The sequence below is a fragment of the Lolium perenne genome, chromosome 4, assembly GCF_019359855.2.
Source record: "Lolium perenne isolate Kyuss_39 chromosome 4, Kyuss_2.0, whole genome shotgun sequence".
NCBI classification, from domain to species: domain Eukaryota; kingdom Viridiplantae; phylum Streptophyta; class Magnoliopsida; order Poales; family Poaceae; genus Lolium; species Lolium perenne.
Genome location: NC_067247.2, coordinates 355,975,734 through 356,047,822, shown reverse-complemented (window position 1 = coordinate 356,047,822; position 72,089 = coordinate 355,975,734). Strand labels below are relative to the sequence as shown.

Genomic DNA, 72,089 nt, shown 5'->3' with positions numbered 1-72,089 from the left:
TGCCTATGTATCCAGTATTTGTACCCTATATTACAGTTTGTACATACTCTCAGATAATCTGGACCATACTTTGCACCTATGTTTAATGGATCATATGTGCCCAGAAATGGCTCATATTAGAATAGTAGACTCATATTAGTGTTCTTGACATTCTGTAAAAAAAATCAGATTTTTCGAAGAAATTTGATTTTTTGGACAAAATTTTACCAATTTCTAGACAGAACATAAAACGTAAGTTTTTTAATGCAAATATGCACATAAATGGCTCAAATTAAAACAGTATACTCGTTTCAGTGTTTTCGATTTCCTGTAAAAAAAATTAGATTTTTCTGAGAAGTTCTAATTTTTTCCAGAATTTGAAAATTTTGGATTTTTTGTGTGCCCGAAACACCCAATAGTAGCCAGAAATCAGGGGGTCAAAAAATTCCAAGAAAAGAAAGATTTCAATTGGGCTGCATCTGGTCGTCTGGGCCTTCGAACTATCCTGCTGGACGCCTTTGGACTCGTACAATTTGAGCCCACTCCAAAACAGGAAAGTCCTATGCTTCGCAAAAACAAAAAACAAGGAGATTTTACATATAAGTTTGTTTATTTAAAAATAAGATTTATTTTTCCGTTTGCAATAGCTCAGAGCGAAATTCACTGTTTATTGTCTGCAAAATAGTCAAGATATCACATGTTTCTTCTACGGGGAGGCTGACATCGGGGACCCATGAGCCAGCAGCGTCGTCAACGTTTAAAAGACGGCAGAGGATCGAAAGAAAAAATAAACCAAAAATCAGTTGAAAAAAATCCAAAAAAAGAAACATTTATCGTCTGAGAGGATGACATGCGGGACCCATGAGGGAGCAGCATCCTCAACGTTTCCAAGGCGACACAGGATTTAAAAAAAAGGCAAAATAGCCAGAAATTAGAGGTCAAAATAACTCCAAGAAAGGAAAGGTTTATTGTTCATAGAGGCTAACATGTGGGACCCATGAGCCAGCAAAATCCTCAACGTTTCAAAGGCGGCAGGGGATCAAAAGAAAAAGGAAGTAGCCAGAAATTAGGGGTCAAAAATAACTCCAAGAAAGGAAACTTTTATTGTTCGTAGAGGATGACATGCGGGACCCATGAGCAAGCAACTTACTCAACGTTTCAAAGGCGGCATGAGATCAAAAGAAAAAGGCAAGTGACAAAATATTAGGAGTCAAAGATAATCCAAGAAAAAAAACTTTATTGTACATAGAGGATGACATGCGGGTCCCATTTAGCAGCAGCGGTCTCAACGTTTCAAATACGGCTTGAGATCAAAAGAAAAAGAAAGTTAATTGTACATAGAGGATGACATGCGGGTCCCATGAGTCAGCAGCTTACTCAAAGTTTCCAAGGCGGCAGGGGACCAAAAGAAAAAGTAAATAGCCAAAAATCAGAGGGTGAAAAAATCCAAGAAAAGAAACTTTTATAGTAGATAGAGGATGACATGCGGGTCCCATGAGCCAGCAGGTTTCTCAACGTTTTAAAAGGCGGCATGAGATCGAAAGAAAAAGGCAAGTGACCAAAAATCAGAGGGTGAAAAATAATCCAAGAAAAGAAACTTTTATTGTACATAGAGGATGACATGCGGGTCCCATTTTGCAGCAGCGGTCCCAACGTTTCAAATGCGGCTTGATATCAAAAGAAAAAGAAAGTAGCCAGAAATTAGGGGGTCAAAAAATCCAAGAAAAGAAAGTTGATGGACATAGAGGATGACATGCGGGTCCCATTAGCCAGCAGGTTACTCAACGTTTCCAAGGCGGCAGGGGATCAAAAGAAAACGAAAATAGCCAAAAATCAGAGGGTGAAAAAAATCCAAGTAAATAAACTTTTATAGTACATAGAGGATGACATGCGGGTCCCATGAGCCAGCAGGTTCCTCAACGTTTCAAACGTGGCATGAGATCGAAAGAAAAGGCAAGTGACCAAATATCAGGAACCAAAAATAATAATCCAAGAAAAGTAATTTTTATTGTACATAGAGGATGACATGCGGGTCCCATTTTGCAGCAGCGGTCTCAGCGTTTCAAAGTCGGCATGAGATGGAAATAAAAAGGCAAGTGAGAAATATCAGGAGCCAAAAATAATCCAAGAAAAAAATTTATTGTACATAGAGGATGACATGCGGGTCCCATTTTGCAGCAGCGTTCTCAACGTTTCCAAGGCGGCACAGGACCAAAAAAAAAAGGAAGTAGCCAGAAATCAGGGGGTCAAAAAAATCCAAGAAAAGAAAGATTTCAATTGGGTTGCATCTGGCCGTCTGGGCCTTCGAACTCTCCTGCTGGACGCCTTTGGACTCGTACAATTTCAGCCCACTCCAAAACTGGAAAGTCATATGCTTCGCAAAAGCAAAAAAACAAGGAGATTCAACATATAAGTTTTTTTATTTAAAAATAAAGATTTATTTTTTTCGTTTGCAATAGCTCAGAGCGAAATACGTTGTTTATTGTCTGCAAAATAATCAAGATATCTTATGTTTCTTGTACGGGGAGGCTGACATTGGGGACCCATGAGCCAGCAGCGTCGTCAACGTTTTAAAGACGGCAGAGGATCGAAAGAAAAAATAAACCAAAAATCAGTTGGTACAAAATCCAAAAAAAGAAACATTTATCGTTCTGAGAGGATAACATGCGGGAGCCATGAGGCAGCAGCATCCTCAACGTTTCCACGGCGACACAGGATTTTAAAAATGCAAAATAGCCAGAAATTAGAGGTCAAAATGACTCCAAGAAAGGAAAGGTTTATTGTTCATAGAGGCTGACATGTGGGACCCATGAGCCAGCAGAATCCTCAACGTTTCAAAGGCGGCAGGGGATCAAAAGAAAAAGGAAGTAGCCAAAAATTAGGGGTCAAAAATAACTCCAAAAAAGGAAACTTTTATTGTCCATAGAGGATGACATGCGGGACCCATGAGCCAGCAGCTTACTCAACATTTCAAAGACGGCATGAGATCGAAAGAAAATGGCAAGTGACAAAATATCAGGAGCCAAAGATAATCCAAGAAAAAAAAACTTTATTGTACATAGAGGATGATATGCGGCTCCCATTTAGCAGCTGTCTCAACGTTTCAAATGCGGCTTGAGATCAAAAGAAAAAGAAAGTTGATTGTACATAGAGGATGACATGCGGGTCCCATGAGTCAGCAGCTTACTCAACGTTTCCAAGGCGGCAGGGGATCAAAAGAAAAAGGAAATAGCCAAAAATCAGAGGGTGAAAAAAAATCCAAGAAAATAAACTTTTATAGCACATAGAGGATGACATGCGGGTCCCATGAGCCAGCAGGTTCATCAATGTTTCAAACGTGGCATGAGATCGAAACAAAAAGGCAAGTGACCAAATATCAGGAGCCAAAAATAACTCAAGACAAGAAACTTGATAGTACATAGAGGATGAGATGCGGGTCCCATTTAGCAGCAGCTGTATCACCGTTTCAAACGTGGCATGAGATCGATAGAAAAAGGCGAGTGACCAAATATCAGGTGCCAAAAAATCGAAGAAAAGAAAGTTTTATAGTACATAGAGGATGACATGCGGGTCCCATTTAGCAGCAGCGGGATCACCGTTTGAGAGGCGGCACGGGATCGAAAGAAAAAGGCAAGTGACCAATTATGAGGTGACAAAAAAATCCAAGAAAAGAAAGTTTTATAGTACATAGAGGATGACATGCGGGTCCCATTTAGTAGCAGTGGTATCACCGTTTGAGAGGCGGCACGGGATCGAAAGTAAAAGGCAAGTGACCAAATATGAGGTGCCAAAAAATCCAAGAAAATAAAGTTTTATAGTACATAGAGGATGACATGCGGGTCCCATTTAGCAGCAGCGGTCTCACCGTTTGAGAGGCGGTAGGGGATCGAAAGAAAAACGAAAGTGACCAAATATGAGGTGCCAAAAAAAACTCCAAGAAAAGAAAGTTGATTGCACATTGAGGATGACATGCGGGTCCCATTTAGCAGCAGCGGTCTCAACGTTTCCAAGGCGGCATGGGATCAAAAGAAAAATGAAGTAGCCAGAAATCAGGGGGTCAAAAAAATCCAAGAATAGAAAGAATTTTGGTTCATAGAGGATGACATGCGGGACCCATGATCCTACATCGTAAACGACTCGATCGGAGAGCGTTGAACGAGATGGCGCGATCGAGAAAAAAAACAATGCTAGAGAGGCTGCCATCTGGGCCCTACATCCCTGGGCGGTGCGGATTTGCGTTGACTCGGCCGGCGAACCCGAGAATTCGCGATGCACCACGTCCCGGGCCACCATAGGAGACGTTTTGGCCGCTTTCGTCGGGCTAGGTGGCCTCAAAAACGAGAAAAAAAAAGTTTTGACATGCACCACCGAGAGACCCAAAATCGTCAGCCATGGTGCACCAGCAACCACGGCGCGACTTCAACTTCGTCGGCCATGGCAACTTTTCTTGTAGTGGAGGATCCAACCTGTCTAGACTTACGAAAAACCATGAAGTAAATATGCTGGCCAATTCATACCCTAGATCTGTGAACCACCTCAAGTTTGACTAGCCCATTCGAGGACCAAACCCTTCTGCATTGTCTTTGATCTCTTCCCCTCTGCAAACTCAAGACGCTCTTTCTCAAAGATATAGTTTTCTATTTTCATTTATACATATGTTTTACTTTAGAAAAACATGCAATTGAATAAACATAAGTTCTAAGTTGTTTGTTATTTGCTAGAGAAATTAACATAATATTTATTTGACTCTATGTGAATTCCATTTAGTTATCTGGTTGAAATGTCTTAAATTTTGAATCCAATTGACATAGAGATTCTTTAAAACTACACTTGATATTTATATTAATGATGAGTAACTGTCGAGTCAATACTTTCCTCTACTCTTACAGTTTGGTATAACTCCAATTGAAGTTGCGGCTTTTCAAGGTAGTAGAGATTGTTCTCTGACTCAAACACTTACAGTAGTACTTACTATACTTTTGATGCTATTGTTCTCTAGCTAGCGATGTCGTCTTCTGTAGACCCCAACGAAGACGTTGACGGGTCTTCTCAGCAGAAGTTGGATAAGCACTACAGGCTCATGGTCTCGAATCAGCTGGAGGAACTTCCAGGCAGCGATGACGAGTCCTCGGAGGAGAGGGATGATGAGATGACAACGATGATGCCCATGATGGCGGGGATGAGAGGGCCGCTGCCGATGAGACCACCGACAGTGGCGTTGCCGGGGGTAGCTCGGATACTACTACCGAGGCCGAGAAGAAACGGAAGCAGCGGCGCCCAAACAGGGTCGGCACCACTCGCGACATAATCACCACGGTGGACGCCAAGACCGGCTTCCTACTGAGCCGAAGCACCTGGCGAAGGGGTACGGCCTCCAACTGGGAGCAATCCTTCGGGACATCATCGACGTCAACGAGACGAAACTCCGAACCAAGAAGAAGCAGCATCTGCAGGCCCAACTCCTTGCGCGGCTGCACGCACGGTATGAGTTCCCTGTGGAATACAGGAACGAGGATCCCAAGGATAACATCGTGAACAGACGAGCCCTCTCTAAGTTCACCAAGAACCTCAGCGGTTATAAAACCATGCTAAGGGGATGCTTGGTGACAATGAGACTTGGACAGAGATCCAGCGCCACTTCTCGCGGATGACGCTGGATCGGTATAATAAATTCTTGGAAAACGAGCAGCTGGAGTACACCAAACAACAATCTACCTGGGGGAAGGAGCTGACAGATAAGAACATCGGTCACCACCATCCCGGTTGTCGTGGCTTCGAAGGCAAGCAGCCGGTATGGGACAAGGAGGACCAGGCCTACATAAACGCTGGCCTCGAGCCCCCTTTTGCCAAGTACAAAGACCCACTCTTCAGGGCATATCTCAGGTCCCGATACCATAGAGAAATGGGTGGGAAACGTGTCACAAAACCTGATGTGGTGGTGGGAGTTGAGTTGGTCGCCGATGCGAAGGTGAAGGCACTTGAGAATGCAGTGGTAAGCAATTTACCAGCTTATTAATTTGATACTTCTCACCAATTCCATTACATTCTAAAATTGTTCATGTTACTTCTGGCAGTTGAAGGAACAAGCAGCCACCGAATCAGCTGGCTCCTCGACCCATACGTCGACGGGAAAAGTCCCGTGGGACATGCCTTTTATCAGGGGTCTGAACACCATGAAGGAACGGCCGCCGTTGGACAAGCCCCATCGTGTCCCCGGTGCCGGAGGAGGTCGCAAGCTTGTCGACTATGGCTTGGACATGCCCGCAAGCACTAAGGAGTCGCGGCAGGCGCAGATGGACCGGGAGCACGAGGCTCTTCTCAAAAAGGTGGCCGACTTGGAAACAACCATGGAGCAACGCGTCAGTGTCGTGGTTGCTAGCAAGGTTGATGACGCGGTGGCCAGCAGGGTCAATGAAATCATCCCTGATCTTGTGTGGTCGATGAAGAATTACTTCGTCGGCGGCCATAAGGGACCGATGCCGGTGATCAGCCTAGGCGCCAGCAACTCCGACAACCGGCCTCCAACTATACACACTCAATGCACACCCAACTTGGTATGCGCTAGAGAGAATTCGCCGGCCATGGGGGGCGACAGTAGCCCCTCAGTCACGTGCACGCCTGGCCTCGGTCCTTCGACGCGAGCCGAGCTCGACGCCCTCACGGTAATTAATTTAGCCTCTCAAGCCTCTACAAATTAGTTACTTTGCCATCGCCCCTCTCTGACCTACACATGTTTTCACAGAACGACGTGACTCCTTGCACCTTCCTACTGAATGTGGATAACAAGTTGAAGGATGTAGCGAGCGGCAGTGTCCTCCTGCCAAAAAATCGGACGTTCCACTGCGCCAGGATGAATGATAGCATGAGCCGGGTTCGCGTGAACCGGTCGTTACCGGGATGCCAAGACCTCCATCCTCCTTATCAACCCCCGGAAACGGAAACCCCGCTCACTCTCGGGGACCTCAAGAATCACATCCTTCTATGGCCGAAAGCCCTAATTCGGCTGAACACCGCCTCAAGTTCGGAGGCAGGCTATGGCATGGTCACTCCTCAGGATGCGACGGCTGCCCCGAGCCAAGCCAGGGTCAGTCCTCCACCAGCTGGTGGTCCTTTTGAGCCCGATAGTCAGCCCGACAGTCAGCCCGACAGTCAGCACGGCAACGCGTTGGACATCGATCAAGCTCCAATCGATACGTTCATCGCTGAGATGGAGGGCAACGGGGTTTCTCCTTACAAGCCACCCGCCGATCGTATGCTAAAGAAGAAGTTGTTCCCTTCACAAGAAACGCCCGAGCAGGAAGACACTACCGCCTTCACCGCTCCACCCCGAGTTGGGCTTACCCCGAGGACACTCCTTGGTGCGACCACGGAGGGTATGAAACAAAACGCCACTCCCAGTTGCAATAAGAAGAAGGGAAGGAAGCGGAAGAAGTCCGGAGATGTTGCCGCAAGCAAGAAAGTGGTTAATGACAAGTTGCCGACCCCGTGGAGGAAGATGCATCACCTAGGCCAGCCTATGCTGCCGGCACACATTGTCAAGCAGGTGACGCCGGATATGAGGAGCTTGCATGATGTTGTTCTAATGAAGGAGGACCTACTTCTTCGAGATAGAAATCCCTCGTACCCGGTTTTGACACATACCCTGCGGACTTGATGTTCATTCGATATGAAGACATCTTGAGGCTCTTGAACATGCAACAGCTAGACCGAAACTTGGTCCGCCTCGTATCGCTCAGCATGGCGCACGATATCGCCATGGAGAACACATCGCACATCGCTATCATGGACCCCTTCTACATGACTCCAGCTGTCGTCCAGAACGAACAAGCGTTTCTAGTGAAGTACATTAAGGATTTCTTAGTGTTAAACAAGGATAAGAAATGCTTTTACATACCATATTTCCACGAGTAAGTATTTTGTTACTAGAGTACCCTCTATTACATTCTTTCATGAATTTCCTTCATAGTTGATCGAGTATGATGCTTTATTTCCATTTTGCGCAGATTCAAGTACTGCACCCTCCTCCTCTTTCACCCGTATCATTCCCATGTCAGTTATCTCGACTCCGGGTGCGGTGACCCAGCATACCACTGCATGTTGTAGTATACAAGTCGTTGATATGATCTTTGTGAAGGGACTTCTTCACAAATTGCCATATCCCTCAGAGTGGTACAACAGAAAAATTGCAGGTCACAACACTCCATACTTTATTACAAACATTGTCTTAACAAGTTGGTATTCTCACAGGTCCTATGAGAACACCCTAAGATACTACTTAAGTACGATTACAACTCATAACAAATATAAAGATCTCAACAACTTATTTAGGTAAGCTCTACGTTGCTCGGCTCTATGATACTAAGGTTTATCACTACTCCTCCACCTCCGTGACATCTGGCCCGTAGACTATCCCATAGTCTACTCCTTCCACTCCGTCGGTAAGATCAGGTTCCTCGTAGACCAGCTCGTAACTTCCTTCAGGTACTCCATCGTTGATGGCCTCCACTTCAGGATCACAGTCTAGCAAGGGTGTCGAAAGAAAGTGAGTACAGGGGTACTCAGCAAGTTCTAAAAGAGTAAAAAGGTGTTTGATGCACTAGCTACAACCATTGATCAGGAAATCGCAGGTCAATGCATGTTTCGAAATCATTTCTTCAAAAGGTTCATTTTATTCTGAAAACTATGCCCGTCAGTCTTCACAGGTTGACTAGAACTTCATGGAGTTCCTTTCCTGCCGCGTTCGCAGTTCCCTTCCCGGAACAAGGAGTGACAGCCACAATTTGATACACTCTGCAGAGGTGCGTTACTTTTCCCACAAGAGATCTCACCCTTTTTGCCATCCGCAGGGACTTGCCCCCGTTCACACTTCCTTTGGTGTGAGGCCAGGTATAAAGATCCAAGCCCACACCGCCTTCTCCGCGACTGCAAACCCACCCTTTTGTCCAACCGTACACCTCCAGTAGACTTCCCCCGATAATACGGCTTTACTCATGGTGTACTCCGGACAATCCTTCATAGATCGTAGAGCCATCATCACTAATGGATGGGGATTTAAAAGGCTATCCCAACCTACGGCAGTGCCTCCAACACCCCGCCGGCTCTACCAATCCGTTGGCGTGCAGAAGGGAAAAGATACGACTGGCTTCCCCAGAGCCATTATAGATCTCATGGTCAACACGATTTGTACGGCGCTAGAATCACTGGACGGCATTGGTAATTAATCCTAGGGTGATATAACCCATGCAATGGAACCTCCACCATATCAACACATACCATGGTTCCATCGCCAACCACATAGTCATATTCATAATTGGAAAAGTAACATTTCATTTGTAATGCACGAATGATAAGTATATAGCTTTGCAGTAAAATGATAGAAAATACTCAAATTGATATGAGCAAGCGTGAACTTGCCTGTGGACTGCGAGATAGTGCAGTTCAATGCAGTTGATGGAACCTGGACCTCGGGTTCTGTAAGAAGCATCATCGTCCGGTAAGGACAATGTTATAAAATCCAAATAATGCAATCATGGATGTATTATTTTATGTTGAATCCCTTTACCCCGCTGAGTCATAATAATTTAGGGTTGAGTTAAGATTTATGCCTTTGGAAGTAACTTGCAATTGATTTAAAAGATAAACCATTTTAATTCACATAGAATACAATAATTCAAATTAATACTATTTGACTTGGTGGTTTAATATTCATTCCAAAACTGAATTTAAAATAATAGAGTTGTTTCTATAGTTTTGGAATAAATAGGGAATAGAGTATTTTTCTTTGAAAAATACCTTTCTCAATTGAAAATAGCTTGGAATAATAGAATTTCATTTTGAAATGTTTGAAAATAAGTATTTGAACTTATTTGAGATTTTTCCTTGATTTTTAAACACAAGGAAATAATAGTTTAAAATTCCAAGTTATTATTTAAATTCTTAAAATTCATAATTTTGAATTTGTTTCATAAATTCCATTTCATATTTTATTCTTGTTAAGATTTATTTTTCATTCACTAATCCAATTTTTAATGGATTTTTGGAGTTGTATTTTATTTACTAAAAATTGGTAAAGTTCTGGCCTTTTATAAATTGTTAAAAGACCAAAATACCCCCCTGGACCCATATTGGGCCCAGCCCAATAACCTAAACCCAGGGACGGCCCAATAAGGCTGATCCCCTTTTGGGTTCGGTGGCGCCGAAGCGGCCCACCTCACTCTCTCTCACTCGGCCCTCTCACTCACTCGCCTAACCCTAATCTCTCTCGCGACGCGCTGGCGATGGCGTCGCCGCCATGGCCGCCGCCGAGCTCCGGCCATCGTCGTGCTTCCCTGACCTCGCCACCTACCTGATCTGGACCGCCGCGAGACGATCTATCGATCTGTCCGCGTGGCTTCCTCGATTGCTTCCTCTCCTGGCGAATCGCCTCCTCTCTGGATCTCGTGGAAAATCGCCTTGGGCGACTGGGTGATCTCCGACGAGCTCTCGCCCTCGCCGTCGACGTGTGCGTCTCCGAGACCGACCTGGCGCGGGTGCTGCTTGCAGTACCTGTGCCGTCGTCTCCATGCCGTGCTGCTGTGGTGGTGTTCGTCGGCGTAACGCCGGCGCCTTCCCTGGCTTTGCAGCTGCTATGGCCGCGCGAGCACTGCCTCGCCATGCCATAGCCTCTGCCACCAGGCGCAAGTAAGTGGTGCATCTCCTCCTTCTCTTCTGTGCGCCTCCTCTTGTTACTGTTCTTCTTCCTTATGCTCTGTTGCTTTCTGGTGATCCTGTGATCACACAGAACTTTGCTATGGTTACTTAATCCTCCTATGCTTCCCTTTTCTGCAAGCTCATGGCCCAATCACCAGTTTCTGGTACTGGCCAGTGTTGCCTTGCTTGCTGTACATGCTCTGTTTGCTTATCTGTTGCTCCTAGCCTGCTTTAATCTTGCTATACTCTGTTGTGCTTGCTTATGAGCTTTCTATGCCATGCAGTACTTGCTTATGGGCTTGCTTGTGCTTACTGGCATGTTATACTTGCTTGTCTAGGTGTGCTGTGGTTCATCAGTGACACTTGTGAGTGCCAGTGGTGCTTGGGAAATGCTTATGTGCTTCCTATGCAAGCCAATGATCCATTGGATCATTCCTTGCTTGTTGGCTAACCTCTCTGTGTAACTTGGCTTGCTATAATTGATCCATTTGATCAATTCAATTATCAGTGATAGCTTACTGGTTAATACTGTGACTAAATGATTCAATTATCTTGTGATGATGATGCTCAAGCATCACTATGATGTTGCTTACTTGTGCTGTTGCCCATCTTAGCTATCTAGACTTGCTCTAGTGGCTATGGATTAAACTGTGTTGCTTAACAAGATGCTATCATCAGTGGCTTAGCATGGATCTCGTGATAAATTCATGCTTGTATTACTTAAATTATGATGAACTCGCTTATGCAAAGTGATGATTGAATTACTTGCTTGTGTCTCGAATTTGTCGTTCATGATTCTTTTACAAGCAATTAAAGTCTGAATCCATTTCTGGATAGTGATGTTTTGTATTTGACTTTGCCTTGAGATGGTTCTAAGTGTGCTGTGACCTCAGTAGCCTTGCTACTGACTGGTTGCTCACATGGTTGGTTGGATCTTGTTGGCTACTCATCTTTGCTTGCATATTTCGGGATCATAATAAATATGAATGCCAATATGCTTGCCTGTGAAGAAATCTAGGGTTTCTGATGGTTGTATGCTTAGGGTTTACTGTGTAGTCTTAGCTGCTAATCTTTGCCAACTACTGGTGCTATCTATGCATCAAATCTGGCTAGTGTGTGCATCTATGCATATGTGCTAGTTTCTGTGTATAAGATCTATACCTAGATGCTTTCTATTTTAGTGGCTTTTGACTGGCAGTGATCCTTGGTGAAACCAAGTGATGATCTACCCATATGAGCATCTGCTCATCCCATGCTTATTTCATGTATATGTGATGGATCAGATCCATTGGATCTGTCCAGGTATTTGGTATACCTTGTTCCAGCTCCTAGAAAGAAATGCTTTGTTGATGCAGACTTGGGTTTGTGTCACAGCCCTTCACCTCCAGGTCTTGGATGATCTTTTCAGGTCACCATGATTTCTGGTGGTTGAGTGGTTGTGTGTGTTGGTTCTGTTCTTGAGCAAGAACTGGATGAACTGAGCTTGTTCTTGCTTCACCCTTACCTGGTGAATCCTTATCTGGTCGACTGGTCACTGTTTCTAGGGTTTGTGCCCCTTTTATATGAACCCTGCTTCTATCCTTGCATTGACACACAAGCCTGGCTTGCTTGGTGACTATTCTGTTGCATGGCCTTGCTGTTGCTGCCCAAAGACACTTGAGTCTGTGTGCTCTCATATGTTGAAACTTGAGCCCCTGGTGGTGCTCGTGTTTGGTCTGCTCACGCCCTTATCTTGTGTCGTCCATGGTTTTGGACAAGCACAAGTGTGCATGACACTTGGTTCTGTCCAAACTGAATTCTTTGGCTAACACTAACATTCTGGCTAGTGTTGGTGTTTTATTTTGCAGGTTTTTTAAGATGGACATGACCAGAAGATATTCTTCAAGTCATTTAGTCTAGGTTTTAGTTTAGGAACAATATTGTAATCTTCATTTTCATTTCTGTTTATTATTCATCAATTCTTGTATCAAGAATATTGTAAAGACAATGTAATCTGTGTTGTGATATCAATAAAGCTCAAATTTTACTTATGAGCTTTTGGATTTGTGTAATGTTTATATTCTGGAATAAATGTTGTATTTATTATTCACTTTGAAATTCAAAGTTATTTGAATTCATAATTTGTTTTTGAATTGTGAATTCAATTTCTATATTCATTTATACTTAAGGTTTGATATTCCAAATGCATCTTACTTGTCAAATGAAATCAATTCCCCAAATCAACAAGATACAAAAGAGATCATGTCGAAATTTCCCTAACTCACATTGCCTAACCCTAAGTGCAAAATGAGAGAGAACCTCGATCCCTCTTAGGTTTAGTTGCAATAAGGCGCAAAAATTTCCCCCGTTTTGCGATGAAATGCACATCCCATTTCTAAATCTACCCTTCGTTGTTCCTATGTTCTGGGTTATTACAGCCTCTCCCCCTTAACAGAAACTTCGTCCCGAAGTTAAGATTGATACCTGAACATCTCGGGGTACGACTTCCTCAATTCTTCTTCCGTCTCCCAAGTTGCTTCTCGCTCAGGATGATGTTGCCATTGAACTTTGCAGTATTTGATTGCTCTGTTTCTTAATTTCTTCCATTGTACTTCTAAGATCTTTTCCGGTCTTTCCACATAAGTTAGATCAGATTGCAATTCTATTTCTTCATATGTAATAGGATCATCCGGTGCCTTCAAACACTTTCTGAGTTGTGATACATGAAACACATTATGAACTTGACTTAGTTGTGCCGGTAACTCCAACTCAAAAGCTGTTCCTCGATTCTGACTGAGTATCTTAAATGGTCCAATATATCGAGGACTTAACTTTCCTTTCACTCCAAACCTCTTGAGTCCTTTCATTGGGCTAACCTTTAAATAAACCATATCTCCCACTTTCGGTTCCCAATCCCTTCTTTTTAAGTCAGCGTAACTCTTCTGACGACTCTGAGCCATTTTGAGTCTATCCCGGATCACCTCGATGACTTCTTGTCTCTCCTTGATGTAGTCCGGTGTAAACTCCTTGTTTTCTCCGGTTTCGAACCAACAAATTGGTGATCGACACTTTCTTCCGTACAATGCTTCGTACGGTGCCATCTGAATGCTACTCTGATAACTATTGTTATATGAGAATTCTGCCAAAGGTAAATGGTCCTCCCATGAGCCTCCAAAGTTTAGAGCACAAGCCCTAAGCATGTCCTCAAGTATCTGATTGGTTCTTTCGGTTTGTCCTCCAGTTTGTGGATGATATGCAGTACTGAAATCCAACTTGGATCCCAAAGCTTCTTGGAGTTGTTTCCAAAATGCTGATGTGAAAATTGAACCTCGATCTGAAACTATTTTCTTAGGTACTCCATGTTTACTCACAATCTCCTTTACATATATATCCACAAGCTTTTCTGCGGTATCCTTTGTATTTACGGCTATGAAATGAGCACTCTTGGTAAGCCTGTCTACTATTACCCATATCATATCCTTCTTCTTACTAGTCATTGGTAGACCAGTAACAAAATCCATTCCGATTTCATCCCATTTCCACTCCGGTATCTCAAGTGGTTTGAGTAATCCCGCAGGACTCTGATGTTCTGCCTTCACTCGTTGACATGTATGACATTCTGAGACATATTGTGCTATCTCCCTTTTCATGTTGTTCCACCAGAACATCTCCTTCAAATCCATATACATTTTTGTACTTCCCGGATGTATTGAATAAGGGGTTTCATGTGCTTCCTTAAATATGATTGTCTTCACTTCTGGATCATCCGGTACACAGATTCTTTTCTGGAAATATAATGAATCAAAATCCCCTAGATGGAATTCTGATGGTTTTCCTTCTCCAATCCTTTTGATTTCTTCTTGGATGAACAAATCATCCGCTTGTTTCCAAATAATTTCATACTTCAAGTCTGAGTACATCTCATCCATAATCCTCATGGTTGCTACACTTCCCGTAACATCACCTTGAATAAACAAAATCTGAGCATCCTCTAGCTCTTTCCGAAGTTCTTTTGGAATCTCCCATTCCGTAGGTTGATTCTCTGTACTCTTTCTACTTAAGGCATCTGCTACTACATTAGCCTTGCCTGGTGTATAGTTGATCTTAAGATCGTAATCCTTAATCAACTCTAACCATCTCTTCTGTCTCATGTTTAATTCCTTCTGGGTGAAGAAATATTTCAAACTTTTATGATCGGTGTATAACTCACACTTGGATCCATATAGAAATTGTCTCCAACTCTTCAGAGCATACACAACTGCCGCTAACTCTAGATCATGTACTGGGTAGTTGTGTTCATGTGGTTTCAACTGTCTTGATCCATAAGCTATTACCTTCCGATCTTGCATAAGAACACATCCAAGTCCATTCTTGGAAGCATCACAATACGCCGTATAATCCTTTCTCGGTTCAGGAACTGCTAATACTGGTGCTGTGGTTAACTTATGTTTGAGTGTTTGGAAACTGGTTTCACACTCATCCGTCCACACAAATGGAGTATTTTTCTTGAGTAACTTGGTCATCGGTCCGGCGATCTTTGAAAATCCCTCTATGAACCTCCGATAATAACCTGCCATACCAAGGAATCCTCTTATCTCCTTAGCATTTTTAGGTGATTTCCATTCCAATACGGACTGAACCTTGCTTGGATTCACCGCTATGCCTTCTTTGGTTATGACATGTCCAAGAAACTCAACACTATCTAACCAAAATTTGCACTTGCTGAACTTTGCATACAGCTGATGTTCTCTCAAAATTTGCAGAACTATCTTCAAATGCTTGGCATGTTCTTCTTTATCTTTAGAATAGATTAGAATATCATCTATAAACACGATCACAAACTTGTCCAGGTACTTCATGAATATCTTGTTCATCAAATTCATGAAAATTGCTGGTGCATTTGTTAGTCCAAATGGTACAACCAAGTATTCATGGTGTCCATACCTTGATACAAACGCTGTTTTTGGCACATCCTCCTTCTTGATCTTGATTTGATGGTATCCTGATCTTAAATCTATCTTTGAGAAGACTCCAGCTCCTTGAACTTGATCAAAAAGGTCTTGTATTCTAGGTAAAGGATACTTGTTCTTGATAGTTACATTGTTCAGATTTCTGTAATCTCCACACATTCTCTTTCCTCCATCTCTTTTATCCACAAAAATAACTGGTGTACCCCATGGTGACACACTCTCTTGAATGAATCCCTTCTGTTCTAACTCATCAATCTGAGCTTTCAGTTCCACTAATTCCTTTGGCCCCATCTTATATGGTGGTTGTGCTATTGGTGCTGTGCCTGGAATCAGATCGATTGTGAATTCTATCTCTCTATCGGGTGGCATTCCCGGTAATTCCTTAGGAAATGCATCCTTAAACTCATTCACTACAGGAATATCTTCAATTCTCACCTCCTTCAGACTATTGAGTTCCAATCCAATCTCCAGCTCACTGTACTTATCTCCTTGGAACACTATTCTTCCTCCTATGGAGTTGCGAAGTGATACTGTTTTGTCTCCACAGTTAATCACCGCTCCATTCTCTGTCAACCAGTCCATCCCTAAGATGACAGATATGTCCTTCATGGGTATGATGAGTAAGTCCGCGAAATACACACAGTCACATATGGTTATGACCTGTGCTTCTTTCACGTGGGTTACTAAGATCGTTCCCCCCGCGGATAGAACAGTTATAGGAGTTTCTAACTTAGAACATCTAAGTCCAAATTTTTCCACAAACTCCAATGCAAGAAATGATGTGGTTCCTCCAGTATCAAATAATACTTTGCCAGGATGAGTAAGAATGCTTAGCGTACCTAAGACGGTTTGATCCGACTCTTCCGCTTGTTCCAAAGATGTGCAATTCAGCTTTCCATAAGGCTTTCCCCTCTTGCTGTTGTTGTTGTTGTTGTTGTTGTAGTTGCGGTTGTTGTTGTTGTTGTTGTTGTTTCCACCTCGTCCTCCAGAGCTTTGTCCGCTCCAAGACGCCTTGTTTGGACACTCCGGCTTGATGTGTCCTTCCTTCCCACAACCATAACAAATGATTCTGGGTTTCTGACAATCCTTCTGCAAATGACCCTTTAGGCCACAATTATTGCAGATGATTTGACTGATTGGATTCTGATTCTGACCTCCCCGGTTGTATTGGTTACCAGTAGTAGGTCGGTATCGGGGTTTAAAACTCCGATCAGGTGTTGGTTTACTAATTGGGTACTTCCTTGGCTCTATACGAGCCCTCTTCCTCCTGTCCTCTTGGACTTGCCGATAATCATCCTCGAAAGTGATTGCCGAGTCAATCAGTTCCTGGAATTCGGCAGTCCGTGCTAACCTCAGTTGCATCTTCATGTATGGATTCATGCCTTTCATGAACCGCTTCTTCCTTTTCTCCTCAGTGTCCACTTCATCAGGTGCATACCTTGATAACCTGTTCAAATCTCTAACATATTGTATTACTGGTGCAGTGTTTTGACGTAGTTCGTCAAATTCTCTCTTCTTCAGCTCCACCACGCTTTTCGGAACATGGGCATCCCGGAACTTCTTCTTGAACTCCTCCCAGGTAAACACCTTATCTGGAGGGTGTACTGCTACAAGGTTCTCCCACCATGACGCTGCTGGTCCTGACAACAGATAAGTTGTGTATCTAATCTTCTCCTCATCGTTGCAACCAACGGTCTTCAGTTTCCGTTCCGTATCCATGAGCCAGTCTTCAGCGTCCATTGGTTCTGGAGCTGATGTAAAAGGTAGTGGTCTAGCATTTTGGAAGTCTGATAGAGTTACTCCCTTGCCTTCATTACCCTTATCGTTGATGACTTGGGTAAAGAAGTCTTGCATATTCTTGCTTTGACTTTCCTGGTATCGCCTCCTATCCTCTTCCATTGCCCTCATGTAGGGCTGGAACTCGAGCCGAGCCGAGCCAGCTCGGCTTGACTCGCTAAAGCTTGGTCAACAATCGAGTTAGCTCGACTCGACTCATTTAACAGTCAAGTCCGGATTTGAAACTCGGCTCGACTTGCAAAGCTCACGAGTAACTCACGAGTAGCTCGTTTAAAACTGTCAAATAGAATATGTAATATGTACAATGCATTTTCCCCAAATATTTAGGCATAAATAATGAACAACAAGCATTAGGACTATGGTACCACAAAAATATAAACCACAATGATCAATATATCAGAAGCATAAGATTGCCAAGTTGAGAAACCACAAATATACCTGCGCATTTTGGTAGGCTTGGGCCGAATTCATTTTTACCGAGCTAAACGAGCTACTCGCGAGTTTGATGAACTCGGCTCATTTAGCTTGAACTTGTTTAACGACAAAATACGAAACTCGGCTTGGCTCATTATACACCGAGTTCGAGTCGAGGTGAGTCGAGTCACGAGTTACTCGTTTAGCTCGCGAGTTTCGAGTTTTAATTCCAGGCCTACCCTCATGTACTGTTGGAAATCTGGATGCAACATTGGATGTGGTGGTGGTGGTGCATTCTCCGCTCTAGCTGCTGCATCAGCCTCCTCTTTTTCTCTCGTCTCCCGCTCTCTTCGAGCCTCTTCAGTTTCAACTAACGCCATGTCCCCCTAGTCCTGTAACAAAGAGCGATTACTCATAATTACACCATGCAAATGTTTTCTGAGCTCAACTCATTGCCCAGAACTAGTCACACAATGAAATCAAGAAGCAAATCCAAAACAAACATTTATTATGCATATACTTTGTACATTACATAACTTACACACTTATATTACATGTGGTACATATAAACCACTTATTTGGCTCAAAGCCCAAGCCAACGGGAATTTAAAATACGTTCTATTACAATACCACCTAGATTACTTTATTCTTCCTTGGAGCTCTACTCCTCGTCATCATAACTCGGCTCCGCGTACATCCCTGGGGTCCATCCGGTACATCGGTTTGTCTTTCGAACACCGTCCGGAACGAAGGTCCTTCCAGTAGGTATGTAATCTAAATCGGACGAAGTGCCGAGACAGAGATCTGTCATGCCAAAGTAACTGGATAACGACTCATATGTATCCCCCGTAGGATACAGCTCACCTTCTTCTGCCATCCATGGAGGATTTCTACTCACTTGACCTCTCATCTTCTTCTTCTTCTTTTTCTTAGTTCCAGAACTCTCACCTACAACGTACTGAGATGTTTTGGGTAACCCCATCTCCAGATCTAAAGAAATGGAGTTGGTGTCTTTCTCTTCCGGCCCAAGGCTTTGATTAACATTCTGGTTAACCGCGCCTCCTTCATCCTCTGACTCACAAGTGATGGGTTCTCCTTCATCTCCAAATGGTTCCCCGAAACGCCAACCAGTCGAATTCTCGATTGGTGACTCCGAGCAGTTTAGGTTCCTGGAATCATCTCCCCCATATCCAGATTCATATGATGCTGACACATGTGGATAGTGTGGAACAAAGTTGGGTGTGAGTGGTTCTCTCTTGGGCAACTGGTCACTCAAATCTACATAACTGTTTGGGTTAAAGAAAGGTGTAGTATGTTGTGGTTGTGCCCTCAGATCACGCATCCGAGTTTGGACTTTATCAGGGTCCGCGAACTCAGCTAACATGTGGTCAATCTCACCCCTCATCTTCATGTGTAAAAGGTACATCGTGGTCAATAAAGACTTACAGCTATCCATGTGCTGTGCTGTAGCTTCCGGACTTCTGTGTGCTAACACCAGGTGATTCAGAGTGGGATCCTCATCCTCCTCGGCATGAGGTATATGAGAGAACTCCGAACATAGCAGCTCTACTGACTTATGCTGCCTTATCTCAAGGATTGCCTTGAATAGGCCCATATGGTAGGCTGTGGTGATAGTTTTGGCTTCTCCGTATGGCATTATACGACTCATCGGCAGTTTTGTCGGTAGTTGGACCGATACCCTGCACTTGGCTAGGATTTCCCCATCATAGTAAGTATACTTGATAACAGGTATCCGTGGATCACAATGAAGTTCCTTCAGCATCCCACACAGGAGAGCTGTGATTGGTCCATCATAATCACCGAGCCATCCCTCAACTTTCCTCAAAGTCCTCTTAGGAAAAGTATTCGCCATTATGGCTGTATACAAAAGCAGAATATTAGTAGTGATAATGCATCATAATAGTTATAATAAAGAATTATCGCACTAAAATATATGGTTTTACTATTCTCATGTGAATAATCACCATATTTCTAGAGAATCCTTTACTATTTCTACTAGACTCCTACAGGTTTTTTTCCCTATACTAGGTTTTTCCAACCTAAGGTCGCAACATTTGCTCTGATACCAGCTGCGGTGACCCAGCATACCACTGCATGTTGTAGTATACGAGTCGTTGATATGATCTTTGTGAAGGGACTTCTTCACAAATTGCCATATCCCTCAGAGTGGTACAACAGAAACATTGCAGGTCACAACACTCCATACTTTATTAAAAACATTGTCTTAACAAGTTGGTATTCTCACAGGTCCTATGAGAACACCCTAAGATACTACTTAAGTACGATTACAACTCATAACAAATATAAAGAGCTCAACAACTTATTTAGGTAAGCTCTACGTTGCTCGGCTCTATGATACTAAGGTTTATCACTACTCCTCCACCTCCGTGACATATGGCCCGTAGACTATCCCATAGTCTACTCCTTCCACTCCGCCGGTAAGATCAGGTTCCTCGTAGACCAGCTCGTAACTTCCTTCAGGTACTCCATCGTTGATGGCCTCCACTTCAGGATCACAGTCTAGCAAGGGTGTCGAAAGAAAGTGAGTACAGGGGTACTCAGCAAGTTCTAAAAGAGTAAAAAGGTGTTTGATGCACTAGCTACAACCATTGATCAGGAAATCGTAGGTCAATGCATGTTTCGAAATCATTTCTTCAAAAGGTTCATTTTATTCTGAAAACCCCGTCAGTCTTCACAGGTTGACTAGAACTTCATGGAGTTCCTTTCCTGCCGCGTTCGTAGTTCCCTTCCCGGAACAAGGAGTGGCAGCCACAATTTGATACACTCTGCAGAGGTGCGTTACTTTTCCCACAAGAGATCTCACCCTTTTTGCCATCCGCAGGGACTTGCCCCCGTTCACACTTCCTTTGGTGTGAGGCCAGGTATAAAGATCCAAGCCCACACCGCCTTCTCCGCGACTGCAAACCCACCCTTTTGTCCAACCGTACACCTCCAGTAGACTTCCCCCGATAATACGGCTTTACTCATGGTGTACTCCGGACAATCCTTCATAGATCGTAGAGCCATCATCACTAATGGATGGGGATTAAAAAGGCTATCCCAACCTACGGCAGTGCCTCCAACACCCCGCCGGCTCTACCAATCCGTTGGCGTGCAGAAGGGAAAAGATACGACTGGCTTCCCCAGAGCCATTATAGATCTCATGGTCAACGCGATTTGTACGGCGCTAGAATCACTGGACGACATTGGTAATTAATCCTAGGGTGATATAACCCATGCAATGGAACCTCCACCATATCAACACATACCATGGTTCCATCGCCAACCACATAGTCATATTCATAATTGGAAAAGTAACATTTCATTTGTAATGCACGAATGATAAGTATATAGCTTTGCAGTAAAATGATAGAAAATACTCAAATTGATATGAGCAAGCGTGAACTTGCCTGTGGACTGCGAGATAGTGCAGTTCAATGCAGTTGATGGAACCTGGACCTCGGGTTCTGTAAGAAGCATCATCGTCCGGTAAGGACAATGTTATAAAATCCAAATAATGCAATCATGGATGTATTATTTTATGTTGAATCCCTTTACCCCGCTGAGTCATAATAATTTAGGGTTGAGTTAAGATTTATGCCTTTGGCAGTAACTTGCAATTGATTTAAAAGATAAACCATTTTAATTCACATAGAATACAATAATTCAAATTAATACTATTTGACTTGGTGGTTTAATATTCATTCCAAAACTGAATTTAAAATAATAGAGTTGTTTCTATAGTTTTGGAATAAATAGGGAATAGAGTATTTTTCTTTGAAAAATACCTTTCTCAATTGAAAATAGCTTGGAATAATAGAATTTCATTTTGAAATGTTTGAAAATAAGTATTTGAACTTATTTGAGATTTTTCCTTGATTTTTAAACACAAGGAAATAATAGTTTAAAATTCCAAGTTATTATTTAAATTCTTAAAATTCATAATTTTGAATTTGTTTCATAAATTCCATTTCATATTTTATTCTTGTTAAGATTTATTTTTCATTCACTAATCCAATTTTTAATGGATTTTTGGAGTTGTATTTTATTTACTAAAAATTGGTAAAGTTCTGGCCTTTTATAAATTGTTAAAAGACCAAAATACCCCCCTGGACCCATATTGGGCCCAGCCCAATAACCTAAACCCAGGGACGGCCCAATAAGGCTGATCCCCTTTTGGGTTCGGTGGCGCCGAAGCGGCCCACCTCACTCTCTCTCACTCGGCCCTCTCACTCACTCGCCTAACCCTAATCTCTCTCGCGACGCGCTGGCGATGGCGTCGCCGCCATGGCCGCCGCCGAGCTTCGGCCATCGCCGTGCTTCCCTGACCTCGCCACCTACCTGATCTGGACCGCCGCGAGACGATCTATCGATCTGTCCGCGTGGCTTCCTCGATTGCTTCCTCTCCTGGCGAATCGCCTCCTCTCTGGATCTCGTGGAAAATCGCCTTGGGCGACTGGGTGATCTCCGACGAGCTCTCGCCCTCGCCGTCGACGTGTGCGTCTCCGAGACCGACCTGGCGCGGGTGCTGCTTGCAGTACCTGTGCCGTCGTCTCCATGCCGTGCTGCTGTGGTGGTGTTCGTCGGCGTAACGCCGGCGCCTTCCCTGGCTTTGCAGCTGCTATGGCCGCGCGAGCACTGCCTCGCCATGCCATAGCCTCTGCCACCAGGCGCAAGTAAGTGGTGCATCTCCTCCTTCTCTTCTGTGCGCCTCCTCTTGTTACTGTTCTTCTTCCTTATGCTCTGTTGCTTTCTGGTGATCCTGTGATCACACAGAACTTTGCTATGGTTACTTAATCCTCCTATGCTTCCCTTTTCTGCAAGCTCATGGCCCAATCACCAGTTTCGATGCGCCGATGTTGCCTTGCTTGCTGTACATGCTCTGTTTGCTTATCTGTTGCTCCTAGCCTGCTTTAATCTTGCTATACTCTGTTGTGCTTGCTTATGAGCTTGCTATGCCATGCAGTACTTGCTTATGGGCTTGCTTGTGCTTACTGGCATGTTATACTTGCTTGTCTAGGTGTGCTGTGGTTCATCAGTGACACTTGTGAGTGCCAGTGGTGCTTGGGAAATGCTTATGTGCTTCCTATGCAAGCCAATGATCCATTGGATCATTCCTTGCTTGTTGGCTAACCTCTCTGTGTAACTTGGCTTGCTATAATTGATCCATTTGATCAATTCAATTATCAGTGATAGCTTACTGGTTAATACTGTGACTAAATGATTCAATTATCTTGTGATGATGATGCTCAAGCATCACTATGATGTTGCTTACTTGTGCTGTTGCCCATCTTAGCTATCTAGACTTGCTCTAGTGGCTATGGATTAAACTGTGTTGCTTAACAGTATGCTACTGTCAGGGCTTAGCATGGATCTGTGATAAATTCATGCTTGTATTACTTAAATTATGATGAACTGCTTATGCAGTGATGATTGAATTACTTGCTTGTGTCTGAATTTGCTGTTCATGATTCTTTTACAAGCAATTAAAGTCTGAATCCATTTCTGGATAGTGATGTTTTGTATTTGACTTTGCCTTGAGATGGTTCTAAGTGTGCTGTGACCTCAGTAGCCTTGCTACTGACTGGTTGCTCACATGGTTGGTTGGATCTTGTTGGCTACTCATCTTTGCTTGCATATTTGGGGATCATAATAAATATGAATGCCAATATGCTTGCCTGTGAAGAAATCTAGGGTTTCTGATGGTTGTATGCTTAGGGTTTACTGTGTAGTCTTAGCTGCTAATCTTTGCCAACTACTTGTGCTATCTATGCATCAAATCTGGCTAGTGTGTTCATCTGTGCATATGTGCTAGTTTCTGTGTATAAGATCTGTACCTAGATGCTTTCTATTTTAGTGGCTTTTGACTGGCAGTGATCCTTGGTGAAACCAAGTGATGATCTACCCATATGAGCATCTGCTCATCCCATGCTTATTTCATGTATATGTGATGGATCAGATCCATTGGATCTGTCCAGGTATTTGGTATACCTTGTTCCAGCTCCTAGAAAGAAATGCTTTGTTGATGCAGACTTGGGTTTGTGTCACAGCCCTTCACCTCCAGGTCTTGGATGATCTTTTCAGGTCACCATGATTTCTGGTGGTTGAGTGGTTGTGTGTGTTGGTTCTGTTCTTGAGCAAGAACTGGATGAACTGAGCTTGTTCTTGCTTCACCCTTACCTGGTGAATCCTTATCTGGTCGACTGGTCACTGTTTCTAGGGTTTGTGCCCCTTTTATATGAACCCTGCTTCTATCCTTGCATTGACACACAAGCCTGGCTTGCTTGGTGACTATTCTGTTGCATGGCCTTGCTGTTGCTGCCCAGCACACTTGAGCTGTGTGCTCTCATATGCTGAAACTTGAGCCCCTGGTGGTGCTCAGGTTTGGTCTGCTGCTGCCCTTATCTTGTGCTGTCCATGGTTTTGGACAAGCACAAGTGTGCATGACACTTGGTTCTGTCCAAACTGAATTCTTTGGCTAACACTAACATTCTGGCTAGTGTTGGTGTTTTATTTTGCAGGTTTTTGAAGATGGACATGACCAGAAGATATTCTTCAAGTCATTTAGTCTAGGTTTTAGTTTAGGAACAATATTGTAATCTTCATTTACATTTCTGTTTATTATTCATCAATTCTTGTATCAAGAATATTGTAAAGACAATGTAATCTGTGTTGTGATATCAATAAAGCTCAAATTTTACTTATGAGCTTTTGGATTTGTGTAATGTTTATATTCTGGAATAAATGTTGTATTTATTATTCACTTTGAAATTCAAAGTTATTTGAATTCATAATTTGTTTTTGAATTGTGAATTCAATTTCTATATTCATTTATACTTAAGGTTTGATATTCCAAATGCATCTTACTTGTCAAATGAAATCAATTCCCCAAATCAACAAGATACAAAAGAGATCATGTCCAAATTTCCCTAACTCACATTGCCTAACCCTAAGTGCAAAATGAGAGAGAACCTCGATCCCTCTTAGGTTTAGTTGCAATAAGGTGCGAAAATTTCCCCCGTTTTGCGATGAAATGCACATCCCATTTCTAAATCTACCCTTCGTTGTTCCTATGTTCTGGGTTATTACACCGGGCTTGATCCGGAGAAAGACTTCACCGACCTTAAGTCTACACTTGATAAAGCCCTCAGCGGCTTCATAGCCGAGGTTGGCATCGACAAAATCAAGCATGAGAAGAAAGTTAAATGTTGCTATGTGTGCAACCACATAACCAAGTTCCCCTGCCTCAAGAAATCGGCGCATGACAATGGGATGGAGGCCTGGTTTGCCATCCTACAGATGAGGTCGATTGTAAGGTCTCAGAACGATCTCTTGTTGCCATCCAGTCTTCAGCGGATGTTCATGAACATGTCGGACACCAGTGATGAAAACGTGAGAGCCGAGTTCCGTGCCATCCAGCGGACCATTTGCACAATACTCTAGAGGGATGTCTGCGGTAATGGTGGCTTGTTCCACTATGGTCCCACACTTTCTAAGGCCGAGATAGAAGGCCGATTAGAAGATGGATGTGGCAACAGAACATTCAACACGCTCGAGGGCATCCGTCCCTTCCCGCCGAAGCCGACTTGACTCAAAAACTTTTGTCCTTTGCAAATGTTAGTCATAAAATTACTTAAGTAATTTCCATGCTTTTTCTTTGCACTACTCTATGTTATATCTCTCTCTACTAATGTACTAACAACTTACATTTCTTTTTTCTGTGTTTGCATAGATGACGTACTATGTCGTCTACCACGGCAGGGTTCCTAGAGTCTACGAGGACTGGGAAGACTGTAGGAGGCAGGTCCACCGTTTCAGCGGCAACAGTTACAAGGGGTACACCACTTTGGAGGAGGCGGAAGCTCGATACGGCAACTTTCGAGCGGGACAGAGGAGGGAGATGTGGAGGACCCCTTTCATCGTGATGATGTTTGCCGCCACCGCCTCTCTAGTTTACTATGTCATTGTTGTTTAGCTAGGTCGTCAACTGGACTTATATGTATTTGTGTAATATGTGTTACTTCGAGTCGTGATGTTTGAACCATATGGTCAACTATCTACTATCTAAACTAGTGTTATTAATGCATGCATGTTATGAACATTTGGGACTTTCTATATAACTAAGTATTATGTGTGTATTCTGGTGTATTCTGTGTATTCTGCGTGTATTCTAGTGTATATTGTGTATTCTGTGTATATTTCGAGTTTTATTTTTTTAATCCTGTGATCAATACCACCGGCGCCCCTAAACTGTACCCATGGCGAAAATGAAATCGCCAGTGCTGCAGCAGGTTACCCCCGACGAATTGGTAAACCGCCGGTGGGAAGACAATACCGCTGGCGATTTGGGAAAAACGCCGGGGATAACGGCAGTTACCACCGGCGATTTGGAAAACGCCGGCGATAAGTGGTTACCACCGGCGAGGTGATCGCCGGCGAATGCGAAAACGCCGACGGTAAGGCATTTCAGGTCACCGGTGGTAAGGCATTTCCTAGTAGTGTAGGTCGGAACCCCACCGAGGGGGTTTGGCTCGGCCAAATGGGCCGACCCAAACTAGCCCAGTTATTTAGTTTAGATGGGCCAGGGTTATTTTGGTAATTTCACCATTTAAAAATAACTCTGAATTTTACAAAATTCTAAACAAAATACTTAGACGTCTAAAAATCCATGAAAATAAGATTCATGAATAATAAATTATTATTAACAAGGATAAAATAAGAAATGGAATTTACCATACAATTCCCAAATTTGAAATTTTTAAATTCAAATTGAACCTTTTAAATTATAATTTTCCTTGGATTTAAAAATCAAGGAAAATTCAAAAATGAATTCAAATAATTATTATTCACATAATTAAAAAAAAGAAATTCAATTATTGCAAGTAATTTCTTTGAACTTCAAATTTTTCCAAAAAAGAAAAATTCTTATTAATCCAAAATTCATTAATTCTTTCAAAATTACGAAAATCCTAATTTTCAAAATAATTATTTTGAAATAAATATTTTCCAAAGGAAAGTATCAACTATTTTTCAATTCTTTTCTTATTTAAGAAAAACAATGCCAAGGTATTTGAAACAGTTATAAATTACCGCCGAAGGCACAAATACTTAACTCAACATTAAATGGTAATAATCATGGCGGGGTAAGGGATTCAACATGAAATAACACGACCATTCATGCATCATTTGGATCTTATAACATTGTCTTTACCGGACAATGATGCTTCTTTACAGAACCCGAGGTCTAGGTTCCATCCAACGCATCGAACTGCACTATCTTGCAGTCACCAGGAAAATTCACTCTTGCTCATGCCATATTGATTATGTTCTATCATTTTACTCGCAAAGCTATATACTTATCACTCCTGCATTGAAAATGAAATATTACTTTTCCAATTATGAATATGACTATGTGGCTGGCAATGGAACCATGGTATGTGTTGATGGTGGATGTTCCATTGCAAGGTTTCTACTCATCTAGGACTAATAACAAATGTCGTCTAGTGATTTTAGCGCCGTACATTGCGTGTTAGCCATAAGATCTATAATGGCTCTAGGGAAGTCAGTTGTATCTTTTCCCTCTCCCATATCAACGGACTATTAATAAGGGTTGCCTGGATCGGTCTATCTTTTGGTAAAGGTGAGGACAGTGGTCCGTAACGGTCTACCATCAGATATAGGGGAGGGCAGACTTATTAAAAGTCTTTGAAGGATTGTAAGGGTTGTCCGGGTCGGTCTATCTATGGTGTATATGACATGGCATACTAATTGTTTGGAACGGTCTACCATAATGGTATAGGGGAGAACAAATGCCTAGGTCGATCTCTCCATAGATAAAGGGTAGGACAGACTTACAAAAGGGTGGGTCTGCGGGGTCGTGGAGAAGGCAGTGATTGGCTTGGTTCTTATGCCGGGGCTCACACCAACGAAGTGTGGATGGGAAAGTATGCCCGGTTGGCAACAAGGATAAGTTCTCTTATGGGAAAAGTAACGCACCTCTGCAGAGTGTATTAAATTGTGCCTTGTCACTCCCAGCTCTGGGAAGGGAACTACGAACGCGGCAGGAAAGGAACTCCATGAAGTTCTAGTCAACCTGTGAAGGCTGACAGGCATAGTTTTCAATATAAAATTAACCTTTTGAAGAAATGTTTGCGAAACATGCATTGATCTGAGACTTTCTGGTCAAAGGTCGTAGCTAGAGCATCAAACACCTTTTTCCCTTTTGAACTTGTTGAGTACCTCTGTACTCACTTTCTTTCGACACCCTTGCTAGACTGTGACCATGAAGAGGAAGCCAATACCGAAGGACTGGAAGGGGACTACGAACTGGTCTATGAATAACCTGATCTGACCGAAGGAGTAGAAGGCGTGGACTATGGGATAGTCTACGGAGTTGACGACGATGAGGTGGAGGGCTAGGATTCTACCCTAGTCAACTTAGAGCCGAGCAGCGTAGTGGCATACTTAAATAACTTGCTGGTCTCAGTTTAAACTTTATTTTGAGTTGTAATCATATCATAATAGTATCTTAGGTGTTCTCATCGGACCTGTGAGAATACCAACTTGTTAGGCTCATGTTTGTAATATAATCTGGAGTGTTATGACCTGCAATGTTTCTGTTGTACCACTCTAAGGGATGTGATAATTGTGAAGAAGTCCCTTCACGAGGATCATATCAACGACTTGTATACTACAACATGCAGTGGTATGCTGGATCACCGCAGATAGCGAAGATGTTGTTCATAATAAACGACACAGATCACCCGAAGAAGATCGCAACAGAAACAACAACCAAAATAGGCGACAATATTCTCGCCAATACTCAGATTATGACGGTACCAGCCAAGTGGCAGCTGGCTTCCGAGGAAACAGTGGAGGAAATCATTGGGATAATTATCAGAGAAGCAGCGAACGATCATAGAGATGCGCCAGGCTCCAGCAGTCAAAATAATCGACCAAGGTTCCAGAGGCCATACAACATATCACCCGAAGATCTTCTAAACGGGCCATGCTAGATGCACTTTTACCTCGACAGTGCAGGGAAAAGATAGTCAGGACATCTTCAGAAGGATTGCTGAACTTTCCAAGCCCTGCATAGATATGCGGAGCATACAAATACACAAGCAGCGAACAGGGGGCACGTACAGGGGCCAAGGAGTGAGGTCTATCTGCCACCACCACCCGCAATTACTAGCGCAAATCAACATCAGTTGCAGTTGGCGGCAGCTCCAACCAATAATGGCCCTTACATTGACACAACAGGAGCAGTGTCGATGATTCAGAAAGGTAGACCTTCGAATAGGACGCAAAAGGTAATTTCGCGACAGGTATACATGGCATAGAAGATGCCTCCACCAACCATCGAGTACCTTAATTGGTCGACACAGGACATAGGATTCACTCAGGTGGACCACCCACCTCAAGTTCCACGACCGGGACAATCAGCTATGATTTTACCAGCGGTGATCGCAGGATTCGAGGTTTCGCGTATATTCATAGATGGAGGAAGAAGTCTGAACCTCATGTACGCAAACACCTTGAGGAAGATGGATATTTCTCTAGCAAATCTGACACCAACAGACACACACTTTCATGGTATTACACCAGAGAAGCCGAACTATCCCCTGGGAAAGATCTTACTCGATGTACAGTTCGGAACCCGAGAGAATTTCAGGAGGGAGAAGTTGGAGTTTGAGGTTATCGATTTTCCATCACAGTATCATGCTCTATTGGGACGACATGCGTATGCCAGATTCATGGCTGTGCCACACTATACATACCTGTTATGGAGGATTCCTGGTCCCAATGGCCCAATCACACTGAAGGGAAGCTTTGATCTAGCAGATAAATGTGACAAGGACTTGCATAAGCTTTCTGATACCTTCGGGATGCAGGCTGAGTATGAAGCTTCTAAGCTCACCACCAACTACGACGTACTACCCGATGGAGGAAGGCTACTCATGGAGCAAACCTTTGACACCTCCAAGAATTCCAAGGAAGTGCAGATTCATCCGACAGATCCCAAGAAGACGACAACTATCGCAACAAACATGGATAGCGCATAGGAAAACGCACTCATCGAGTTCCTCCGTGAGCGCTGGGAAATCTTCGCATAGTGTCCAGCCGACATGCTAGGAGTACCCAGGGAACTTGCCGAGCACCCCCTTAATCTAGATCCAAGAGCTAGGCCAATCCGACAACCTTTGCGGCGTTTCTCCGAGCCAAACCGCAAAGATAAGCTATTAGAGATTCGTCGACTCGGAGCGAATTTCATCAAGGAACTACATACCGAGGCCACATGGCTCTCTAACCCAGTATTGGCCCCGAAGAAAAACACGGATGTCCTTCGCATGTGCGTCGACTTCACGTGTCTCAATAATATCAGAGATAGCGACGGGGAAATTTCGAGTGTTCCAACAGGGAAACTTCGGGGCCTATGATCAAATACAAGCATTTGTTCATATGATCGGGGGCTACTCTTACTAGAAGTATTGTTCATACTTCTGATAGAGGACAAGTTGAAAGACAAAAATATAGAGTTGGTCAAAGTAGCAAAAGCTGAGCCTACAGGCAAGTGCAAACACTTTCCTGTAGCCTTGGGGGCTACTCCCATCGGGAGCGCTGATCGCGCACCCGATGAAAATAAAGAAAGAAAGAAAGTGGCAAGTTCAACCTCAAAATATAGATGTTATGGGTAATATAAGTTGAGCCTACACCCCACACCCAAGTGCAAGCACTCGTCTGTAGCCTCGGGAGCTACTCCCATCGGGAGCGATGTTCGCGCATCCAATGAAACATGAAGAGAAGAAGGAAAAACAGGTTGACAAGATAAAAACAAGGCGAGAGGTTATCGTCGTACATCTTCGAGTTACATATAACTCGTCATGTACTCTCGAGATCAAGATATTATCATTAACAATTCGAAGAAATTAGCAATTCCAACAGCCGAAAAAGGCACTCGACAATATATTCCTAGAGCGCGTCCGCCGCGATGTAAATTTTGGATGCCGTAATATTTACAAAGGTAATTCCCCAGGATCCGTCTTGTGAGGCGTGGTATCGCACCCGAATGCTCTCTACTACTTTATCCGTGTAAACAGACGCGAAGAAAAATCCTAGTGGACGTGTTAGGTACTCGATAAAATATGACTGGAATTCGGCTCGTGGTAAGACCTTAAGCGGCGCATGTCAAATTACGCCAGTATACCGAGGTCGAGTCCAGGGACTTGACCTTGAAGTAGGTTTTTGCGGGTTTGCCACGAGAGCAGTTAACTGGTACCTGATCCGTCAGATGAACCAACCCCATCTACCATTATCCCTGCACAAAATATAAATATTTTAGACAAAGTGTTATGGTGATTCGAAGAGTTTATGGATTGACTTTACGGCAGACATTTTACTCGACTCTACGATTTAAGCAAAATCTCGGGGCTACTGACATAGGCATCCCAAATGGACCTGCCGAATAAAGTACCCGAGGATGGTTGGAGGCCCACGACCCGAAGATTATGAAGCCCGGAAGTCCAATAAGCATCGATATGGAAATTAGAGATGGATTAGGAATGGTGTCTTGTAATAATACGGGAAGTACTCGTATAACCTCCCGGACTTTGTAACTTGAGCGAGACGAAAGCCTCCGCTCCACCTCCTATATAAAGGGGAGCCGAGGGAGAAATAAAGGATCGAATCATTGTCAACACAAACCCTAGTTTTCATAATCGAGCACATTTTCGGCTGAACCTTCGAGATCTACTTGCCCTCTACTTTTCGCGAAACCCTAGTCTACAACTTGTAGGCATTGACAAGTTAAACCTTGTCACCCGCGCACCGCGGCTTAATCGTGTGGGCATCATCCCCGCATACCAACATATTCCACGACAAGTACCCGATCATAGTTTTTCGCCTGCTCGCCTTAGCCTAAGACATTCCGACTAGAGTTGTACCTCCCAATACCAGAGTCCGAGGGGCTGTTCGTCCAGGAGTTGCAAAGTCCCCAACCAGCTCGATCCTCCAGAATGATGTAACCAACCGCGGGGCATGTTTCAATGGGAGCTCATAGGTTCTACCCCTGCCATCTGTACGAAATGGAAAGGCGTCCCCATAACTCTGGGGAGGAAACGGTCGATAGGTGTCCATGATTAAGCCGCGGTGCGCGGGTGACAAGGTTTAACTTGTCAATGCCTACAAGTTGTAGACTACCCCTTACACTTACAGTACCCGAACTAAGGCGAGACAAACTACTACGCTATGCCCCGTTCCACTAGGGGTAATGTGGTTGCACTGGCTAGGTCCGGTTAGGTACTCAGTCACCAAAGCTTTTCGAAAACATTTTTATCTCCCTTTTCCTTCATCAATTTCCTTTACAAAAACTTATCCTTTTTAAAAACTCACACTTAGGCAGGGTTGCCCCATTCCAAAGTTTTTGACGGACTTCTTTTCTCGAAACCTTTTTCATAAAACACCTTTATCCATGGTTTCCAACCTATAGCACCCGTAAGGGTGGAATATTAAAATTTTGAGTAGCTTTACCACTCACATAATAAAACCATACAATTTTTAAAACATGTAATAATGCAAGAGAAAAATAATTAGGACAAGTGTGCAGCAAGACGTGGCTTTACTTGTTCAGCAAAGTGTCCCTGGTCCTCTTCTTCAAATCCTCCAAAATCTCCTCCTTCTTCGTTCTCGGCGGCGTTCGAATCTAGTGTTGCGAAATAAAAAGAAACAAACAACGACACCAAATCAATAAGCCCATCCAGAACAGCCCACACAAAAAATTGGTAAAATCACAGAGAGTAGAGCTTGATTTTATAAAGCTACGGGAATTGGATTTTCTCAATTTGGGTTTTTAAAACAGTAGATAAGATTTTTCTAAAACCAGTATTGGCTTAGGAGCTAATTAAATGGCCTAAAACTTTTTGTGGATCACAAAAATACAAATAAGATATCTACCGGAAGTTAAGAACTCACATCCACTAGAATATCTTAAAAATAATATTTTTAATATTTTTGAACATTTAATAAGCCAGAAACTAGAGCAAACCACTTTTAAGGCACAGAGATATTAGAGCATAGCAAACCAGTAACAATCATATCACCAAATAGATACTGAAAAATGTGATCCACCAAAATTGGTTTGTCATTTCTCTGAACTATAAAATAATTACCATAAATTTTAAACTGAAAGTTATAAAATTCCCAGAAATAAAATATAGGTCACAAAAATATTTCCTATGACCTGATTATAGAATAACATGATATCTAACGGAGGAACTTGGTTTTGCCTCAAAAACTTATTTATTTTTCGAACTAAAAATCAAGAAAGGGCTTACTCGCTAGATCTAGTTTTATTAACCAAATAAGATTTAGGAAGCTCCTGCATGAGAACCAAAAAAAAAATTATTGATGTATACTTTACAAAAAAAAATTGGTTTCACTCAAGAAGGATCTACACAACTATCATTACAATTTAATTACTCCAACATCATCATTTCAGAAAAAATATTTATTAGCACAAAATTATAATAGCAAACAACATGCATGCAATTTTAGATGATCAAGATTTTGCTTTGGAGCATCCAGGAATTTGAATCACCAATTTTGGAAACCTGAGGAATTTTATAGGATTTAAAAACTAGGTCAGTGTTTACTAGCGGGTTTTCCAGATTTAAAAGAAAAATGAAACGAGCCGGGGATGGCTGTGCGGACCAGATCCGGCAGGTTCCGCGCGGGGACCGCGGATCATTTAAACAAAATCGGCCCATGGCCCAGCTTAAACATCGGTGATGACAAATCGGTACCGTGTCGTTGGATCTAGATCCAAAAATGTGTGTCTTCCTCGCGACGTCAACATCTACAGGAAACCCTAGAACCAAGCAGGGGATAGGGTGCTCACCACAACGCGTAGATGATAGAGAGATTTGGTGTGTTGGATGCGGCGTAGAAGGAGCTTCCGAATGGAGGTCGCGGCGGCGGAAACATCGACAACTTTTGCGGTGGTCGATGTTAGCGAGCAAAACACTATTCGTGATACCGGCGTCGATAGGCCAACCTAGGAAGCAAAAAATATGTGCGTTAAATCGAGGAGAGGTGTGCGCGTCCAGAAAGCAAGGAGGGAAGGAAAACGGAAGCGAGGTACGGCGCAACATTCACCGGAACCTTACAGACGTTGAGCTCGAGTGCGAGTAGCAGGGAGGAGCTGGGCTTCTCTCCGCTCGGGAGGTGGGTGTGTGGTGGATCGGGAGGGTGGTGGTGAAGAGGAGAAATGGGAGGGGGTTGTGCCCTATTTAACGGTGTCGCACGGTGCACGGTGCACCGGGTTCGTGCGCGGATGGAGAAAGGAGCGGCGGCCAAGGGTTGGTCAGGAGGGGCGGTGAAGCTGCGTGTCCGAGCTGTGGAGGGTGTTTTGGAACTTAGCGGTCGTCAGTGGTACGGAGTGAAGAGACAAGAAGGTAGGGTGGCGTTGCACGTCGGCCGTTTGATGAAATGTCAGAGGGGTGGCGTGGTCGATGGCGTGCAGAGGGAGGCGAGGGCGCTGCGCGTGTTCCCGAGGTGGAGGCTCTCTCCCTCGTCCACTGCGGTCGACAAACGATCACCAACGCGAGGAGGAGGGGTGACCTACGTGGTCGTGTCCATGGTGACGCACGCGGTGACCATTGGGGATCATTTGGGAGATCAGCGAGAGAGGGCTCGTGAGGGGTTGTCTGGTGGGGAGAGAGAGGGGTAGGGGTAGTCAATGCCATGGCAGGGTTGTCCAAATTAGAGGGGAACGATATTTCCAAATCTTCTCCCTGGGTAGGAGGGACAGGGAGGGTGGCGCAGGGCGTGCAAGGGGGGAGCAGAATGCGGGGTTGGCCATAGCGTTGGCATGGGGTGAGAGGGAGAGATGCCTAGGGCTTTGCATGCACGGCTCATGCCACGGCCACCTCCAAAACTTCTCTCTCCCCCCCCCCCCCCCCCTTCTTCCCATCCAAGGTGCCTAATGATGGTGAAAAGCTGGGTCAACCAGGGCAGGTGCAAGGGGTTGTGGGGAAATGGAAGGAAAACCAGAAAAGGGGGAAATGAGAGAGAGGGAGAGAGAGAGAAGTTCAGCCCACCCACTCATCTCTCTCTCTCTCTCAACTATGTGAGTGACATCAGATGTAAGTGTTCTCGATCCATACGTTCCAGCTTGTTTTAGCTTGATGGGTACTGCTCCAGGGCATCCGGCTGTCAAGCGAAAGTTTTTGCCCAAAGAAGAGAAGAGAGAAATGAGCGGAGAAAAGTGAGCCGAAGGAGAGAACGCCGAATGCCCAAATTGCAGCTCAGGCCGCTGCCATTCTCCTGTTCTGCCAGCCAGTGCAGATAGCAACACCGGTCGTGTTGAGAAAGGTCAGAGCCACATGATAAATCATGGGCGAGAGTTACCAAATAGCATGCGCCCCTAGCTAGCCTTGTTTTGAAACCCATTGGCGTTCCCGTTTTTCCACCGTGGAATACCAAATGTTTGGCTTTGTAGGAAGGAGCTAATCACGCCAACTAGCTGGGCACGAGCAAACTGCCCGATCGGACTACAATTTCACCACGCTCCCCGGCCGGCCGGTCGTCGTCTTCTTCTTCGTCTGCGCAGCTGAGTTGCCATGGCCAACTTTACCGGAATATAGGCGCTAGCTGGGTGAATTTTCCAATTGCAAACGTTGTGACTTCCACCGGAACAAAAATTGGTGGCCAGGTGTGATCATGCACATCCGATACAAAATAAGTCATGGAATGGAGTTAGTGGTGGTTTGGAACAAGGAAACCTGAGTGACTCCTAGTTCACCTTATGTGCCTTTTTTTTTAATCTCCCTCTACACCTCCAAACCATGGTTCCCAACCATGTCCCCGATTAAGCAGCTCGGTTGAAGAGCGGTCGCACACCGGTCAACGGAGACCATTGAACAAAACCGTAATCGTGCGGAGAGTTCCTACAATGGTGGTTGTGTGTGCTTCCATCTTGAAATGGCATTGTGGAACCGAATTCTCTGGCGTGAGAAGAATAACAACCGAACAATCGAATTTTAGAAGCCGTTGCGAACAACGAACGGGCTTCTTGAGGCTTCCTCCTACTAAACCTTCCATGGCAGGTAAGGTCAAGCCAGCCAGTGCACATCCGAACGGTGCTGCTCCTCTAGGGTTGGGTGCGAGAGAGAAACCGCACGTCGTCGAAGGCGCCCAAAGAGGGCACGGCAACGAACGAGGAATTCCGGACGCGGCAGCAAGCACTGGCCGAGCCAAGAGAGTAAACTGGCCAAACAAATGTGCGCATGTCCTCAGCCAAGTATTTGATCGCCAGGTATGGACTAGGGACGGGTTTGGGAGAGCGAGAGCGACGCGGGGGCAAAAGCGAGACCGCGGAGCGAATCAAAAAACGCACCCCTGAGGCCACAAACCCAACTTGTGGCTCTCTGGCCCCGTCCGTGGGTCCCGCCACCCTTTCTTCCTCCTTAAAACTAGTTCTATCCCCATTCCCATCCACTCCCAGCAACTCTAGCAAGTCGCAAACAAAAAATCTTCAGACCCGATCGCTGCCTGTTGTCTGCGAGCATAGCAATACATACAGCGTAGCACAGTAGGGATTGGTGGTCTGGTCCAAGAAAATCCAAGAACCAAGCAGAGCCAGGAAGAAGCACAACAGTTTTGCTGTTGCAAGACGGTGGTTGATAGCCTGATCGGACGGAGAGATGGGGCAGTACAGGTCGGCGGCCGGAGGAGGAGGAGACTGCCAGATCAAGCTGTTCGGGAAGACCATCCCCGTGCCGGACGCCAGCGCCGGAGACGTCCACAAGCAGGTTCGTCTTCATGCACTTCTCCTTTGTGTTTCAGCTTTGGGCGCTATGATCTGGCAATCGGAACTGTGCGACCAGTGTTAGTAATTTTGATTGGTTTATTGAGTATGGGAAAAAAGGATCATTTTTCGAGATTTTTTTTCTTTCTTTGGAGTTAGTCATGCCAAAAACAGTACTAGTAGTGTTTAGCCATCAGATATCGAAGCATGTTCCGGGCCTATTTTGGGAGATATCGGCGTAAGCAAATAGGCAGGCAGGTTTAGCTTCCATTAGCAAGAGAAAATACTCCAAAGTCATTTCATTTTTTGTTTCTTCTTCTCTAATAGTAGGAAGTTTCTAGTACAGGATCTATGTTGCCTATTTTAGTTGGTCCTTTTTCCCCTGCCTTCCTGCAAGCAGCTAGTACTAGGTATTTTCTCCCCTCCAGATGCACCAAATCTGAGTAGATCATCATCCACTACAAATTTATAATAGACTCGAACAATAGAGTAAACATGGGGTAGAACTGGGTTGGTGATACGGGATCACAACTGAAGCAAGAAGCAAACTTTGTCAAATTTTACACTTACACATGGGGAAAACATGTGCAGTCACAGGTCAATAGCCTGACACGACAAAAGAAACTGCAAATTTAGACTATATATTCAAGAAACTCATCAGGATTTTCTGAATGTTTACAGGACCTTCAGCACAGCGGCAGCAGCACGACACAACCAAGAGTAAAAGAAATCATCCCTCAGGACTCCACGGATTCGCCTCCGCAGCCGGAGGTTGTGGACATGGAGGACCCATCTGCTGTCAAGAACTCATCAGAAGACCAGCAGGAAGAACAGGACGACACGGCCAACCAGAAGGAGAAGCTCAAGAAGCCTGACAAGATCCTGCCCTGCCCCCGGTGCAGCAGCATGGACACCAAGTTCTGCTACTACAACAACTACAACATCAACCAGCCGCGCCACTTCTGCAAGAATTGCCAGAGGTACTGGACGGCCGGTGGGGCCATGCGCAACGTGCCCGTGGGTGCAGGCCGCCGCAAGAGCAAGAGTATAACGGCCGCTTCCCACTTCCTTCAGAGGATCAGGGCCGCTATGCCCGGTGATCCTCTCTGCACCCCAGTCAAGACCAACGGCACGGTGCTCAGCTTCGGGTCCAGCACATCCACCTTAGACCACACAGAACAAATGAAGCACATCAAGGAGCGCATGCCAATAACCCGGATCGAGAACACCGATGACCCATCGGTTGGGTCTTGTGCTGATGGATGGGCCAAGGCAGAAGAGTCAAACCAAATGAACTCGAGGGAGAGAGTTGCAGCAGATGAACCCGCAAACGTGCAGCATCCATGCATGAACGGGGGAACCATGTGGCCATTCGGTTACGCACCATCACCTGCCTATTTCACCTCAAACGTAGCAATTCCATTCTATCCAGCACCTGCTGCTTACTGGGGCTGCATGGTTCCGGGAGCCTGGAACACTCCATGGCAGCAACAGTCTCAGTCTCAATCTGGCTCATCACCTAGTGCTGCTTCTCCAGTATCAACAGTGTCGAGCTGCTTCCAGTCACGAAAGCACCCTAGAGATGGTGATGAGGAAAGAAATGCCAACGGTAATGGCAAGGTGTGGGTGCCGAAGACGATCCGGATTGATGACGTAGACGAGGTGGCCAGGAGTTCTATCTGGTCGCTTATTGGGATCAAGGGCGACAAGGTGGGGACAGATGATTCCAGAGGGTGTAAGCTTGCGAGGGTTTTTTATCCAAAGGATGCGGCAAAGACGACAACTCACAGAGTTATCAATAGCTCGCCGTTCTTGAAGGGGAACCCAGCTGCACAATCGCGCTCAGTGAGCTTTCAAGAGAGATCTTGAGCACCATCAGAAAATTCTTCATGCTGCCTTCTGCTACTATAAAGACCATCTAGCATGATACAGATGAAATTTTGTACATTACAATTGTATACTAGATATGAGATATGGAGTGTTACAACATAACTATAGTTGGACACTGTAGCTGTAGCTGTACTAGGTAGCTTGTAGATAGCTATTTGGTTTGGGGAAAGATTGGAAGCGGAAGCTCCCTGGATAAATATGATATAAGGATTGGAATATTTCACCAGCAAATTTCTTTCTGCGATAGCTTCTAAAAGATTGGTGGCTGGTTGATTCCGGTGTTTAACCGAACCAATCCACCACATCCATGGAAATGTTAAACCTTTGTGCATATCTCCAGCTTGTACCCGTTTATCTATTTCTCCTGATGTTAGGAACTTAGGATATGCAGATGCAGCAGAAACAGTATCTGATACATTTGCTCATTTATCTGTGTTTCCTTTATCCCTTTCTTTCTTTCTTTTTCTTTGTTTGTTCGTCCTTTTAATTGAGATAATTGGATTACGAAAGTGATGCAAAAAGTGGAGGAAGGCATGGAAGAAATAAAGAAAGTGATAGACAACTACTGGATGCCCCACTGACCTTAAATGTGAGAACGAATATATTATCTCCCTCACACGTACTCCAGCTGTCCTACATAAACATAAAAGTATATAAAACCAATAAGTAAAGATGAGCAACAAAATCTTTAAATTCACACGTTGCCTCATATGAATACCCTTTTATTGCATATTCATATGAAGATCTCGTAGGTGTCCTACATAAACATAAAAGTATATAAAACCAATAAGTAAAGATGAGCACAAAAATCTTTAAATTCACACGTTGCCTCATATGAATACCCTTTTATTGCATGTTCATTTGAACATCTCGTAAATTAACATGCTATTATATGACAAGTAACATCAGGTCCTGACAAAAGAGTAATGTCTGAAAGTTATACCATCATATCAACAAACACACTAGTAAAGTGGTAATCTACAAATAGACAGAGTTGGGATGGGGGTGGGGCATAGACTGGTAATACCACTAAAAAAATCCTATCTGTTGGGTAACATCCTACCTTCCAAATGTTTCAACAAGATGCATTATTATCCCCATTCATTCTGCTTTTCCGTTATTGAGATCTGGCTGTACCACTTACACCATTGTCAACCCGTTTGACCTTTCATAGGCTACCAGTTTTGACTTCCAATCAAAATTCCAGTGTGCATCTTATTCTGTTGACTATGTTCTTTTTTTCCGGCAGGAGATTACAAACCACTGGACGGACAGAGACAACATGTCTACAATTAGCAGAAGGCACACGAAATTTGCAACTCCCACAAAAAAAAAACTATGGCAAAAACCAAGGAAATTTTAAAAATAGCTCCAGGAAAAAAAAAATACTACGTAATATTCTGACTCTTTTTCGCTTTGAACAGTCTTCTGATGGTGAAAATGCATGTCTAGTATGATGTGCTAAAAACAATATTTCTTCATACAAACAGGAAAACAACCAGTTTTCTCAAGTATTGGGGGCACAGTGGCACATCATGTCTATCCTTTGAACTTTCGGCCATGTTATGAAAGAAGTGAAGTGATCCTTTGAACATTAAAAGGTCAAACACAACAAGCAGTTGCCTTTTGGTGTCTACACATCATTGGAAGCTAAAACTTTTGTCATGCACTTTCCATCAAAAGCATTTGCAAAAGCTGCACTAGTGCCAAAGTGGACATACTGTGCACTAGGAGAATAACCATTTTCAAGTCACAGTCTAGACTAAGTATTTAATAACTCATCCTACTTAGTTTCAAATACTATTTATATATGAAGCCAAGCTTAATACCAAAAGAAAAAATAAAAGCAAAAGGAAAAGTTATATGATAGTGGGATTTAAACATACCCACCATGGACACGATTAGAGCACTGAGCATGTCATCCACATAACATGAAATAAAGTAGCATGCAATCAAGCTGATGAATCTCTTGAGTGGTTGACTAAAATGGAACACCAAGAAAATGTCATTTCTAAATATTAAATTCCAGGCTTATTATATATGCATAATAAGAAAATAAAAATGAACATAAACAGTGAGGTATGGGTTTCTTATACTATTAGTGTGTATCATCTCTCCTATAGTTCCACTAGATCTGGAGCATCAGATAGCCTGTATCATTATTCTTATGCTATCAAACTTTTAGGGATTATGTTTCAGCATACATGTTTCCGCATGCACAACAAAAATTAGCATGAGATTCGGATGTAAATTTTGAAACTGTGAAATATGTTACACATGTGGCATGGTGTTTTTGGAAAAGTATAATTGTGTCTCAATGATGCTGAGTTCGTAACTTCTGATGAACTAATTTTAATGAACAAAAAATAACTTTATGAAGAAAGAATCACCATGATCACTTTACTATCTCAACATATTAAGCACATATCTATTTACACTTTAGACTACTAGAAGATCACAGCAATGCAACACTTTGTCTATTTCGAACTATAGAAAACATGCAATGGATTATACTAACTCCAACTCAGATAGTGAAGTTAGATTATATACTCAGGACTGAAATTTCAGAAGCAATGAAAGAATGATGAAGAAGTCCCAGGAAGTACTGGAAAAATCCCAATACAGCCAGTCATTGCCGCTTCGGTGGCACCACCATGCCTTGGAGCTGGATATTGCATCATTTACGGGGTGCAGACTACGACCATACATCTGCATTTCTCCACGTCCACAGATCCACTCATATATCTGTGGATACAGATGTTAGATCAATCAATTCACGTGGAAAGATTGCATTATCTATGTAAAATCCTGTATGCCATGACTGCACTTTCAGACTGGGGTATTAAATGAATAAAATAAAGCCATAAATAAGGATATCTTCAACTATCATTCTACTGTCCTGCCAAGTGCAGATATGTTGATAAGTCATACAACTCACGTCCTGATGGCCAATACTCCAGAAGGTGGACAAAGAGCACAAAGCTTCTCAATACATGATGACCTTGATGAAGTATTCACAGGCAGAAGTCACCATGAGTCCACAAGTACGCACAATAGGGCAAACATTAAAATAGAGCACACTACTTATCAGCTGTCTGTCTGTCTGTCGATTATTGGATCCCAACATCCTATAGCTTTTACTCGCTTTATCAGTAGTACCAGATTAATCGTATGATAGTAAAATTGGCATGCTAAAGAGCTGGAGTAACAAGAAAATATACTGAATGCAACTGATATCAGGCTGCAAAAACTGCAGATTCTATTTCTTGGATAATTCATTCAAAGTACCAAATTACAGACAAATAACTAAACATATTTGACACAACCATCAACTAAGATTTCCCTTCTCAGATTCGAGGCAACTGCACAAAGCTGGTTAACATCACACATCAGATATATTCCTTTTCTTCATTGGATTTTGCAGCCCCCTGAATCTGGCTCTCGTCGAACATTCCCAAAGGCAGAGAGTTCAAAAAGATCCATATCACGTCCTGAGGATATCATACAGAGTTAGTTAGCAAGTTGGAAACTGAACATATAAATTTTGTGCTCAGTGATTGCTTCACCCAACGTCCCAACGTAGCAGGCTCATTCGAAAAATTACGTACCTGACACCCGACAGTACGCACTTCTCTGTGCCAGTTCAGATTTGGATATCTCAGTATTGTTCCCTTTAGACCGATTCACAGTAGCCTGCAAGTAGGTATTGGTATATCAGCCATGCTCCCTCGAATAAATTGGTCCGCATCACCGTAATGAGTAATTATACTAGCGCCTACTTTGACAGATCTGTGGGTGAAAGAAAGTAGGACACATGCACAATCAATAAACAACAGGTAGGCATATAATAGGAAGTTTGGTTCTCTCGGTTGCCTGTAAAGCACAGACCAGTATGGCAGAATCAACTATCTGGCTGTAAACATAGCACATTGTCATGTAAACAACGGAGACTGTATTGATCGGACAAGGAATTTGTACCTGTAAAACCTGGCAATTCTCCAATGTGCTCTTCCCACCCTGTCAATTCAAAGGGATCAGTAATATAACTCACTTCACTTGAAACGGGAGAGCACGCATGAACGGTAGACCTAGTATGAAGCAAACAGTATTCATGAGCGGGGTCTGCAATTGGAATTGGTATCCGGACCTTGGAGTAGGGGAGGATGTGGTCGTAGTCGTGGCAGAGGCAGCCGGGGCAGCCGACGAGCTTGCGGAAGACGATGTTGCCGAGCGCGTCGCGGCGCCACCTCTCCGGGTCGCGCCCGGGCACCTTCTCCGCCTTGTCCCAGCACTGCTGCTTGACCGCGTACGGGAAGCTCCGGGGCTCCGACGCGGACGGCGGAGGGGCTGTGAGGAGGTCGTCCAGGTCAGCGACGGCGGAGGCGGAGGTGGAGGAGCGGGGGGAGGTCGGCCGGGCCGTTGCGCCGAAGGACTGCGGTGGCGGGTTGTCGGCACGGCGCCGGCGGCGCATCGGCTTCCGGCCCACCATTATCTCCCTATCTCGAGGAGTCCCTGTGTGGGTGCGGGGATTTCTGGGGTTTATTTCGTGCTGTTGATTTCTGGGAGACTTCCAGGTGGGGTCTCTCCGTAAAACATGGGAAAAGCTCAGGTAAACGGGTCAGGCTACACAGTGCCCAGGCACCCTGTAGTCTTACGCGGTGCCCCCCCTGTCGGAAGTCAAAATTTCCAAAAATAGCAAGTGGGCTCGTATGTTGATAGTGACAGGTTCCAGAATTGGAAAGTGTGACAGGACCACATGTTATTCCATTGAGTGGGGACAAAAAATGACAGCTGGGCACCAAAACCAGCCTGTAACAAAAAAGGTAGAAAGATTGGACCGATCGACCCTACCTGCTCCTCTTTCTTCTTCGACCGACCCTTTCTTCCATCCCCTTCTCTTCCCTTCTGCCTCCATTAGAACCAGACCTCCATGGAAGGAACAGATCTTGGACCATAAAGTTACAGGCGTGTTCTTCAGCAAAAAAACGCAGACAAGGCAGGGCAACCTCCAGGGCAGCTGGAAGCAACCAGAAAAAGGTACATCCAACAATTCCCCACTTTGCAAAAAACCAGATCTGGTTTCTTACATGCAGGGTTTGTCCAGGAACAAAAAACCAGATCTGGTTTCTTACATGTAGGATTTATCCAGAAACAAAAAACCTGTTGATATAAGCTATCTATGAGGAACTGTTAACCCATTGCAGATCAAAAATCATAGGGACATGAAGCATCAGGTGTCCTAATCAACTTTAAAACCAAAGAACCATCTGGTTTTGACAGTAGAAAGTAGATGCATTTTTAAGTAGGTTGTAACAAACCAATGACATGTGAACATAAAACATTCTAGCAATCCAGGAAAACAAACATCTGTAGCCAAAAAGAGCATCATAACACCATTGTCAACACAAAATCTGACCAACTTGGCCATGTTCTTCATGCAAAATCGAAACCTGTAGTAGCTCTGAAATATGGAATTTTGTCTTCAGTGTTTGAAACGATGCTTCCCTTGATACTGGAACAAAAACAAGGAAAAAGTTAGAAAAACAAACATTTTTATTTGTTTGTTTGAAAAGATATTTTAATCAGTAGCAATGGAAAAATCATATGAGCATAGGTTATTCGAAGCCACGACACAACAAGATCGAGTGGGCATTCTCAACATGTATTTTGTTCCCATGAGTGACATATGTACAGTACAAACTATATAGTTCCTCCACATATGTGTGCCATGGGAATGTCATCATCAAAGAACAGTTTTGGGTTGCAGATCACCGAGCCCTTTTTGCATGTAGCTCTAGGAGCCAGTACTACGGGCTTGAGTATCGCATGCTCGGTGCATGTACAAAACTAACTCCTCGAACAATCTACCACTCATGCAAACCAAATTTCTGCTGCCCTACATATAAATAATTCACAAATAACTAGAAATCATAGTTTGGTTGAAATCTTCATTGCAATGCATTATCACAATTTTCTCTTGATATGTAACAAATAACTTGTTTTTCTCTTGATATGTAACAAATCCCTGTCATAATTTTTGTTCTGCAGTGGGGTCAAATGGATTTCAGGTTTCCTGGTATAGATCTAAACAAGCCGATACAAGACGAAGAGCATGGTCAGCAAAGCAGAAATGATACTAGCAATCAAGATCAAGATCATCAGCACAATGTGGAGGAACCTACAGGCAATGAGGAACAAACTACGGCCGATATACCTATGTCGACAACCATACGGGAGCATCTGCGAAACGGGAGGGATTGACACGGGGGACACAATGTCAACCGAGGATTCGGGTGGAGATGATGAAGTTCGATCAACACCGAGCTTAACTCCGGTAGAAAAACCATACCCGGATATGTTATTTGATACAGCGGGAAGCATTGATGTGCTACAATAGATATGCTAAGCATGTAGGCTTCTCCATCAAGTGCGGTACTTCCCGAATTCTCTGTTGACAAGCAGAAGGACAAACAACTGTTTGTATGTAACAAGAGTGGCAAACCTGTAGACATCAACAAACAAGAAGTTCCACCTGTGCGACAGAGGAACCGTTTCATAACTAAGAAGACTGATTGCAAAGCGCGCCTTCGAGTCAAGAGAAGGGGCCAAAAATGGCATGTCACAATGTTCATTGAGGAACACAATCATCCATGCCTAAAAAAGTTTTCGTTGAAAAGGTTCTTAAGGTCTCATAAAGGAATTCCAAAAGAAGAAAGGGAATTTGTGAAGCTGCTACATAAGGTCAATCTTTCAGCTGGCAGGGTGATGTCTATAATGGCAGAACTGTATGGAAAGCTTGCAAATGTTCCTTATGTCAGAAAGGATGTTAGTAATTACATGGCTACAATTGATACTGCAGCACAAACTAACAAAGATATGTCATTGTTGCTCGCCGAGTTTGAGAAAGTTAAGAAAGATGATGCAGATTTCTTCCACAAGCTTGATCTTGATCATGATGACAGGGTTAGAAGAATTTTTTGGGTGGATGGGCCAGCTAGGGCAGCATACAAGAAGTACAGTGATTGCCTGTCATTTGATGCGACTTACATGACTAATTGTTACAGCATGCCCTGCACACCATTCATTGGCATCAACCGATATGGGCAATCAATTCAGCTAGGTTGTGGTTTTCTCCGCAATGAACAAGAAGCTGATTATGTTTGGCTATTTGAGGCGTTTCTTGAAGCAATGGATGGAGTACAGCCTATGAATATCATAACTGATCAAGATGTAGCAATGAGAAACACCATCGCAGCTATATTTCCTGATGCATGTCACCGCAATTGTAGATGGCATATCATGCAAAATGCACAACCTGTGTTGGGTAATGACATGGCTAAAAATGAACCGTTAAGGCTGGAGTTTAATGCTACTATTGACTATAGCATGACAGTAAGCGAGTTCGAAACTAGGTGGGCAGAGATGCTTTTGAAGTACAATGTTGCAGATAATACGCATTTGCAGGATCTGTATGACATTAGGACTTCCTTTGTCCCTGCATATTTCAAGGACAGGTTTTTCCCATTCCTACAAACTACAGCGCGCAGCGAGGGATTTAATGCGATCTTTGAAAAGATACGTCACCCCGCACAACAGCCTGCACCACTTCTTCCTCCAGTACTTGAAGCTACAGGAGAGTATTGAAGTTGCAGAAGATTCAAACGAGTTCAAGGATGAAGACAAAGTCCTAAGATGTTGGGGAGAATGGCCTATGGAAGAACAAGCTTTGCAAGTGTACACAATGCCTATCTATTTGCGTTTTCGTGCTGAGCTTCGCAAAGTAACTTCCTATAACGCCAACCAGGTAGCTGAACATATTTTTGATGTAGTGCCAATTTCAGGGTCAGTTTTTGGCTATGGAAAAAGGAGCTACATAGTGGAAGCTAATTCAAATGAAGGAATGTACAATTGTGAATGTGCTAAAATCAGTAGGGATGGGATATTATGCTGCCATGTGCTGCGTGTAATGGGACAGTTAGGTGATGTACAAGCAATTCCAGCACACTACATTTTGCCTAGATGGACAATGCCCCCAGATGACATTGTCCAAGAAAAAATGGAATTGCCTGATGTGCCAGCAGACAGGAAATTATCCAATAAAGAGCGAAAACTACTGCGCTACGGAACACTTTGCAACAATTGGACTGATTATGCTAAAATTGCATCTGAATCAGAAAAAGGTACGGCGTTAGGCGACAAGTACATGCGTGAGCTGGGTAAAGAATTAACAATGAAGATTATCGCCGCAGCCAAGAGGAAAGAGAAGAAAAAACAAGGTAAAGACCAAGGGGTACCATCCATGTCTGAATTAGGTGGTGATCTTTGGACAAGGAAGCGGTGCCAGTACCAGCATGTAAGGGATCCTATAATGACTTCAACTAAAGGTCGTCCAGAAGAAAAGCGGAAGAAATCAGGGCTACATCTAAAGGCTTCAAAACCTCCGAAGTGCAAAGGTTGTGGTTCTGCGCAACACTCCACTGCTGAATGCCCTTCAAAGATCACTCCTAGCACAGAACCAAAGGAGTTCAACTTCTTCCATGATATGATTTAGTTGTTCATGGTGATGTAGTTATTTATGAGGGAGCTTAAATCTAAGTTGTTTTAATTGATAGAGAAATATTGTTTTATGAGACTTTGTGGATCAGATTTCGATATTGCAACTATGTGTGGATGAGCTGAAGCTCTGGTCATAATCTTCCGCATGTATTATTTTACTAAGGTTTAGTAAATGATCAACTATAAGAAAATGCTCTGTTGTTTTTGTTGTCTAAAATAAAGCTCGTATTATGCATGGAATAAACTTCCGCAACTACTAATAGTAAATGGCGAAGTGTAAAGAAATTACAGGAAGGTTGTTGCTTTCCCAAATACGTATTTTGCAACCAAATCATAAAATTTTCAGGCCCATATATTACAAGCAGAAAGCTGAGTTGTAGGAAAATTTCAACATACAAGTATGCGGGTTTTCGAACCATTAAATGTACCTCATTTTTTAGAACAGAGATCTTGCCGGGCTATCTTGTTATCGCACCATTCAAGCCACTTGAGTGTAAAGCTGCTTCCTAATGATTTCCATGTCCATTGGGTTGATTGAAGTCGATAGTTTCCTACCGTTCCATAGCTCGATGAACTTGAGCATGAAGTACCCGCAATCGTACCTTGCATGCCAACAAGTAGTTGTGGGATGTATAAAATATAATTCTGCATAAAATGAAGGAAAGGTACTTGTGAAACAACAATGGAAAAAGTGTGATGGAAAATCACTTACGTAGTTTTCTGCATCGGGGTAACGATGTGCTCTGTTGCCCAACACTCAATGTTTATCTTCGAGTCGCTGTAGTTTTCAGCCCACAAGTACTTTATTGAACCAATGATAGACCTGTAATCTTTCTGGAATGAGCGGTTCCCTTTAGCTCGTAGCGAATCCATCACCTCGAACCTCTCCGCCTTTAGGTTCAGCACAATCAGGTAATAATGCCCAGTGAACAATTCAATGTCAGGAGTCAGGTCTTGCAACACTGGGAACAATACCTGTAGTAATTCAAAGCCACAAAAATATTTAAAAAAAAGCGGTGGACTGTGGGAAAACAACATGATAATGGCTACTCCAAGTGCAAAAATGACACATGAGTTGAAGAAAATTAAACAGTTACCTGCTCTTTGTGATCTAGACGATTACTTGGAGTCATTTGGAATGCTTTGGATACAAATTTGTCATGAATGCACATCACATCCCTAAGCTTGGTCTTCATGATATCCGGTACCAGCAAATGGAAAACAGTTGATTATAAAAAAACTTGAGAAAAATCATGTAAAAAAAAGGATAAAATTACAATTTGGTTGATTGAAGTTTGAAACTCACCGCCATCATCAATGTGTTTCTTCTGCTTTTCCATCTCTTGTGCAAGAACACGAAGTGCCAATTCACAAGTAGTATTACTTAGTTGTGCTCCTGGCCTAACAGAATCTGCTAGGTCTCGGACGTGGATGTAGAATTTTCCATCATCAATAATTCTGCGTTTGTTGATGACATCTGTAGATGCCCCACCATAGTCAAGAAGCCTGCTGTAGACCTCGTTAGCATATTTCGTTGCAGTCTCCTTCTTGCTACATCCTAGAAATGGTGACTTCTGAGTTTGGGATGGCTTAACGATCCTTTTCTTATGTGCTTCAGGAATGGGGGTGGAACTGTTTGGGGCACACGCTGTAAGAGGAGCATCTTCGGCAACATGCCCCTTTCCGGTTGATGGAATCCTGGTTGGCATGTCAATATTGGCATAAATCTTATCTAACGAATCCCCACTCTCATTGCTTGAGATGACCACTATCTCTTGGCTTGTCCCCACTTCAGCTGTAGTTTTTGAAGAGTTCGGTTCATCGAACCCAAGATCAAAGGAGGGGTAGTACTCGATAAGCTCTTGTCGTTTAATCTGAGACAATGTTTCAGGCCGATTCTCAGAGCTGCCAAATTGGATCTCTAAATTCCTGTTCATGCTGTTTTGGCCATCTACAGATTGTTCCACAGGCATATCCTCATTCCTATCATTCTCCCTTGCTTGAGCTGTAGCAAACCGTGTTAGTCTCCTAGGACTATCAGCAACTTTGCTTGCAAAAATGTTCTTGTTGTTTGCTCGACTTTGGACTTCCTTCTTCTTGTGAGATGCCTTCAAAGGAGACATGGATCTGGTTATCGGCCTCCTGCTGATTGGACTAGATTGCACCTTGCTACTTTAGGAGGTACTTTGCATTGCTACGATCAGTGCAGCAGTTGCATCAGCTTTGTGATTTTCCTCATGGTTGTGTTCTGCCTGAAGCACAAATGAAACAGCCTTCTTCCTTTTTGAAGATGAAGTTCTTTTCATGTCACTACGAATGATGCTTCCCTCACATACTTTGCCTTGGAATTGCAATGGTGTTGTGTTAGCTGAAGGATCTACCGAATCATCCTTGTGCTGAATGTTGTTACTCGAAGTCGACTGGGACCATGTTCCATAACTCTGAAGCTGCTTCAAAGCATCAGGAGTTACATCGCAGAGACAGAGATGGCTGGCCTATAGTTGCAGCCAATTCCTTTGTGTCAAGTTGTTCATCGTTCTTTTGTTTTCCCAATTCTTCAACTAGGTTATCTTCGTAGTCGTAACAGAGAAGATATCTTCGTAACACAACTTCTCTGTAATCTTATCCTTGCTTGCAGCGTCTTCATGAACTTTGATGCTCCTTATCTACATATTTCCTCTTCCTTAATTGGACAGTGTCCTCATCAGAATATGTATCTTCAACCAAGGCAGCTTTATCAAGCGGAACAGTGTCCTCATGTACCTCTTGCTTTTGTCCTCCTTGATCATGCTTCTTAGTTGTAGCACGGACATATTTTCTCTTCTTTGGTTTCTCCTTTTTTGTAGGATGGCCACCTTCTTGATCAGCAAGCTTAGTAGATGCATCATTGTCTCCTAGAGATTTAACAAAAGATGCCACGCCCTCTTCAAATACGGCACACATGTTGATCACGGCTGGCCTATACCTTGCCAACTCCTGATAAAATACATATAAAGAGTCAAGCTAAAACAAAATTAAAGAAATATAAAAATGCTTACAATGCCGACCATAAACCATGAACATGTAAACGAAGAAAAAAAGAGTGGAAAAATAGCATGCATACACGATCTGAATGATTGCACGGCATATGCCGCTTTGATGAACATATCAATCACATCGAGGTTCATTATTAAAAAGAGATAGTTTCACCCTGTAACAAGCCTTGAGTCGTGCATATGGATGAAAAAATCAGCGGGAGCTATGTTGTTCGGAAAAATAAAAAATAGAATGACTACCAAATGTATAATCGATCCGTATGTGTCATCTAAAACAAAAGTACTTACGGTGTAATGCACCAAAGGATCCATTTATATCTTTATCAAGATCAGCTACAAGTGATATCGTGCTGTTTGTCCACAATGTACATCGAGGCTCGTCATCCGCGGATCAACTGCGGTTGTTTCTAAGGAATCCACATACAAGATCTGCCAAAAAAGACACAAATTAGTACATCCCCAAAAATAAGAAAATCTTGTCATCAGCACATACACAAACACCAATCAAAAAAAGAGGACAAATGGAATATATATGATAAGAAAACTCACCATGATATATGGCATGCAAGCCTTGAACCAATTCTTCCGGTCCTTTGCATTGGCAGTCTCTTTTAGGATATCAATGATGAACTCTGCCCAATTCAAGGTGCGATGGCATCTATATTAAGCACGGATGGGTAGCATTTGGGACCGACTTTGATGCGGTGGTTGGAGCAAAAACAGAGCTGATCATGTATATGACAAATTTTCTGAGATATGCATCATCCGCAGGGTAGTCTTTTCCTAACTCCTTCTCCAACGATGTAACATTTGGTTGAACTCCATCTGTGATCCCAAGCATGTTAAGCATCAGACTTGTAGCATCGGCATCAAGATAGTATGGGACGGCAGATCTGCCTATAGGTACTCCAAGAACCTAGACAACAGATTCAGCGGTTACCTAATCCTGCCCCTCTCCCCAAAGTCCAGCTGACATTTCACTGGTTCAAAACATCCCATCAAGAAACGGCACATTTCAGGTATAAGCTTCGAGCACTTCATCAGAATCATCCCTCCAAAATTTGCATCTGTTAGCAATTTCTTTTGTTCTGGAGTCATATCCTTACAAACCCTGACAAGCTTCATGGGTGATGATCGATTGAATAGGTAGCTCTGCATTAAAAAAAAAGGTAGGAATGCAGGGTTAATATACCAGGCATTATGAAAATGTAATTCAAAAATCAACATTATATTACATATCATAGTTACATGTTCATATTCTAAATAGAGACAGCTACCTGGTTTTTAGTCTTAATCGGCAATAATTCAGCCGGGCTTCATCATCAGCTGCAGTTGGTGCTACCACATTTCCTTCTGCGTCTGGAACTTTGGGTCTTGACTCATAATCAACTGGAAGTTTATCAGCTATAACTGCCTCCTGCTTCGAAACTATTGCATGCCCCTTGTTTTTCAACTGTAACTTCTTTTTCATGATGCTGAACTTTGAGTGTTTATCCTTTGAAGGTTGCTTCGGTGTGCGAGACGTCTTCATGATTCTAAAAATGAAATGAAAAGCCATGATATAACTAAGAAAATTTGATCCTATCGACAAGATAATAACCGCAAAAAAATGCTGAATAACTGTAATAGATTGGCACAAATTACATCACATTACGCCTATGTTACCAGGATGTATTTATTACTGAAAATATAGAAGCCTTCTAGGATGTATTTATTTCATGACAATGCCTTCAAAGGATGTAATTATTACTGAAATTGTACATCCTATATAGAATGTTCTACATCAAGAGAAAATTATTAGAAATCCATGTCCATGCCTTCCAGGATGTATTTTTTCATGTCCATGCATTCCATGAATGTAATTATTATTCAAAAAATACATCCTAACAGACAATCTCTGACAAGTACTCTTCATAAATTACATGATGAACAGCAAAAATAGCATCTGAATGTACTCTTCATAACAGACATCTGAATCTCATGAATCTCTAACCAGACATCTGAATGTGATTATGCCCAGCAAAACACAGAACTACGCAACTAATGAGAACTAATGCATGATGAACACTATGAACAATGAAAAACAAGCAAGACCAAAATTGACCATGACTACATGACCAGCTGTGACAAAGACAAAATAGCAAAGCCATACCACTCCATTTGCGCAGCCATAACCTCTACAACACGCATATGAACGCATATCGAACACCGAAATTAGACAACAAAAACAAAACAAAAAGCACCACAGTGCCTCGATCTGTCGCCGCCCATGCTATGTCGCCGCTATAGGGCACGTATAGGAAGCTACCGAATCATGGTGCGAGGATGGAGAACTCACCAAACAGGTCGTCGCCGATGCTCTGCCGCCGCGAACTGAAATCACGACCACCACGACTTAGAAGGGTCGATTCGCGAGGTCTCGGCACAAATTGGGCTTCGAAACCTCTTGAGCCGACTACAACGCCGCCTGAGAACCGTTGAATCGACCAGCCGCGCCACCGAAGGAATGCTCCAGCCTCCGACGGGGAAATCCAGCTTCCAATACGCAAATCCCCGACGGTAGAACCTCCCAGGAAACTACTAGTACTACCAGGAAACCCCGCAGGGCTTCACAGTAGGGCCTGGTCGCCGCCGGGGAGCTGTTTAGGGGAGTGGAGATCGGGGCGGTGGTCGCCGCGGGGCAGAGCGGAGGAGGGGGAATGGGGATGAACACATGCTTGGTTTCGAAACGGACGAAGGAAGAGGAAAGAGGAGGTCGCTGCCACGATTTTGGACGGTAGCGCCGCTCCATCCACGACGTCCAATCGCGATCCGACGGAGGAGACGCGTGAGCACGCTGTAAGACAAGGGAGTGCCCTGGCAGTTATTAGATTATACGCAGGTAAACCGTCTTTTCCTTTTTTTTGTTCTCGTTGCGTCCATTTCAACAAATTTGACTCTTTTCGAAAGTTCAGCACATCACGATTTAACCTCTTTTTGAAAAATATTCAAAATCTAACCCTTTTTAGTAGCATCTTCCACCGAGGCGCTACCCTCTTCACCGTAGCGCCGCTTGCAGTGGCGCTGAACATGTGCCAGCGTGGCGAGACTGGGCCCACAATTTGCGAGGTCAACTCCCTTCACAAGGGCACTATCCTTTTAAAGTTCAACTCCCCTCTGAAGGGTGCTACCCTTTAGAATATGTTAAGCCGCGTGGGCCGCCCCCATCCCCTCCACCAACCACTTACCCCTCACACCCCGACCAGGAAGGAGCCAGGGCGCGTCCCCCTCTCTCTTCCCTCTCAAATCCCTCCCCCAAATCCCTCAGATCTGAAGATTCCTTCGTGGATTTTGGTCTTCATCCCTCCCTTAGGTATTTCTATTCGATCCCATCAAATTTATTCAAAAATCTTGTCTCATTAGACCCAATTGTGTGTAGTATTGGTGAAACCCTAGAGCATCATAAATTTCAAAATTTGTGTGGTCTTGTTGATTTTGTTTTAGTTTGATAGTTTTATTAGCCTCTAGATTGGCCTATTTTGCTAGTTAGAGTTATGGTATGTGACTATGATTTGTTGTCAATATTGACATGTATGGTTTGAGTTTGGTATTGTAGATCTAGATAAACTTGGAATGTGAAGATTGTAATTGATATACTTTTTTTACCAGGAAAACCGTAGGAGAAGCCCCCATTGATATACTTATTGTTTATGCATTTTGTTTTTATATCTTTTTTGTAGATGGCAAAACTTGTTGTAGGCATTACTGTTCGCCTATCTTAGTTTTCAAACATTGTTGTAGGCATTTTGTGTTTTCTTTTTGTCTTAGAATTGTTTGCTTATGTTTGTTTGGAAATATTCTTCATAGTAACTTTAATATAAAATTGTTGTAGGTATGGCGTCGTCCGATCCGACGGAAAACCCGAGGAAGTGGAAGCACACCGTTGACCTTTGGCCATCCAATTTTCCCGAAGGGACGGAACGGGCTCGTTGTTGGTGCGGTGACCTTTGTGTCTCCAAGCGATATGATGATTGGGATGCCAAGCATGGAAGGAGGTTTTGGATGTGTCCTAACTATTCACATGACAAGGCCAAGCCAAGAAATCCATATGACTACCCACCGGTATGAGTCTCCACTTGTAATGATTTTTTCTTGAGTGCTTGTCGTTAATAATATTAAATGTGTATTTGCAGTCTCCTCCACCTCTTTGTCAATTTGTGAAGTGGATAGATTTGGAGCAAGATCCCCGCCACAAGGAAGAGGTTGATTACGAGGAGCAAAGGAAGTGGAACTACATGTTCTAGTTGATTCGTGAGGAGGAGCGGGGGGAAAAGATGAAGATTAGACTTGAGAAACAAAGTTTGGAGAAAGAGAAGAAGGAGGAAGAATAGAAGGATCTTCGTGAGGCGGAACGGGAAAAAAAGAGAGAGAGGGTTCGTCGTGCAAGGGAAGAGGCGGAAGCGGTAGAAGATGCAACCAAGCGGAAGGGAAAGTACCCCCGTTGGACTCAATGAGTCCTGAACCTATAGAACTTGTTATGTACTGAATCTTGTTGTTTTGATCGTCATAGATGAACCTAGTTATGTATTGGACCTCTACAACTTGTAAAACCTGTGGATTTGATGTTCTGGATTTGAGAACTGCTATTTTGAATTACCTGTTAAATCTTGTTTGTGTTGGTGCTTGAGAATTGCTGAGAAACAGAGGAAATCAAACATGGCTGGCTAACTGTGAAGCCCCAAATAAGGGAGCTACCAAGTGAACAAGGTAGCGCCCCAAGCAAAAGAGCTACCCTTCGCGATTTCCTTCTAGGCGCGAACGTGTGCCGGCTAACACCGAAAAGCGTAGCGCCGCATACAAAGGAGCTACCCTGCGAAACGAGTAGCGCCCCACTGGTGGGAGCTATCCTTTTCTCTGCATTTCTTCTCTGCTAATGGTATTGTAATGACTCCAACAAATAACATTAAAGTTTGACATCACAGTATCTGAATATGAATCTAAAGTTTAACATCACCTTAGTTCACGATATTACGATCCATAGTTCGACATAAACTTAGTTCACGACTGAAAGAACATTTCATGATCTCTGAGGTTTTGTGTGTTTGTTAACAACACCGGTGACAATTTAACTGTGTGCTAAGTGAGTTACAGATATAGAAAAGATATCATCGGGTAAATCTCGACCCACTCAAAAAGGAAGAAAATGAGAAGCTGAAGATATTCCTTGGTCGGCACTGCCGGTGATGTCGGGCCGGCACTGCCGGTGGATGCACCCCGGCACTGCCGATGGATGCACCCCGACACTGCCGGTGGCTGCACCCCGGCACTGCCGGCGATTCTAGCCCAGCACTGCCGGCCTGCCTGTCGACCTGCTGAATCAAAATATTGGCCGGCACTACCGGCGTCTCAAGGCCGGCACTACCGGTGAAACCTCTCCAACGGGCAGAAAAGTGGGTGGGGTATAAATAGGACCCTTCCCCTACCTTGGAAGGGTGCTCAAACCCTAAAATCTTCCTCCACCATTGCTGAGCCACCAAGAACACCAAAATCGCCAGATCTCCTCCCTCAACCACCCAAATCCCTTGTGCTTTGGAGAATCGAAGGAGAAGACCCCGATCTACATCTTCACCGAAGCGATTTGCATTTCCCCCTCATTTTGTTGAGGGCCGTCTTGCTAGTGTTCCTCTTTGGATCCCTAGTTGTTTGTTGTTGATGTATACTTGTTGATTGTTGTGTTGTTACAGATTTGGGAGCCTCCAATTTGGTTGTGGCTATGTGCCCCAAGAACCTTGTAAAGGCCCGGTTTCCGCCTCGAGGAAATCCCTTAGTGGAAGTGGGCTAGGCCTTCGTGGCGTTGCTCACAGGAGACCTGAGTGAAGCCTTCATGGCTGTTGGTCTGGCTTTCGTAGCGACCACACTCCTCCGAACGTAGACGTACCTTCTTGCAAAGGAAGGGAACTACGGGAATCAACTCCGTGTCTCCGTGTGATCCACTCTCGGTTACCTCTATCCTTTATCTCCTCTATATATTGCGTAGCCTTATCTTGCTTAGTCGTTGACCGTGTCATATAGGTAAATTCACATAGTTGCATATCTAGAGAATTTACCTTTGTGTCAAGCCTAAATTGAAAAAGAACTAAAAATTGGTTAGCACCTATTCACCCCCCCTCTAGGTGCGGCATACGATCCTTTCAATTGGTATCAGAGCCTCGGCTCTTATTTCGGGCTTAACCGCCTAAGAGTATGCCGGATGACGCACCTTCGGAAGGGGCCGCAAAGCCGGTCTCCATGGATGATCTCAAGTCGATGGAAGCATCCTTGAGATCCGCCATGGAAACCCAAATGGAAAGCTTGATGAAAATGTTTTCCGATCGCTTTCCCGCGGCTCCCCCCCCCCCGTCATCCCCACCATAGAGGTAAAGGACAAGGGTGCGTTAGAAGAGGGAGATGCTTCGGCATTACCCTCCTCTACCAATCCCTTGAATGGTGATAACTTAACCACTATTAAAAACCCCATTGCTTCTCCTAGGGGAACTAGTGGAGGTGTTAGCTACAATCAAGTGGCTCCGCCTTTCCTATCTCCCGATATCCCGGTTCCTCATCCTCATATAAACATTCGGGGTGACCCACCTAAGTTTAATGATAAAGATTTCGATACATGGCAATTTGAGTTTCGCTCTCATGTTCGCAGTGCTTCCAATGAACTTTGGAGAATCATCATGGAAGGCTTCAAGCCTTACAACCCCGACAAGTTGACTAGAAGAGAAGCGGTTGATAATCAACTCAATGACATTGCCTTGTACATGATTCAAACTAGTGTGGGGACTAAGGACTTGTCTCGTGTTCGGAATTTCTCCACCGCCAAGGAAGCTTGGGATGGTTTGGCCGCTAGTTGCATGGGAAGTGATAGCATGAGAAGGAACAAGTATAATGCCCTTCGGAATCAAGCCGAAGGATTCATGAGGCTACCGGATCAAGATCGTGAAGTCATGTATAGAAGACTTATCACCGTTGCCGATGCTTTCCGGAATGTGGGTGCCAAACACATTGATGACTCTTGGATCAAAGATAAGTACATTGACTGCATGGTGTCGTTTGAACCCATTGATGTCAAGACTCTTGTTGGGAGAGAATGATTTTCCTCTCTAACTTCTCAACAAGCGGTGCACGAGTTGCAAGCTCTCAAGGTGCTCGAGCAAAACTCTCATGATTCTCGCAATCGTGCCATTGGAATGTCAAGAGGGACCAATCTTGCCTTGACGGTCAATTCCGTGGAAGAAGTGAACCCTCAAGAACCATATAGGACATCTTGGAGTATGTCCTATCCGGAAGACTTGGAACTCCACTACAATGATCACATGGCATTCCATGAAAAATCCTTTTGGGTTGATCCATCCAAGGCCAAGGAAGACAACATCAACAGAAACAAATCAAGTGGGTTCAAGAGCTCGGGCCCAAAAACAAGATCATGCTACAATTGTGGTGACAAGAACCATTTCATCGCCCAATGCCCCTATGAGCATCGAGAGACTCATGGTGGAAGGCTCATTCTCAAGGACAAGAACAAGAACAAAGAGTCAAAGACCCCCAACAAGAAATTCTACAACAAGAGCAAGAAGGGCAAGAGGCCATCAAGGATTGTGCTAGTGACTAAGGAAGAATACTCTTCCGATGAAGTTGAAAGTAGTAGTGATGAAGAAGAAAGCTCAAAGGAAGTGGCCGCCATTGCCACCACCAATATTCCCTCTTCATCTCTCTTTGAATCCCCCAATGAGAATCCTCATATCAAGAATGCACATTGCTTCATGGAAAGGTCCATCTTGGACACATCTACTGTGTGCTATTGATGTCTACGTTCCCCCTCCTTTCCTGTAGACAGTGTTGGGCCTCCAAGAGCAGAGGTTTGTAGAACAGCAGCAAGTTTTCCCTTAAGTGGATCACCCAAGGTTTATCGAACTCAGGGAGGAAGAGGTCAAAGATATCCCTCTCATGCAACCCTGCAACCACAAAGCAAGAAGTCTCTTGTGTCCCCAACACACCTAATAGGTGCACTAGTTCGGCGAAGAGATAGTGAAATACAGGTGGTATGAATATATATGAGCAGTAGCAACGGTGCCAGAAAATAGCTTGCTGGCGTGTAGTTGATGGTGGTAGTATTGCAGCAGTAGTAACGCAAGAAACAAGAAACAAGCAGCGATAGCAGTATTTAGGAACAAGGCCTAGGGATTACACTTTCACTAGTGGACACTCTCAACATTGATCACATAACAGAATAGATAAATGCATACTCTACACTTTTGTTGGATGATGAACGCATTGCGTAGGATTACACGAACCCTCAATGCCGGAGTTAACAAGCTCCACAATTTGTTCATATTTAAGTAACCTTATAGTGTAAGATAGATCAATACAACTAAACCAAGTACTAACATAGCATGCACACTGTCACCTTCATGCATATGTAGGAGGAATAGATCACATCAATATTATCATAGCAATAGTTAACTTCGCAATCTACAAGAGATCATGATCATAGCATAAACCAAGTACTAACACGGTGCACACACTGTCACCTTTACACACGTGCAGGAGGAATAGAACTACTTTAATAACTTTGCTAGAGTAGCACATAGATAAATTGTGATACAAACTCATATGAATCTCAATCATGTAAAGCAGCTCATGAGATTATTGTATTGAGGTACATAGGAGAGAGATGAACCACATAGCTACCGGTACAGCCCCGAGCCTCGATGGAGAACTACTCCCTCCTCATGGGAGCAGCAGCGGTGATGAAGATGGCGGTGGAGATGGCAGCGGTGTCGTTGGAGAAGCCTTCCGGGGGCAGTTCCCCGCTCTGGCAGCGTGCCGGAACAGAGACTCCTGTCCCCGCATCTTGGCCTCGCGATGGCGGCGGCTCTGGAAGGTTTCGTGGTTTTCGTCCAACGTATCGGTTTTCGATCCAGGGGCTTTATATAGGCGAAGAGGCGGCGCAGGAGGGTCGAAGGGGCGACGACACCATAGGGCGGCACGGCCGGGGCCTGGGCCGCGCCGGCCTATGGTCCAGGGGCCCGGTGCCCCCTCTGGTCCTTCCCGGGTGTTCTGGATGCTTCCGGTGAAAATAGGAACTTGGGCGTTGATTTCGTCCGATTCCGAGAATATTTCGTTACTAGGATTTCTGAAACCAAAAACAGAAGAAAACAGGAACTGGCACTTCGGCATCTTGTTAATAGGTTAGTTCCAGAAAATGCACGAATATGACCTAAAGTGTGCATAAAACATGTAGATAACATCAATAATGTGGCATGGAACATAAGAAATTATCGATACGTCGGAGACGGAACAGCATCCCCAGGCTTCGTTCTGCTCGTCCCGAGCGAGGTAAAACGATAACACGTATAATTTACGGAGTGACATGCCATCATAACCTTGATCATACTATTTGTAAAGCATATGTAGTGAATGCAGCGATCAAAACAATGTATATGACATGAGTAAACAAGTGAATCATAAAGCAAAGACTTTTCATGAATAGCACTTCAAGACAAGCATCAATAAGTCTTGCATAAGAGTTAACTCATAAAGCAATAATTCAAAGTAAAGGTATTGAAGCAACACAAAGGAAGATTAAGTTTCAGCGGTTGCTTTCAACTTGTAACATGTATATCTCATGGATAGTTGTCAACATAGAGTAATATAACAAATGCAATATGCAAGTATGTAGGAATCAATGCACAGTTCACACAAGTGTTTGCTTCTTGAGGTGGAGAGAAATAGGTGAACTGACTCAACATTGAAAGTAAAAGAATGGTCCTCCATAGAGGAAAAGCATCGATTGCTATATTTGTGCTAGAGCTTTGATTTTGAAAACATGAAACAATTTTGTCAACGGTAGTAATAAAGCATATGTATCATGTAAATTATATCTTATAAGTTGCAAGCCTCATGCATAGTGTACTAATAGTGCCCGCACCTTGTCCTAATTAGCTTGGACTACCGGATCATCACAATGCACATGTTTTTACCAAGTGTCACAAAGGGGTACCTCTATGCCGCCTGTACAAAGGTCTAAGGAGAAAGCTCGCATTGGATTTCTCGCTATTGATTATTCCTCAACTTAGACATCCATACCGGGACAACATAGACAACAGATAATGGAATCCTCTTTTATGCATAAGCATGTAACAACAATTAATAATTTTCTCATTTGAGATTGAGGATATATGTCCAAAACTGAAACTTCCACCATGGATCATGGCTTTAGTTAGCGGCCCAATGTTCTTCTCTAACAATATGCATGCTTAACCATAAGGTGGTAGATCTCTCTTACTTCAGACAAGACGGACATGCATAGCAACTCACATGAAATTCAACAAAGAGTAGTTGATGACGTCCCCAGTGAACATGGTTATCGCACAACAAGCAACTTAATAAGAGATAAAGTGCATAATTACATATTCAATACCACAATAGTTTTTAAGCTATTTGTCCCATGAGCTATATATTGCAAAGGTGAATGATGGAATTTTAAAGGTAGCACTCAAGCAATTTACTTTGGAATGGCGGAAAATACCATGTAGTAGGTAGGTATGGTGGACACAAATGGCATAGTGGTTGGCTCAAGTATTTTGGATGCATGAGAAGTATTCCCTCTCGATACAAGGTTTAGGCTAGCAAGGCTTATTTGAAACAAACACAAGGATGAACCGGTGCAGCAAAACTCACATAAAAAACATATTGAAAACATTATAAGACTCTACACCGTCTTCCTTGTTGTTCAAACTCAATACTAGAAATTATCTAGACCTTAGAGAAACCAAATATGCAAACCAAATTTTAGCATGCTCTATGTATTTCTTCATTAATGAGTGCAAAGCATATGATGCAAGAGCTTAAACATGAGCACAACAATTGCCAAGTATCACATTACCCAAGACATTATAGCAATTACTACATGTATCATTTTCCAATTCCAACCATATAACAATTTAACGAAGAAGAAACTTCGCCATGAATACTATGAGCTAAGAACACATGTGTTCATATGCAACAGTGGAGCGTGTCTCTCTCCCACACAAGCATGATGTAATCCAATTTATTCAAACACAAACAAAAATAAAAGCATACAGACGCTCCAAGTAAAGCACATAAGATGTGACCGAATAAAAATATAGTTTCAAGAGAAGGAACCTGATAATTTGTCGATGAAGAAGGGGATGCCTTGGGCATCCCCAAGCTTAGACGCTTGAGTCTTCTTGAAATATGCAGGGGTGAACCACCGGGGCATCCCCAAGCTTAGAGCTTTCACTCTTCTTGATCATAGTATATCATCCTCCTCTCTTGACCCTTGAAAACTTCCTTCACACCAAACTCGAAACAACTCATTAGAGGGTTAGTGCACAATAAAAATTAACATATTCAGAGGTGACACAATCATTCTTAACACTTCTGGACATTGCATAATGCTACTGGACATTAATGGATCAAAGAAATTCATCCAACATAGCAAAAGAGGCAATGCGAAATAAAAGGCAGAATCTGTCAAAACAGAATAGTTCGTATTGACGAATTTTAAAATGGCACCAGACTTGCTCAAATGAAAATGCTCAAATTGAATGAAAGTTGCGTACATATCTGAGGATCATGCATGTAAATTGTCTTAATTTTCTGAGCTACCTACAGGGAGGTAGACCCAGATTCGTGACAGCAAAGAAATCTGGAACTGCGCAGTAATCCAAATCTAGTACTTACTTTTCTATCAACGGCTTAACTTGGCACAACAAAACACAAAACTAAGATAAGGAGAGGTTGCTACAGTAGTAAACAACTTCTAAGACACAAAATAAAAACAAAGTACTGTAGGTAAAATAACACATGGGTTATCTCCCAAGAAGTTCTTTCTTTATAGCCATTAAGATGGGCTCAGCAGTTTTGATGATGCACTCGCAAGAAATAGTATTTGAAGCAAAAGAGAGCTTCAAGAGGCAAATTCAAAACACATTTAAGTCTAACATGCTTCCTATGAAGAGGAATCTTGTAAATAAACAAGTTCAAGAAGCATAATGCAACAAGCGTAGAAAGATAAAACAAGTGTAGCTTCAAAAATTTCAGCACATAGAGAGGTGTTTTAGTAACATGAAAATTTCTACAACCATATTTTCCTCTCTCATAATAATTTTCAGAGGCATCATGAACAAACTCAACAATATAAGTATCACATAAAGCATTCTTATTCACATGCATAAAAGTATCATTACTCTCCACATAAGCATAATCAATTTTATTAGTTGTAGTGGGAGCAAATTCAACAAAGTAGCTATCATTATTATTCTCATTATCAAATATAGGAGGCATATTGTAATCAAATTTATCCTCCATAACAGGCGGTACTAAAAGACCAATATCATTATCATAAATAGGAGGCAAAGTATCATCAAAGTAAATTTTCTCCTCAATGCTTGGGGGAATAAAAAGATCATGAAAACCAGCTTCCCCAAGCTTAGAATTTTCCATATCATTAGCAACAATGGTATTCAAAGTGTTCATATTAATATGTTCCATGGGTTTTTTAATTTTCGGATCAAACCATCCATGTCTTAAATCAGGAAATAGAGTAAAAAGCTCATTGTTGTCCATTATGCCTTACTAGTGTAAACAAGAAACAAAAAGATGCAATTGCAGGATCTAAAGGAAATAGCTTCGAGTACTTAAAACGGCGGAAAATAGCTTGGTAGCCGAGGTCCGGAGTGTGAGTACCTTTTACCTTTCCTCCCCGGCAACGGCGCCAGAAAATAGCTTGATGTCTACGTTCCCCCTCCTTTCCTGTAGACAGTGTTGGGCCTCCAAGAGCAGAGGTTTGTAGAACAGCAGCAAGTTTTCCCTTAAGTGGATCACCCAAGGTTTATCGAACTCAGGGAGGAAGAGGTCAAAGATATCCCTCTCATGCAACCCTGCAACCACAAAGCAAGAAGTCTCTTGTGTCCCCAACACACCTAATAGGTGCACTAGTTCGGCGAAGAGATAGTGAAATACAGGTGGTATGAATATATATGAGCAGTAGCAACGGTGCCAGAAAATAGCTTGCTGGCGTGTAGTTGATGGTGGTAGTATTGCAGCAGTAGTAACGCAAAGAAACAAAGTAAACAAGCAGCGATAGCAGTATTTAGGAACAAGGCCTAGGGATTACACTTTCACTAGTGGACACTCTCAACATTGATCACATAACAGAATAGATAAATGCATACTCTACACTTTTGTTGGATGATGAACGCATTGCGTAGGATTACATGAACCCTCAATGCCGGAGTTAACAAGCTCCACAATTTGTTCATATTTAAGTAACCTTATAGTGTAAGATAGATCAATACAACTAAACCAAGTACTAACATAGCATGCACACTGTCACCTTCATGCATATGTAGGAGGAATAGATCACATCAATATTATCATAGCAATAGTTAACTTCGCAATCTACAAGAGATCATGATCATAGCATAAACCAAGTACTAACACGGTGCACACACTGTCACCTTTACACACGTGCAGGAGGAATAGAACTACTTTAATAACTTTGCTAGAGTAGCACATAGATAAATTGTGATACAAACTCATATGAATCTCAATCATGTAAAGCAGCTCATGAGATTATTGTATTGAGGTACATAGGAGAGAGATGAACCACATAGCTACCGGTACAGCCCCGAGCCTCGATGGAGAACTACTCCCTCCTCATGGGAGCAGCAGCGGTGATGAAGATGGCGGTGGAGATGGCAGCGGTGTCGATGGAGAAGCCTTCCGGGGGCACTTCCCCGCTCCGGCAGCGTGCCGGAATAGAGACTCCTGTCCCCCAGATCTTGGCCTCGTGATGGCGGCGGCTCTGGAAGGTTTCTGTGGTTTTCGTCCAACGTATCAGGGTTTTCGATCCAGGGGCTTTATATAGGCGAAGAGGCGGCGCAGGAGGGTCGAAGGGGCGACGACACCATAGGGCGGCGCGGCCAGGGCCTGTGCCGCGCCGGCCTATGGTCTGGGGTCCCAGTGCCCCCCCTCTGGTCCTTCCCGGGTGTTCTGGATGCTTCCGGTGAAAATAGGAACTTGGGCGTTGATTTCGTCCGATTCCGAGAATATTTCGTTACTAGGATTTCTGAAACCAAAAACAGAAGAAAACAGGAACTAGCACTTCGGCATCTTGTTAATAGGTTAGTTCCAGAAAATGCACGAATATGACATAAAGTGTGCATAAAACATGTAGATAACATCAATAATGTGGCATGGAACATAAGAAATTATCGATACGTCGGAGACGTATCAGCTATCAACTCAAGAAGAGTATACCTCCGGAGATGATGATGTTGATGATGAAGAAGAAGATGAAACCTCAAATGGATTGGTTGCTCTTGCTTCCCTCTCCACCAACTCTTCATCACCATGTGAATTCCCCAATGAAGACATTCATATGGAGGAAGAAAGTTGCCTCATGGCTAAATCTTCCGAGGTATCATCTCCTAACCCCTCTATGCCTAACATATCAAATGATCTAGGGGTTGATCTTGCTAGTCTAAAAGTGAAACAAGAAATGCTTGATTTTGATGAGTTCATTCTTAACTTACAAGGTGACACTAGAAAGCATGTTTCAAATCTCATGATTCGTCTAGCACAACTAAATGATACTCTTGAGAAAAAATGTCAAACAGAGAGAGAAGACTCTCTTGAAATACATGCTCTTAAAAATGCTCTTGAGGAAAGTCAAGAATCTATAGCTTCTGTTGAAGAGAGGCTAGAAACTCTTGAAGAGCCTCAAGATAAAATTAACAAGCTCACTAAAGCTAGAGATCTTGATAGGGCTAAGGCTAAAGTGCTTAAAAAGGAAAAGGCCAAATTTGGTGTTGATCATGAGAAACTTATGAAGGATCTAGATGAACTAGACAAGGCTCACAAAGCCTTGAAGAGTGAATACTCTCTCCTCTCCAAGTCTAATGAGCAACTTCAAATTAGGTTTGCTTCATATGACATACCTAGTACCTCTACCCCTTCATGTGATCATGCAAATATTGTTGAGGAAAACGCTAGGTTGAAGGATGAACTTGCTAAGGCCTCCTCTCCTCAAAGTAAACTTTATTTGGATGATCTTTTGAGTAAGCAAAGGTCAAACAATGGGAAGGAGGGCCTTGGCTATAATGCCAAGGCAAAGAAGGCAAACAAGAAAAAGGCCAAGCCCGCACAAGAGAAGGAGAAAGCTATCACTAATGGTGAAGCTCCTAAGGGCAAAACCATTAATGATGATGATGCGGGAATTGCTAACCCTCACTATGTTCTATTTAAAGATTATTATGGTGATGTCTATGCTAAATATGTTGGCCCATATGATGGTTATGTTGCTTGGTCTATTTGGGCCCCAAAGACCCTTGTTGCTAACAAAAGAGGACCCATTGAGAAATGGGTACCTAAATCCAAAAATTGATCTCATGTAGTACTATGCCGCTAGAGGTTCAAATGGGTACTTGATAGTGGATGTACAAGTCATATGACCGGCGGCAAGAACCTCGTCAAGGAGTTGAGGCCCAACATAAATCATATCACCGTCTCCTTTGGCGATAATTCTACATTCGAGGTATTGGGTTTTGGCAAGGTTGTGGTTGTACACAACGTTACTCTTGTGGATGTCATGCTTGTCAAAACCCTTGGTTACAATTTACTTTCCGTTTCCGCCCTTGGCAAGATGGGTTTCGCCATCTTTATTGATGATGATATTGTGGTCCTCTTGTGGAGCAAGACTCTAAAAGTCGCTTTCGTTGGGTATCGCGAACATAATTTGTATGTGGTGGACTTCTCGGGGGGCCACCACCTCAAGTGCGATCTGCCTATTCGGAAAGGCGGATGTGGGTTGGTTGTGGCATCGCCGCTTGGCCCATGTCGAGAACTTTGCAAAGTCTTCACAATGGGAACCATATTGTGGGACTAATGGAAAATGTTTCTTTTGCCAAAGATCGTGTTTGTAGGGCTTGTGTTGAAGGCAAAATGCATGACTCTCCGCACCCAAGCAAGACTATCATCTCTTCCAAGAGGATCTTGGAGCTCCTTCATGTGGATCTCTTTGGTCCTACCTCTCATGCAAGTCTTGGTGCGAAGAAATATTGCTTGGTAATTGTTGATGACTATTCAAGATACACTTGGGTCTACTTTCTCAAGAAGAAACATAAGACTCAACAAATCTTCATTGACTTTGCTACCGAGGTGCAACGCTAACACAATCTCCTCATTATGGCAATAAGAAGTGACAACGGCTCCGAGTTCAAGAACTACACACTCAATGATTTTCTTAGTGATGAGGGGTGATGACGCGTGAAGCACACGTCCGTTGGGAACCCTAAGAGGAAGGTGTGATGTGTACAACAACAAGTTTTCACTCAGTAAGAAACCAAGGTTATCGAACCAGTAGGAGATGAAGGCCACGTGAAGGTTGTTAGTGAAGGAGTGTAGTGCGGCGCAACACCAGGGATTCCGGCGCCAACGTGGAACCTGCACAACACAATCAAAATACTTTGCCCCAACTTAACAGTGAGGTTGTCAATCTCACCGGCTTGCTGTAAACAAAGGATTAAACGTATGGTCTGGAGAATGATGTTTGTTTGCAAAGAACAACAGAGAACAATGATTGCAGTAGGTTGTATTTCAGATGTAAAAGAATGGACCGGGGTCCACAGTTCACTGGTGGTGTCTCTCCAATAAGATAAATAGCATGTTGGGTGAACAAATTACAGTTGGGCAATTGACAAATAGAGAGGGCATAACAATGCACATACATATCATGATAACTACTATGAGATTTACTTAGGGCATTATGACAAAGAACATAGACCGCTATCCAGCATGCATCTATGCCTAAAAAGTCCACCTTCGGGTTAGCATCCGCACCCCTTCCAGTATTAAGTTGCAAACAACAGACAATTGCATTAAGTACTGTGCGTAATGTAAACAATACAAATACCCTTAGACAAAGCATTGATGTTTTATCCCTAGTGGCAACAACACATCCACAACCTTAGAACTTTCTGTCACTGTCCCAGATTCAATGGAGGCATGAACCCACTATCGAGCATAAGTACTCCCTCTTGGAGTCACAAGTATCAACTTGACCAGAGCCTCTACTAGCAACGGAGAGCATGCAAGAACATAAATAACACATATATGATAGATCGATAATCAACTTGACATAGTATTCCATATTCATCGGATCCCAACAAACACAACATGTAGCATTACAAATAGATGATCTTGATCATGATAGGCAGCTCACAAGATCTAAACATGATAGCACAAGAGGAGAAGACAACCACCCAGCTACTGCTATGGACCCATAGTCCAAGGATGAACTACTCACGCATCAGTCCGGAGGCGGGCATGGTGATGTAGAGCCCTCCGGTGATGATTCCCCTCTCCGGCAGGGTGCCGGAGGCGATCTTCAGAACCCCCCGAGGTAGGGTTGACGGCGGCGGCGTCTCTGGAACTTTTCTCGTATCGTGGCTCTCGGTACTAGGGTTTTCGCGACGGAAGGAATAAATAGGCGAAGGGGCAGAGTCAGGGGGCACCCGAGGGGCCCACCCCATAGGCCGGCGCGGCCAGGGGCCCCACCGCGCCGCCATGTGGGGTGGCCGCCTCGTGGCCCCTCTTCGTCTCCTCTTCGGTGTTCTGGAAGGCTCCGTGGAAAATAAGACCGTGGGCTTTTGTTTCGTCCAATTCCGAGAATATTTCCTGTGTAGGATTTCTGAAACCAAAAACAGCAGAAAACAGAGGCGGCGCTTCGGCATCTTGTTAATAGGTTAGTACCGGAAAATGCATCAAAATGATGTAAAGTGTATATAAAACATGTGAGTATTGTCATAAAACTAGCATGGAACATAAGAAATTATAGATACGTTTGAGACGTATCAAGCATCCCCAAGCTTAGTTCCTACTCGCCCTCGAGTAGGTAAACGATAACAAGGATAATTTCTGAAGTGACATGCTACTATCATAATCTTGATCAATACTATTGTAAAGCATATGAGATGAATGAAGTGATTTGAAGCAATGGTCTATAGTTTGTTAACAAATAGATAATGACTAAACAACTGAATCATATAGCAAAGACTTTTCATGAATAGTACTTTCAAGACAAGCATCAACAAGTCTTGCATAAGAGTTAACTCATAAAGCAATAGATTCTTAATAGAAGGTTTTGAAGCAACACTAAGGAAGATTAAGTTTCAGCAATTGCTTTCAACTCGTAACATGTATATCTCATGGATAGTTGTCAACATAAAGTAATATAACAAGTGCAATAAGTAAACATGTAAGAATCAATGCACACAGTTGACACAAGTGTTTGCTTCTAAGATAGAAAGAAGTAGGTAAACTGACTCAACATAAAGTAAAAGAAAGGCCCTTTGCAGAGGGAAGTAGGGATTACTCATGTGCTAGAGATTTTTATTTTGAAAACATGGAAACAATTTTGTCAACAGTAGTAATAATTCATATGTGTTATGCATAAAACCTCCTATAAGTTGCAAGCCTCATGCATCGAATACCAATAGTGCCCGCACCTTGTCCTAATTAGCTCGGATTTCCATGGATTATCATTGCATTACATATGTTTCAACCAAGTGTCACAAAGGGGTACCTCTATGCCACCTGTACAAAGGTCCAAGGAGATAGATCGCATTTGATTTCTCAATTTTGATAGATCTCAACTTGAGGACATCCATACCGGGACAACATAGAAAACAGATAATGGACTCCTCTTTTATGCTTTAAGCATTCAACAACAGATAATATTCTCATAAGAGATTTGAGAATTAATGTCCAAGCTGAAACTTCCACTATGATACATGGCTTTGGTTGGCGGCCCAATGTTCTTCTCTAACAATATGCATACTCAAACCATTTAATCATGAGAAATCTCCCTTACTTCAGACAAGACGAACATGCATAGCAACTCACATGATATTCAACATAGGTGTAACAAGTTGATGGCGTCCCCAGAAACATGGTTACCGCTCAACAAGCAACTTTTAAGAACTAAAATACATAAGCGACATATTCATTACCACAATAGGTTTTTAGGCTACTTTCCCATGAGCTATGTATTGCAAAGACAAGGAATGAATTTTTAAAGGTAGCACGCAAGCAATTTACTTTGGAATGGCAGAAAAAATACCACATAGTAGGTAGTTATGGTGGATACAAATGGCATAGGTTTTGGCTCAAGGTTTTGGATGCACGAGAAGCATTCCCTCTCAGTACAAGGCTTTGGCTAGCAAGGTTGTTTGAAGCAAACACAAGTATGAACCGGTACAGCAAAAATTACATAAGAACATATTGCAAGCATTATAAGACTCTACACTGTCTTCCTTGTTGCTCAAACACTTTTACCAGAAAATATCTAGACTTTAGAGAGACCAATCATGCAAACCAAATTTCAACAAGCTCTACAGTAGTTCTCCACTAATAGGTTTAAACTACATGATGCAAAAGCTTAAACATGATCTATGAAAGCTCAAAACAATTGCCAAGTATCAAGTTATTCAAGACAATACACCAATTACCACATGAAGCATTTTCTGTTTCCAACCAAATAGCAATATATGAAGCGGCTTTCAACTTTCGCCATGAACATTAAAAGTAAAGCTAAGAACACCAGTGTTCAAATGAAAAAGCGAAGCGTGTCTTTCTCCCACACAATGAATGCTAGGATCCGATTTTATTCAAACATAAACAAAAATAAAAACAAACAGACGCTCCAAGTAAAGAACATAAGATGTGACGGAATAAAAATATAGTTTCACTAGAGGTGACCTGATAAGTTGTTGATGAAGAAGGGGATGCCTTGGGCATCCCCAAGCTTAGATGCTTGAGACTTCTTGAAATATGCAGGGATGAACCACGGGGGCATCCCCAAGCTTAGACTTTGCACTCTTCTTGATCATATCATATCATCCTCCTCTCTTGATCCTTGAAAACTTCCTTCACACCAGACTCAAAACAATCTCATTAGAGGGTTAGTGCATAATCAAAAATTCACATGTTCAGCGAGGACACAATCATTCCCAACACTTCTGGACATTACCCAAGGCTACTGAAAGTTAATGGAACAAAGAAATCCACTCAACACAGTAAAAGAGGCAATGCGAAATAAAAGGCAGAATCTGTCAAAACAGAACAGTCCGTAAAGACGAATTTTTTCGAGGTACTTAACGGGCTCAGATGAAAAAGCTCAAATTGAACGAAAGTTGCGTACATATCTGAGGATCACGCATGAATTGTTTCAGCATTTTACGAGTTTCCTACAGAGATTTCAACTGAAATTCGTGACAGGTAAAAATCTGTTTATGCGCAGGAATCCAAATCTAGTATCAACTTTACTGTCAAATACTTTACTTGGCACAACAATGAAATAAACATGATAAGGAGAAGTTGCTACAGTAATAACAACTTCCAAGACACAACAAGATAGTATAAAAATAAAAACAACATGGGTTATCTCCCAAGAAGTGCTTTTCTTTAACGCCTTTCAGCTAGGCGCAGAAAGTGCAAATCAAGTATTATCAAGAGAAGAAGCATCAACAGAGGAGTTTGGAGTTTTCTCAACTATGCATTGTATCTTATCTATGTAAGAAACTCCTCTTTTGTTACTCTTAGGCTTACTATCCTCTTCAAACAAATTTTCAGGAACAATCCAAGCAAAATTCTTTTCTAGTGCCTCATGCATTCCTATGAGTTTATTAGGTATTGGTATTTTAATCTCCCCCTCACAATTGGCTTTATTAGTGTATTTTAGCCTATCTTTTCCATCTTTTCAAGGGTATTTGCAAAATTGTTATAAAAGCCAAGCATCTTATGTTTAATAAAGACTTTCGTAGCTTCTCTAGCTACATCACCAAATTCTCTAAGAATGGTTTCTAAAACAAAATCTTTCTTTTCTCCTTCTTCCATATCACAGAGTGTAAGAAACATATGTTGCATTATAGGATTAAGATTAACAAATCTAGCTTCCAACATGTGCACTAAAGAGGCAGTAGCAATTTCATAATTAGGAGCAAGTTCCATCAAGGATCTATCTTCAAAATCTTTAACCGTACTAACATGAGTGAAAAATTCTTCTATATTATCTCTTCCAATGATGGACCCATGCCCTACCGATATATCTTTCAAAGTAAACTTAGGGAGAAGCATGGTTAAATAAACAAAGGTAAACTAATAAATAAAGTAAATGCAAGTAACTAGTTTTTTTGTGTTTTTTATATAAAGAAAGCAAACAAGACAGAAAATAAAATAAAGCAAGACAATAAACAAAGTAAAGAGATTGGATGTGAGAGACTCTCCTTGCAGCGTGTCTTAATCTCCCCGGCAACGACGCCAGAAAATATGCTTGATGACGTGTGAAGCACACGTCCGTTGGGAACCCCAAGAGGAAGGTGTGATACGTACAGCAGCAAGTTTTCCCTCAGTAAGAAACCAAGGTTATCGAACCAGTAGGAGATGAAGGCCACGTGAAGGATGTTGGTCAGGAGTGTAGTGCGGCGCAACACCAGGGATTCCGGCGCCAACGTGGAACCTGCACAACACAATCAAAATACTTTGCCCCAACTTAAAAGTGAGGTTGTCAATCTCACCGGCTTGCGGTAAACAAAGGATTAAAAGTATGGTGTGGAGAATGATGTTTGTTTGCAAAGAACAACAAAGAACAATGATTGCAGTAGGATGTATTTCAGATGTAAAAGAATGGACCGGGGTCCACAGTTCACTAGTGGTGTCTCTCCAATAAGATAAATAGCATGTTGGGTGAACAAATTACAGTTGGGCAATTGACAAATAGAGAGGGCATAACAATGCACATATATATCATGATGACTACTATGAGATTTACTTAGGGCATTACGACAAAGAACATAGACCGCTATCCAGCATGCATCTATGCCTAAAAAGTCCACCTTCGGGTTA

The 72,089-nt window shown here is 43.0% G+C and overlaps 2 protein-coding genes and 1 pseudogene across 2 annotated transcripts; 2 read left to right on the top strand and 1 right to left on the bottom strand.

The window, feature by feature from the left end:
- The first annotated feature begins 36,318 nt into the window (after positions 1 to 36,318).
- LOC127296901 (cyclic dof factor 1) lies at positions 36,319 to 38,783 on the top strand. Its single transcript, XM_051327138.2, has 2 exons — positions 36,319 to 36,658; positions 37,336 to 38,783. The coding sequence occupies exons 1-2, from the start codon at positions 36,551 to 36,553 to the stop codon at positions 38,521 to 38,523; spliced, it is 1,296 nt and encodes a 431-aa protein (XP_051183098.1). The 5' UTR covers positions 36,319 to 36,550; the 3' UTR covers positions 38,524 to 38,783.
- Positions 38,784 to 41,780: 2,997 nt separating this feature from the next.
- LOC127296902 (uncharacterized) lies at positions 41,781 to 43,101 on the bottom strand. Its single transcript, XM_051327139.2, has 4 exons — positions 42,692 to 43,101; positions 42,523 to 42,561; positions 42,153 to 42,237; positions 41,781 to 42,035 (listed from the first exon to the last, which is right to left on the bottom strand). Exons 1-4 carry the CDS (start codon positions 43,031 to 43,033, stop codon positions 41,953 to 41,955), a joined length of 549 nt encoding a protein of 182 aa, XP_051183099.1. The 5' UTR covers positions 43,034 to 43,101; the 3' UTR covers positions 41,781 to 41,952.
- Positions 43,102 to 45,168: 2,067 nt separating this feature from the next.
- Positions 45,169 to 47,095, top strand: LOC139830278 (protein FAR1-RELATED SEQUENCE 5-like; annotated as a pseudogene).
- The last annotated feature ends 24,994 nt before the right edge of the window (positions 47,096 to 72,089 follow it).

Coding starts and splice junctions, on each gene's coding strand:
- LOC127296902 (XM_051327139.2), bottom strand. CDS start 43,033: ATGGTGGGCCGGAAGCCGATGCGCCGCCGGCGCCGTGCCGACAACCCG. Junction 42,562..42,691: donor ACATCCTCCCCTACTCCAAG/GTCCGGATACCA, acceptor TTGAATTGACAG/GGTGGGAAGAGCACATTGGA. Junction 42,036..42,152: donor TGCGTACTGTCGGGTGTCAG/GTACGTAATTTT, acceptor TGATATCCTCAG/GACGTGATATGGATCTTTTT.
- LOC127296901 (XM_051327138.2), top strand. CDS start 36,551: ATGGGGCAGTACAGGTCGGCGGCCGGAGGAGGAGGAGACTGCCAGATC. Junction 36,659..37,335: donor CCGGAGACGTCCACAAGCAG/GTTCGTCTTCAT, acceptor GAATGTTTACAG/GACCTTCAGCACAGCGGCAG.